Source organism: Eubalaena glacialis, chromosome 18 (assembly GCF_028564815.1).
Source record: "Eubalaena glacialis isolate mEubGla1 chromosome 18, mEubGla1.1.hap2.+ XY, whole genome shotgun sequence".
In the NCBI taxonomy this organism is placed as follows: domain Eukaryota; kingdom Metazoa; phylum Chordata; class Mammalia; order Artiodactyla; family Balaenidae; genus Eubalaena; species Eubalaena glacialis.
Genome location: NC_083733.1, coordinates 65539534 through 65610876, shown reverse-complemented (window position 1 = coordinate 65610876; position 71343 = coordinate 65539534). Strand labels below are relative to the sequence as shown.

At 40.9% G+C, this 71343-nt stretch overlaps 4 protein-coding genes and 1 pseudogene across 5 annotated transcripts; 4 read left to right on the top strand and 1 right to left on the bottom strand.

Moving 5' to 3' along the window:
- Positions 1–4373: 4373 nt before the first annotated feature.
- On the bottom strand, positions 4374–5098 carry LOC133077763 (synaptobrevin homolog YKT6-like; annotated as a pseudogene).
- Positions 5099–12535: 7437 nt separating this feature from the next.
- On the top strand, positions 12536–16322 carry LOC133077762 (putative zinc finger protein 826). The gene is made up of 3 exons (XM_061172518.1): positions 12536–12913; positions 12952–13096; positions 16194–16322. Exons 1-3 carry the CDS (start codon positions 12609–12611, stop codon positions 16320–16322), a joined length of 579 nt encoding a protein of 192 aa, XP_061028501.1. The 5' UTR covers positions 12536–12608.
- A 31433-nt stretch (positions 16323–47755) lies between these two features.
- Positions 47756–51145, top strand: LOC133077760 (zinc finger protein 480-like). The gene is made up of 3 exons (XM_061172517.1): positions 47756–47843; positions 49336–49489; positions 51036–51145. The coding sequence occupies exons 1-3, from the start codon at positions 47772–47774 to the stop codon at positions 51143–51145; spliced, it is 336 nt and encodes a 111-aa protein (XP_061028500.1). The 5' UTR covers positions 47756–47771.
- Positions 47798–64261, top strand: LOC133078664 (zinc finger protein 160-like). Of its 2 annotated transcripts, XM_061173804.1 has the most exons (3): positions 49384–49462; positions 57773–58043; positions 62341–64261. In XM_061173804.1, exon 3 carries the CDS (start codon positions 62418–62420, stop codon positions 64248–64250), a length of 1833 nt encoding a protein of 610 aa, XP_061029787.1. In that variant the 5' UTR covers positions 49384–49462; positions 57773–58043; positions 62341–62417; the 3' UTR covers positions 64251–64261. The 2 variants fall into 2 exon arrangements, with proteins under 2 accessions (XP_061029788.1, XP_061029787.1); XM_061173805.1 differs by lacking the exons at positions 49384–49462; positions 57773–58043 and adding an exon at positions 47798–47843.
- A 3849-nt stretch (positions 64262–68110) lies between these two features.
- LOC133078696 (elongation factor 1-alpha 1-like) lies at positions 68111–69749 on the top strand. The gene has a single exon (XM_061173852.1). It carries the CDS (start codon positions 68175–68177, stop codon positions 69561–69563), a length of 1389 nt encoding a protein of 462 aa, XP_061029835.1. The 5' UTR covers positions 68111–68174; the 3' UTR covers positions 69564–69749.
- The last annotated feature ends 1594 nt before the right edge of the window (positions 69750–71343 follow it).

Below are 71343 nucleotides of genomic sequence, written 5' to 3'. Positions count from 1 at the left end.
CGAGCCAAAGGACCTGAGACAACTTTTTGAATAATTGCTTAATTACAATCTTCACATAAACATTGGAGCACTGTAACTGAGTGCAAAAAAACACAGTATTTATTGGTTTATGATGTTTGTCATAAAAAAAATACACAATATGTTTTACTGAAGGCAGAGGTTATGAAGAAAAGATGAGACCATGTGTTTGTGGAAACTTGTAGTGTTGGATGTGTTGCTGTGTGTGTCCACACTAATCAGTATCAACGAGAGTATGAGTGGGCAGGTAATGCAGTCAAATGGAGAACAGTTCCTACTCTGATTACGTTGAGGGGGTAAGAAGGCTACTTGTTGAAGATAGAAAATACCCCATCAATATGGACTGCCCTAGCTCCTTAGGTACCACATCCTCATAGTTAATGACCTGGTTCCCGTCTCAGCTGGCATAGAACCCACTTTGTAAACAGTGCTCGAGGTTGCACCCGTGGACGTGTTGGGAGCCACATCCTTGTACCTTCTGGTATACAGACAAATTTCAGCACTAGTAATCCAATAGGAAAGTAATAAAATGATATTCATAATAAAATGATATTACTGTGAAAGTAATATTGCTGTAAACACAATGACATCTACCAACTGGTGTATGCTTACTTCTGCTGCAGTTATACCTCTGCTCATTCAATGTCGACAACCTATTTCCAATAAGACATTGAAACACAGACAGATATTTCTTTCTTAATAATTATGTTTTCATCGAGTGTTACATGATTAAGGATATCGTCTCGGGAGTTCCCTGGTGGTCCAGTGGCTAAGACTCCACACTGCCAATGCAGGGGGCCTGGGTTCAATCCCTGGTCAGGGAACTAGATCCCACATGCTGCAACTAAAGCTTCCGCAACTAAAAAGATCCCACGTGCCGCAACTAAGACCCGGCGCAGCCAAATAAATAAAAAAATACAATTTAAAAAAAAAAGGATATTGTCTTACCACTCAAACGCCTTGTTTCAAATGGCCTATAAGTAGACCCCACTGAATGATGAGGAGCTGGGTAAGTCAGTTACTATAAGGTAGGCTTTCAAATTATGTTCAGAAGAGATCTCAGGAGATGGTTGCCAGCATGTGGAACCGAATGCAAGCTACCAGAGTGGAAAACATGTTCCCTTTTACACAGAGCTTACATTCTTTTAGGGAAAATAGATATGTGAATATTTTAAAAGATACCTTGTTAAATGAAATAATAGAAGCATGTGTAAACTGCAGACGTGAATAATTCTTTCTGGGTGGGATTAAATGGACCGTTTAGGGGAAAAGAAAGAATCAGGAGAGGCAACTCTTACAGCCATTTCATCTTAGTTTATTTTTATTATTCAAGTTGGATTTAAATAGTTTATATTAATTCAACAGCTAATGAAGGAGAAGCAGCATTCCAAAATAAAGAAAGTAAGTGTGTTGTCGGGGTGAAGAAGAGAATATTAGATCCTGTAATGTTGCTTGGATGCAGAGCGTGACACAGAGAGTGAAAGAAATGCAGGCAAAGCAGGGGTCCTGTCACCAGGGGACTCACGACATAGTCTCTCCTAAGGAGCTTGATTTGATCCTGTTGACACGAAGAGGTCATTGAGAGGCTAAAACAAGGTACTAATAGGTCAGTGTTGCACTTTAAATAGTGAACTCTCATAAGTGTATGGATTATGGATTGAAGGAAGAAGAAACCACAGGCAAGGGAGACACTTCGCAGCTCTTTGAAATTATCTGAGTGACACGTGAGGATGCGCGTGGGGTAGAAAGCATCATATGAAAGGAAAGGATGAATTTGAAACCTGTTGAGAAGGTAGAGTCTGTGTCATTTGATGATTTATTAGATGTAGGTAAGAGGAAAGGATGGAGTAATTGAAGATGATACTTTGTTCCCTGGAAGAATAGATACTGTGCCACTAATTAAGTTGAAGAAACAAGTATAATTACAGGTTTTAGGGTAAATCTTAAGTTTAAGTGTGTCATCTCTTGGCACTAAACCCTCTTAGGGTTTCCCATCGCCTTCAGGACAGAAATCTAAAATCTTCAGTGTAGCTTCCGCGGGGAGCTCTGGAGCTGGGGTGGCCCTTCGGAGTTGCTGCCACTTGTCGGATGGGACAAGCATCCTATCCTGCGTCAGCCAGTCACTGGATGCTGGCTTCCTCGGGAGGAGCCAGGGGCTGGGAGGAGGCACTTGCCTCTGGCTGAGGGCCAAGTGGACAAAGGACGGCGCAGTTGCAGCGCAGGGGGCGTTCCAGCAGCGGCAGCGAGGGCTTCCTGAGGAAGTGGGTGACAGGCTCACTGACTGGTCTCCTTATAGGAGGTTATTTTGTCTGCATCCCTCCTGTTGCTGTGGTCCTTCTCTCCCCCATATTAAGGTTCTCCCTGTGTGTATACTTGTGGCAGGGGAGGGAGGTATGTTGATTCTAAGCATTTAAGAACGTATTTTTGTCACACAGAATAATCCTACCTGAGAAAGAAGCTCAGAGGAAGAGGAAAGAAAGGAGAAGCAATGGCCCTTTCCCAGGTGAAAGTCATATTCTTTGTGGACTGTTCTCTCCTTCCTAAAATGACACGTTTTGGATGCGCTGAGCTTCTTGGTCTCTGAAGGTTCCTGTCTAAAATATTTACTCACACACAGGGCCTCCCCTCAGTCTCCTCTCACCTCCCTGCAGATTCCATCTCACTGTGACCCAGTGACGGGGAGCTTGGGAAGAGCCCCCTTTTAGGTGGTCATCCCGTGAAAGGTTTTATACTGAGGCGTGGATTGGAGATGGGGAGTAGGCTCTGTGGTGTCAGTGAGGTAGGGCAGTGAGGATGGTTTAGTGCACCCTTCTGGATGCCCCTTCATCTCCACGTAACCCAGGATGAAAGAGACTACATATGTAAGTGATGTACTACTGTGCACAAACGCCTGAGGAGGTCTGGGAAGGAAGACTGACATGGGGAAACGTGCTTTGTCAGATTTTATAAGTGCCTTTGAACTTAAGTGAATCAGTGTGTTTCTGACTCCAAAATATCAGTACTTTAGAATAAAATGGGAAGTTCCAAAATAGAAATAAGGTGTAGAGAGGGTGTTTTAGTACATAATTCGTTTTAAAAAGTGGCATCAAATTAATTGTCTAACAGGAAAGGCTCTGTAAATTATTCACACCACATTCATCTCACAAAGACCCAGGTGTTCCTGTAAGGACTCTCACGCAGCAGGTGTTATAGATTAAAATGATTATAATTTAGCCAAGACATAGGAGCAGAACTTTCTACCATCAGAGAGCCTGGAGCCACATTCTGATTCTGCTAACTGTTGTTCAGGGTTATATTTTTTTAAATTAGACATCTCATGTATGTGTACTTGTGGTTCAGCTCCACGTAGTGATGTGGTTTAGAGACTGAGAAGTAAAACATCCGCTCCTCTGTCATGTCTTCCACCATCACTTACTGTCTCCATTAGGTACAACTGTTAGCTCTTAGCCCAAATCTTATAAAAATGCATTTTATATTCTAAAGTGATTTTAGAAAATATTTTTTGGTAAATGTTTTGTTACGGTATTTTATTCTGCAAATTTAAAAAAAAGTTTTTATTGGAGTTGCTTTACAATATTATGTTAGTTTCAGGCGTATGCAAAGTGAATCATTGTACATATACATATGTCCACTCTTCTTTTTTTTTAGATTCTTTTCCCATACAAGCCATTACAGAGTATTGAGTAGAGTTCCCTGTGCTATACAGCAGGTTCTTATTAGGTGTCTATTTTATATATAGTAGCGTGTATATGTTAATCCCAATCTCCCAATTTATCCCTCCCCCCCATTCTGCAAATTTAAATATTTACATGCCATATGTGTTGGAGTTATTTTCATGTTAGTAAACATAGAGATGACTTTCTGTTTTATTTCCTCATTGGACTGTTCTCTTAATGAAAACACAAGGGTTTTCATACTTTTTACTGTTAAAAAAAAATGCCATAGTGGCTGCTTTTGTGCAGGCCAACTTCAGTACAGATGTCTAAGGATTTCTCCAGATTGGGCAGCTTAACCATGATTACTGCATTAATGATGGTGTTTCCGAGGAAGAACAGACATTGCAAGTACTAAGTAAAGTTTTTTTTTTTTTTTTTTTACGGGAGTCACTGAGCTTTATGGTTTCATTCGGCCCCAAAATACACTTTTAGGGGGCCTCAAATTACTAGACATGTGAATCTGAACGTTCCCTCCCCACCCCCAGGTCCCTTCCACCCTTCAGTTCCTCCCATGAGCTCCAAAGCCAAAGTTGAGTCTGTCCCACTCGGGTCGTTCCACAGCAGCTCTGCTCCCTGGGGGCTGCAGCTGTGATGTGAATGAAGGTGACGTTCCAGCGCAGGGGCCTCTGCCGGCTGCTGTCACATGATCGCACAGCATGAGTTTTGCTTCCCGGGCCGTTTTATAGAAGGCTTTAGACTGTATTCCCAGCGCTTCGGACTTGGACACCAGGTCATCTAGCTTCCCGCCTCGCTCTAACAGAGACTTCACGGTGTTGTGCAGGATGATTTTGGTCTCATCTAGTTCAGCCTGCACTTCAGTCATGGGGTCAGCTTCTCGGGGGTTCTGGTATCTACTGAGGTGACCATCCAGGCCTGCGTACTGGCTGGTACCAGGAGATCCAACTGGCCAGTCTGTCCTGTCGACCTGCTTGGAGAATTCATCTAGTACCTTCTCCAGCAAGGTAAACACCACCCGGGATGAGTATTCACTGTCAGCAATGACCACTCCCGCCAGACTGTCGTTTCTCACGTAGACATGGCACAGATATTCTTGTTCTTTGAGAGAAGCTCTGCTGCCTTTTGAGGAGCGCTCCACAATCAGTTGACTTGTGAAGGTCATGAATTCTTGAACACTGGACCTCTGGAAGTAGCTGAAGGAGGACACGTCGTACACGGCTTTGAGCAGCACCGCCTTGGCATAGCCTTTGTACAGGACGCTGAGGCTGTACAGCTTCGTGGCGCCGCGCCCTCGGGCTGGCTACCTGCCTGGCCACGGGACCAGCTTGCAGGGAGCAGCGCGGCACCGCCCCTCGAGACCACCGCCGGCTCCTAAGTAAAGATTTTAAATCAACTGTCTTAAACATACTCCGAGAGCTACGGGAAACCATGGACAAAGAACTAAAGCAAAGTGGGAGAAAAATGTTTCAACAAATAGAAAATATCAATAAAGAGACAGAAATTATAGAAAAGAGAAGAAAAAGAAATTCTGGAGCCCAAAACTACCGTAGCTGAAATGGAAAATTTATTACAGGGTTTTGACAGCAGATTGACAATCAGAATAAAGAGTCAGTGAACTTAAACATACATTACTTGGAATTATCCACTCTGAGCAGAAGAAAGGTAGAAAAAAGAAGAACAATGAGCAGAGACTAAGAAACCTTTGGGGCACTCTCAAGAATACTAGTATAGGGGACTTCCCTGGCGGTCCAGTGGTTAAGACTCCGCACTTCCAGTACAGGGGACACAGGTTCGATCCCTGGTCAGGGAACTAGATCCCCGAATGCCGTGTGGCACAGCCAAAAAATAAAAAAATAAAAGAAGATGCACATGGTAATTCTTAGTTAAACAATGTGGGCACAAAATGAGAACTCGATAAACATTTGTTAAAAAAAAAAATAATACCAGTATACATATAATAGGGGTCACAGAAGGAAAGGAGAATGGGCAGAAAGAATATTTGAGGAAATAAGAGCTGAAAACCTAATAAATTTATTTAAAAACTACAAATGTAGGAAACTCAACAAATTTCAAGTGGATGAACACATAGAGAGCCTGGGCAACACACATAACCAACTGTTAAAAGACAAGAAGAGAATGGGGAAAGTAGCAAACAGAAACAACTTCTTGTGTACAGGGATCCTCAGTAAGATTAACAGCCTATTACTCATCAGAAACTGGAGGCCAGGAAGGAGTCTGACAATATATTTAAAGTTTGAAAGGTTAAAAAAAAAAAAACTACCAGGAATTCATTATCAGGGAAAGTATGCCTTAAAACTGATAGTGAAATTTATAGATGCCTACATAAACAAAAACTGAAGGAGTTCGTGCTGACTCACTTATCCTACATGAAATATTAAATGGAGTTCTTTAGACTCAAATGAAAGGATAATAGCAGTACCTCAAAGCCATGGGAACAAATAAAGAACAGTGGTAATGTAACTACATAGGCATACCTAAAAGCCAGTATTATTGTATTTTCGATTTTTAACTCATTTTTTCCTATGCAACTTAAGAGACAAATGTGTAAAACAATCATTGTAAATATGTTATTGAGTGCAAAATGTATAAAGAAGTAATTTTTGACAATAACAATATAAAGGGGGACAGTATAGGAGCAATTTTTATATGCTGTTAAAGCTAAGTGAGTATCAACTGGAACTCAGATATTAGTTTAATATAAACTAATAAACTGTAATTACCAGGGTAACCACTAAGAAAATAATTTTAAAATATACAGAAAAGTGAATATGAAGGGAATCCGAATGTTATGCACACAGAGACACAAAGAAGGAAGCAAGGGAGGAATTACAAAACAAAGAAAATATTGGACATATAGAAAGCAAATAGCTAAATGGCAGAAGCAATTCTTCCCTTGTTTAGAGTTACTTTAAATGTAAATAGATTAAATTCTACATTAAAAGGCAACAATTGCAGGAATTTTTAAAAAATGATTCCACTGTATCTTTTTACAAAATGCTCACTTTAAGATACTCAAATAGGTTGAAAGTGAAAGGATAGAGAAAGATATTCCATGGAAATAGTAACCGATCCTAGCTATGCTAATATCAGACTAAATAGACTTTAAGTCATAAAATTGTTAACAGCGATTTTTAAGGACATTATATATCAATAAAAGGATCGATCCATCAATATGATGAAACAACCATAAATAATATGCACATAACAACTAAACCCCAAATATTTTGAAGCAAAAATTGAAGAGAGATAGACAGTTCAACTATAATAGTTGGAGACTTCAGTACTCCCCTTATAATAAGTAGAGCAACCAGACGGAAGACCAATAAGGAAATAAAGGACTGAGCAACTCTGTAAACCAACGAGACATAACAGACATGTACAGAACACTCCATGTAACAAAAACAGAGTGCACTCAAAATTAATAATAGAAGGGATATCCTTGATCTGAAAAGGCATGTTTATTAAAATCCCACAGCTAACATCATACTCACTGGTGGAAGACTGAAAACTTTCTTATAATGTTAGGCAGAAGACAACGAGCCCCATTTTGCAACTATACTTCGATATTGTACTGGAAACTGTAACCATACAAATTAGAAAGAAAAGAAATAAAAGGTATCAAAATTGGAAAAGAAGTCAAACTATATTTACAGGATACATGATGTCATCATATTTAGAAAGACCTAGAGAATCCTCAAAAAACTACTAGCGATAAAAGCAAATTTACTGAAGTTACAGAATACAGTATCAATACTCAGTATCAGTTGTATTTCTGTACCTAGCAATCAACAAATTCAAAGTAAAACAATTCCATTTACAACAGCATCAAAAAGAATAAGAATTTAACCAAGGAAATGGAAGATTTATGTAATGAATGCTACAAGTATTGCTGAAAGAAATGAAAAAAAACTTAAATAAATGTAAAGATATCCTCTGTTCATGGATTGGAAGACTTAGAGTTGTTAAGATGGCAATACTCTCCGAAGTGTTATGAAGATTCAATGCAATCCCCATCAAGTCCCTGCAGTCTCTTGCACAAATGGAAAAGTTGATCCTAAAATTCATATTGGGGACTTCCCTGGTGGCTCAGTGGTTAAGAATCCACCTGCTAATGCAGGGGTCACGGGTTCGAGCCCTGGTCCAGGAAGATCCTACATGCTGAGGAGCAACTAAGCCCATGCGCCACAACTACTGATCCTGTGCTCTAGAGTCTGTGAGCCACAACTACTGAGCCCGTGTGCCACAACTACTGAAGCCTACACACCTAGAGCCCATGCTATGCAACAAGAGAAGCCACCGCAATGAGAAGCCTGCGCACCGCAATGAAGAGTAGCCCCCGCTTTCCGCAACTAGAGAAAGCCCGTGTGCAACGACAAAGACCTAACACTGCCAAAAGTAAATAAATCAAATAAATAAATTAAAATAAAATAAAATTCATATTAAATTTGAACAGACCCCAGATGACCAAAATAAATGTGAAAAAAAACAACAAAGTTGGAGGACTTACTGTTCCCAACATCAAACCTTACTACAAACCTAGAGTAATCAAGACTGGGGTTCTAGCATGAGGATAGAAATACAGATCAAAGCAATAGAATGAGAGTCCACAAATAAACCCATACATCTGTGGTCAATTCCTTTTTTTGCCAGGGTGCCAAGAATATACAATGGAAAAAGAATAGTCTCTTAAGTGGTGCTGGGACAACTGGATATCCTGTGAAAGAGAATGAAATTGAACCTCTACCTTTCTCCATATAAATAAATCAATTCAAAATGAATCAAAAACTAAATGTAAGAGCTAAAACTATAAAACCTTTAGATGAATGCATAGGGGTAAATCTTCATGACCTTGGGCTTGGCAGTGGATTTTTTTGATATGACACCAAAAGCAAAAAACAAAGACAAAATACATAAATTTGTCTTCAACAGAATTAATAATGGTTGTGCACTGAATGACACTGTCATGTAAGTGAAAACATAATCTACCAGATGGGAGGAAATATTTGCAAATCACATATCTGGTAAGGGTCTACTCTCTATAGAGTATATTAACTCCTACACATCAGCAACAAAAATACAAAGAACCCAATTATAAGATGGTCAAAAGACTTCTAGTAGACATTTCTCTGATCCTAAAATTCAAGAATAGAAGATATAGAAACAGCCAAGAAGCACATGAAAAGATGTTCAACGAAATTAGTCATTAGGAAAATGCAAAATTAAAACCACCATGAGACATCATTTGGGACTTCCCTGGTGGTCCAGTGGTTAAGAATCCGCCTTCCAGTGTACGGACACGGGTTCCATCCCTGGTCGGGGAACTAAGATCCCACATGTCTCTGGGCAACTAAGACTGCACGCCGCAACTACTGAGCCCGCACACCACAGCTAGAGAGAAGCCTACGCGCTGCAACAAAAGATCCTGCGTGCCGCAACTAAGACCTGACGCAGCCAAAAATAATAAATAAATTTTTAAAAAAGATATCATTTCACACCCACTAGGATGAGTATAATAAAATGCAAAATAGCAAGTATTGGTAAAAATGTGGAGAAATGAGAATCCTGACACATTGCTGGTAAAATGATGTACTGCTGTGAAAACAGTGTGGCAGATCTTAAAATTTAAACAACGTGATTCTAATTCCTCTCTAGGTATATACCAAAAAAAATTGAAAACAGGTATTCACATACATATTTGTACATGAAAGTTCCAGCAGCACTATTAACACTAGGCAAGAAGTGGTAACAAGCTAAATGGCCATCAAGGGATGTGTGAATAAGTAAAATGTGGTGTGGTCATAGAATTAAATATTATTCAGCCCTAAAAAAGGAATGCAGTATTGATATTGTAGGAAAGTAGTACTGATACTACATCATGGATGAACCAAAAACACCATTCTAAGTGAAAGAAGCCACACAGAAAAGCTCATTTCATACCATTGCATTTATATGAAAATATCACAAATAGGTAAATGTGTAATGACAGTAGGCATTAGTGGTGTACAGGGATGGGGGCAAAGGAGAATGGGAAGCGATTGCTTAATGGGTAAATTTCCTTTAGCAACGATAAAAATGTTTTTGAACTAGACAGGTGGTGTTTGTGCAACATTGTGAATGTACTAAATGCCTCTGAGTGATACCTTAAAATAGCGAACCTTATGTTACATGAATTTCACCTCAGTTGAAAAAAATCGAGAAATGTAACTTGCTCAAAATTATCTTATGGATCAGTGAGAACATTTGCTCTAGCCAGAGCTGCTTCTGTAATTTTGTGTCAGAACTCTCTCCTTGTCCACTTTGTGAAATGTGCTTTCCTTTTAGGGACTGTTGACATTCAAGGATGTGGCCATCACGTTCTCTCCGGAGGAGTGGGAATGCCTGGACCCTGCTCAGAGGGCCTTGTACAGGGACGTGATGCTGGAGACCTACAGGAACCTGCTCTACCTGGGTGAGGATAACTCCTCTCCGGAAGTTGGTAACTACTGTATATCTTTGCATTTTCCCTTCTGAGTCTTTTATGAGCCCCTAGCATGCTTGTGAGAGTTTCAAATCTCTGTTCTTGAGAGAGTGATTGAAGCTGTTTGGATTCAGAATGAAAAGCCTTCATAATGCGGCTTATGACTCTATAACTTCTCGTTTCTTCAGAAGTTCTGCATTCATGCTTGATTAGTGGTGTTTGCAGAACATCAGCAGTCAGAAAGCCTTATGGCAAATTTTTAAAAAATATGTCATTCTGTGGTTTCACTCTTGTGCTTTTGATTCTGTAGTTCTTGGAAGAGAGCTAGATATCTGCATACTTAAAATAATCTAAGCATTCAGGAGGCAGTCAGTTGACTAATTTTTATAATACATTTCTAGACCCAACTATAATTTTCTTTCTTCTTAGCTGAACAAAGAGCTGGGCATGTGTTCTGGAACAGCATAGCATGTCATAACTCCATTTTACTTTATGAATTGAAATCTCTCTTAAGCTGAATATTACCTCCATTTTAGAACAAGGGAAAGAGCCCTGGACTTTGGAGGGTAAAGTGAAAATAGGGAAAAATCCAGGCAAGTGGGAATATATTGAGATGTGAGCTCAGGTGGGCACAAAGTAAACTGCTCCATTAAATATTGTTTAGGAAATTCTCCTCAAATGGGAAAGATCTGTGGAAGAATACAAGTTTGTTTCTTATGGGTGCTCAAAGGAAATCCCTCCCACACACTCAAACTTGTCACTCTGTTATTCAAATATATAAAAGTTTAAGCTCTCTACCGCGAGGCTCCAGCTCATTCAGAGCTGAGGAAAAGCTTTGTCTTGACCTACAATACTCTATTTTCTGACACCATTGACCATTTTGGTGCCTTGGTTTGAGAGGGACTGAGATGGCTCTCTCTGGAGTCCTCTTTCCCCTTGATCTCTTTTGGTTTTCATTTAATACGTATCAGGGCTAAGTCCTCTGTAGTCCTGACCGCAGGACCTATTTAGTTTCCTTTCATATTTTATATCCTTGGAAGAACTCAGGAGATAGACGAAGTTCAGTGATTCTCAACATATATTTCACTTTTCCTTTTATATGTTCCTTCTAGAATGTAAATTCTTTCTTTGGTTTTTATGGAAAAATCCTTTAGAATGCCAGAAACCATTATTTTGTATAATTGTGGTTACTTATTAACTTACCTGCTAGATTTATCATGGGTTACTAAAACATTTTATTAATTATTATTGTGATACACAGACTTTTTACAATATCTTTTTTCTTATATATTTCCACATGTTATTAAACACATTTTTTGTATAATTATGTAATTCAATATAAAATATTTATTTTCCAACTGATTTAATAGGAAGCCTTTCTGCTGGATTTGCAATCAAGGAGTTATCACCAAGAGAGGACATTAATAAAGGAGAATTATACCATCTAGTGATACTGGACAGAAATGAAAACCATGGCATCAAGGATTTTGACCTCAAGGAAGTCTGTGCAGATGTGCAGGAGTGTGAGAGTGAGTGGGGATGTGATGCAAGAAATGACAAAGAAGTACTTTTGACCCATAACAAAAATCTCAGTCATGGAGAAGATCACAGTAATAAATCCTTAATTAATTTTCCTCAGAGTGTTTCTTTAAGAAGTAATGCACGTGAATATTTCACGCACGACAAGCCATTCATAAGAAGTTTGTTAACAACGAAAAATAATGTCAGCGTTGCTGGAAACAGAGATCTCAAGTGTTTGGAAAGTAGACCTGGAGTGAGGCTGCAGGCCCAGGCGGCCCAGCTGCAGAGATTTCCAGCTGAGGAGACAGTGTATGCATGCGGTCAAGTTGAGGAGCCAGTCAGCAGTGGTTCCTCAGTTTCACCACTTCACAGAATTGCTCCTCGTGTGGAAAACACTTTGTCACCTGCACAACACAGGAGAACACACACTCGAGAAAAATCTTACAGCTGTAATGACTGTGGGAAGGCTTTTAGCAAAAGCTCAAACCTCAGGAATCACAGGAGAATTCATTCTGGACAGAAACCTTACAGATGTAATGTGTGTGGCAAAGCCTTTAACCAGTGTTCTAATCTTACTACACATCAGAGAGTGCATACAGGAGAGAAACCATATAAATGTCATGTATGTGGCAAGGTCTTTAGTCGAAATTCACACCTTGCAAATCATCAGAGAATGCACACTGGGGAGAAACCATATAAATGTCATGAGTGTGGTAAGGCCTTTATCCAACATTCACTCCTTTGGAGTCATGAGAAATTGCATACTGGTGAGAAACCTTACAATTGTAATGAGTGTGGCAAAGCCTTTGCTGAGCGGTCAAGCCTTAACAAACATAAGAAGATCCATACTGGAGAGAAACCTTACAAATGTATTGTGTGTGGCAGAGCCTTTACCATGCGATCAAATCTTACTCAACATGAGACAATCCATACTGGAGAGAAACCTTACAAATGTAATGAGTGTGGCAGAGCTTTTACCCAATTTTCACGCCTTACTAGGCATCAGAAAATGCATGCTGGGGAGAAACCACACAAATGTAATGTGTGCAGCAAGGCTTTTATTGAACTTTCACAACTTTGGGGTCATGAGAGAATTCATACTGGTGAGAAACCACACAAATGTAACGTGTGTGGCAAGGGATTTACCCAACGTTCAAGCCTTATGGCACATCAGAGAATTCATACAGGAGAAAAATCTTATAAATGTAAAGACTGTGATAAGGCTTTCATCCAACGTTCACAACTTTGGGGTCACGAGAGAACTCACACTGGAGAGAAACCTTACAAATGTAACGAGTGTGGCAAAGCTTTTACAATGCGTTCATATCTTACTCAACATAAAACAATCCACACTGGAGAGAAACCTTACAAATGTAATCAGTGTGGCAAAGCTTATACCCAATTTGCAAGCCTTACTAGGCATCAGAAAATACATACTGAAAACAAACATAAACCTAACATATGTGGCAATGCTTTTATTCAAAGCTCAGGTTTTGGGGATCATCAGACAATTCACAGCAAAAAGAAACCTTAAAAGGTAATGATTGACACATAACTTGTGCAAGTATCGAAGCCTTACTCAGGCTGAGAGACTCCCATATGGAAAAGGAAGACATACAGATGGCCAACAGGTGCGTGAAAAGAGGCACATCCCTAATCATCAGGGAAATTCAAATCAAAACCACAGTGAGCTACCACCTCACACCTCTCAGAATGGCTGTCATCAAAAAGACAACAAATCACAAGTGCTGGTGAAGATGAGGAGAAAAGGGAACCCTTGTGCACTGTTGGTAGGATTGTAAATTGGTGCAGCTACTATGGAAAACTATATGGTGGATCCTCAAAAAATTAAAAATAGAACTGCCATATGATCCACCAATTGCTCATCTGGGTATTTACCTAGGGAAAACAAAAATACTAATTCAAAAAAATATATGCACTTCGTTGTTTGTTGTATCATTATTTATAATAGCCAAGATAAGAAAGCCACCTAAATGTCCACTGATAGATGAATGGATAAAGAAAATGTGATACATACATACACATACATACAAACACACACATAATGGAATATTAGCCATAAAAAAATGAAGTCTTACCATTTGTAACAACATGGATAGCTCTGCAGGGTATTTTGCTAGGTGAAATGTCAGAGAATGGCGTAGCACATGACTTCACTTATATGTGGAATTTAAAAAACAAAATATAAGGAAAATAGACTCATACATAGAACAAATAAATGGTTGCCAGAAGGTAGGAGGGAGGGTTCGGGGTGTGTGTGAAACAGGAGAAGGGCTTTAAGAAGTACAAATCTGCAGTTACATAATAAAGCATGGGGGTGTAATATACAGCATAAGGAATATAGTCAGTAATAATAACTGTATGGGGACAGATGGCTACTAGACTTACCGAAGTGATTATTTCTTAATGTATGCAATTGTTAAACCATTATGTAGTACACCTGAAACAAAATATTGTATGTGAACTGTGTTTCAGTGAAGGGAAAAAAGACTCTATCATGGAGAGATACCGTGTAAAACCAGTGTGTATGGCAAAGCCTGTAGCCAGGACTCATACCTCACTTGATATCAGATTATACATCTTCAAGAAAAACTACACAAATGTATGGAGTGACAGAATATAAATGTAAAACTGTTTTCTAAATTACTGTGCTTTGGGGGGTCACAGCCCCTTCTCTGGATTTGTTGATAGGACTCAGGGCCTCTGTTGATGATTATAGGAAGGGCCTACTCTACCAGCTGATCATGAAAGAGAGCAGGACAGGATATTGCGAGAATGAGGTTTTCATGTGAGTAGAATGATGGGTTACTAGAGATGGCATACGTGGGAGAAAAAATGGGGGGGGGACAATGGTCTCCCTGTCTTTTGAAAGGGAATGGCTGCTGTATATATAAAATAATAAAAATTAGTCTTATTTTTGGAAACTGAAGACACAGTATGATAAAAGACAGTAATCAAAAGAACCAGAGTAGAGTGTGCTTGTGAAGGCTGCAGATTTGGCCTCTGGAATTGCATTTTGACACCATTTTATTTAGAATGTATAAGTAACGTGTCGGGACTTCCCTGGCGGTCCAGTGGTTAAGACACTGCAGGGGGCATGGGTTCGATCCCTGGTCGGGGAACTAAGATCCCACATTTCTCGGGGAGTGGCCAAAAAATAGGAAAACAACAACAAGTAAGTAAAATGTAATCTTTTTTATAACCCTTAATGAATCATGTGCCTTCTGTTACCCACGCATATCCCACCGCATTGGGGTGCTTTATAATAATGATCACTAATTACACATCATCATGCTTTCTAAGTTGAATGACATCTGTAACAATTTCTATGTTAGAGTCAAACAGCAGTTTTTGAAATACATGTATATTCATAATTTGCGTGTGAGCTATGGACTCCATAGTGTAACCCAGATTATTTCTGTAACTATAATGAAAATACCATAGCAGTACAATTTCAGACTCAAACCCCCTGAAACCTGCCTCCCCATTTGTAAATACGCACCACATGATCAGATTTCTACATACCTTTTTTTGTGTGTGCCAAAACAAGACCCCTGGGTTGCACCTTTACATGAGATGAAGATACAGTAAGCATATAAAAAATATTAGGAAATAAAATTTCAGAAATAGGGATAAAAATAATCTCTTTTTTGTGCTTGGAGTTGATGAAATAAAATTTGTATTTTAAGGCAAGACAAGAAAAAAACATAAAATTCTCTCTCTGTGTGTGTTCGGGCCTCCTCCCTCCCTAAAGCGCAGCGTGCATCTGCATTACACATCAACCACGGCTCCTCAAACGTGGGAGTGCCTGCTCGACCATGAAGATCAATTTATTTTTTTCTTCTGACACTAGTGATTTAACTTCTTAAAAGAATACCGTTCTTGGGCTTCCCTGGTGGCGCAGTGGTTGAGAATCTGCCTGCCAATGCAGGGGACACGGGTTCGAGCCCTGGTCTGGGAAGATCCCACACGCTGCGGAGCAGCTAGGCCCGTGAGCCACAACTACTGAGCCTGCGCGTCTGGAGCCTGTGCTCCGCAACAAGAGAGGCCGCGATAGTGAGAGGCCCGCGCACCGCGATGAAGAGTGGCCCCCACTTGCGGCAACTAGAGAAAGCCCTCGCACAGAAATGAAGACCCAACACAGCCATAAATAAAGTTAAAAAAATAAAAAAAGAATACCGTTCTTTCCCAACTCTGTAGGAGGTCATGGTGACTTGCTGCTCCCTCTGTATGTACTAACCTGGGTATGTATCCTTGGTGAACTTCATGAAAAATTATCAGTATGTCATTTTGATGAACGATCCTTTGTCTTGAAATTGAATACAACTGTGCCTTTGACTTCTAACAGGCAGAACAGTTCTCAGAGCTTTATGCGAGTCTGTCTCCCAAGTTAGAATCCTCAGTTTGGCTCGAATAAAATTCCCTTTTTTTCTCCTTGATTCTTAATTGAATTTTTGTTGACATTTTCTTGTTGTACTCAGTATGATACCAGAGACACCTATCAGAGGACACCTGGAGTCTACCCCAAACCGATGCTTGGTACCAGCATGGGTCCTTTGAGACGCATCCACTTCTCGGTACTCCTCAGCAGCTTTGGTGATTTCTCCTGATACTCAGACATCATTGCTTTAAATGACATCCAGAATTTTATTCGAGCTGTTTTTTTCTTGGGACTTGGGAGTCCTAAGAGGGAGTATGGTACATTCCCTAGGCAGGGACCTGGGGGGGAACTTTGGAGTGAATTGGGTTGGCTGGTCTTTTTTAAAATTTGGCTTAAATTAAAAAGATTATATATAATCTGAACAAACAATTTGATAGTAGAATGAGAGACTGAGACTGCTCATCTCCAAACAAAAGGAACGCTTGCTCCTTCCAGCCACAAGGCCTTCTCAGGTTATTGAGAACCTAGTGGACATATCTGAGGATCAATCCTTTAGATGTGCTGCGGTCCTACAAGGGACCCCACTACAACCATTCAGTAAATTCTGCTCGCCGAGGGGCACAGCAGTTTTTGCTGGAGGGAGAAACCGAGACATGTAAGAGGCTCGAACCGACCCAAGAATAACTCCTTGGGGAGCTAGACTCAGGAGCAGCACACATGCGATCCATCACAGTGCCCTCAGAAGGTTGTTCAGATTATATCTGAATTAGGCTCCCAAATTAATAAAGAGAAACTGCACTTCAAAGACTGACCAGCTCCCTAATAAACAGCCACTCCCTGGAACTCTGGCCAGCTTTGTGTGCAGTTGGAACAAAGCCAATACTTGCAAGCATTTAACTTTTAAATGGCCAGGATGGCACTCTATTGACATTCCAAAACTGTAGAGAAAGCTGGTTTAATCTTTTCAATTCTGACCTTGAGAGAACAAAAGTATTCCCAGGAGAAATCTTAAAATTTACAGTTCTTACCATATCCTTGAAATGTAGTTCTTACCATATCCTTGAAATGGTGCCTGACCTACAGCCTTGGGTCAATTAGTAGAATTTAAAGCTGGAAAAAAACAAAGGGGGGGAGGGGAAGGACTTTTAAACTCAAGCAGGAAAACTCAGATCTCTGTGTAGGGGACTTTCCTGGCAGTCCAATGGTTAAGACCCTGTACTTCCACTGCAGTGGGCCTGGGTTCAATCCCTGGTCGGGGAACTAAGATCCCACATGCTGTGCAGCGTGGCCAAAACAAAAACAACAAAAAAAAGATCTCTGTCTGTGTCTATCTGGATGAATGTATGTCTATCTATACATAATAAATGTGATATGTCCCTAACTCCAGGTGGTGTTATTAAAATTAACTTCTAAAGGAGCTCTATTGAATTGACTTACAAGTTAGTGCTTACAAATCAAATATTTGTAAATGTAACTTAAACTAGCTCAAAATTTCTTTTTCATTTATTTTATTTATTTATTTTTGGCTGCGTTGGGTCTTCGTTGCTGCATGCGGGCTTTCTTTAGTTGCGGCGAGCGGGGGCCACTCTTTGTTGCAGTGCGCGGGCTTCTCATTGTGGCTTCTTTTGTTGTGGAGCACGGGCTCTAGGCTTGTGGGCTTCAGTAATTGTGGCATGTGGGCTTAGTAGGTGTGGCTCTCGGGCTCTAGAACGCAGACTCAGTAGTTGTGGTGAACGGGCTTAGTCGCTCCGCGGCATGTGGGATCTTCCCGGACCAGGGCTCGAACCCGTGTCCCCTGCATTGGCAGGCAGATTCTTAACCACTGCACCACAAGGGAAGTCCCCTAATTTAGCTCAAATTTTTAAAGGTCACATGATCTAGGATTAATCTTTACTGAATAAAAACAAGTTTAAATTGATGGCTTCATTAACATAGACATGCCTTTAGAGTCATCAACATTAAGTATACTTTCATTGTACCTAGGTTTACTGAAATGAAAGTAGTATCTCTCTTTGAGATGTCCGTGTTATCTGTGTCACAAAGTTTGTCCACAAGAAAATTAACAGTGTGAATAAAATATAGCTTGACAATTTATCACAAATGTTCAGAACATTAGATTGTAAAGTGCGGGAGTAAAGAATTCAGTGCCACAAATATAATCACAGATTTACTTGACCACAACCTACTGATCTGTGAACTGATGCATTGCAGTAACTTTCTTCTTTGCAGTGATAAAATGCATGCACTCATTCTATCAACGAGGAACGATTCTAATCACTGGTGATACAGCAGGAAATCAATGCCTATCTTCAAGTAGCTTATATTCTATAAGGGTAAGTCAGCAATAATAAAATATGATGGTGATGAATACAACGAAGGTGTACATGTACAATGATAGAGTGACAGGGCGTCCTAATTTAAACAATGTGGTCAGAGACTGCCCATATGATAAGGTGATATTTGAGCAGAATCATTAATTAATTGAAGAGTGTCATGCAAATACAAATGGGGAAGGGCAATTAGGTGGAGAAAGTAGAAGGAGAAAATCCCCAGGATGGGAACATTTACAATGATTGAGGAATAGCCACAATTGATGTGTGGCTTGGTGGGGTGTGATATTAAGTTTCCATAGGAGACATTTAAAATTCGGGACTCATAGTTAGAATTTTTTTTATTTTTCAGGACTTAGAAGCAACCCTATATAAACTGGCTGTGTATTCTTTTGTATGAACCAAAAAAGGGGGGTTGTTGGAAATCCCAATCTATAGCCAGTTGGTCAGAAGCACAGGTGGGTGACAACCTGGACTTGCAACTGACATCTGAAGTGTATTGGGGGGGGGGGGAGGCCAGACTTGTGGGATCTGTGGAATTTGATCCTGTCTCCAGGAAGTGTCGGAATTGAGTTGAATTGTAGGACACCCAGCTGGTGTCACATATGATTGCTTGTGGAGAAAACGCCCACATATTTGTTGACTCGAAGTGTCAGAAGTGGAGTGTTCTCTGTGAATGTGGCAGTAGCATAAGGGTAAAAGAGACATAGAGGAAAGAAACACACAGGTAGGAGGAACTGGATTTTTCCCTCCACAGGAAGAAGAAACAGTTTTTCCTTTATTAGAAACTCCACCTTACAAGAGAATTTCACACAGTCTTTCAAAGTGCACGTAGTACTTTATCAAGACAAACCATTCTGGGCCATCAAACAAGTCTTGATAAATTTTAAAAGAATTCAAGTTATACAAAATATCTCTATAACCACAATGTCATTAAAACAGAAATCAATAACAGAAAAATCCATGGAACATCAAATATTTGGAAAATAATGATCTACTTGTGACTAATCCTGGGACAAAGAAGAAATTGGGAAAAAAATACATTGGAATGTATTCTGAATTGAAGGAAAATGAAAACAGAACATATCACCATTTATAATTTGCCACCAGAGCAGGAGAAGTTCAAAACAGGACCCATAGAGAAGGGATAGCAATTTAACAAAACACTAAGAGCCTAAAGGCTCTTTCATTTTCTTGTCTGCTTGGGGTTTTTGGTCATCAGTGTGAACTTCCTGTTTGTAGTAGGATTTAAGTCGTTAACTGAGCTCATCCAGGTCTGAGCCTTGCTTCCTCAGATGAAGGCAGCACCGTTAAGAGAGCAAGTTTCTTGACGTTATTTACAAATATTCGATCATGATAAACCAGTTGGAAATGTTACAAATGGGAACACACAGTCCATTGAGGGTAGTTAGACAATGAAAAGTAATATTTTGTAGGTGAATTAAAAATAAATGGATATTCTAATGGAAAGAGTGAATATATGTAATAGAAAGAATGAGGGTAATAATTTAGGAAGGGAATTCTTGAAATCAAGATTTTAAAGGTGGCACGATTAGTACTGGAGATAATGAGCTCCTACCTGTAACCTTGAATTTGAGAGTTTCAGGTGGGTGAGGAAAAAAGAAAAGGTCATTGAAAGTGTACCAGTCAGTTTTCTGGAGGTTTTGCTATGGTAACAAATACCCCTGGATTCTCCTTGGCTTACAACAAAAAAACATTTATTTCTTCCTCATATCGTATCATTATTCACCTCTTGCTTGTTTCTCTGATTTGATTCTGGGGTTCAGGGTAAAATTCCAGTGTATCTGGGATGTACCATTCTTGCAGCAGAGAGAAGAGAGGGTTCAAAAAAGCAAACAAAGGCTTTGAAATGTTCCATTTAAAGTTAAAACATGGGGCTTCCCTGGTGGCACAGTGGTTGAGAGTCTGCCTGCCAATGCGGGGGACATGGGTTCGAGCCCTGGTCCGGGAAGATCCCGCATGCCGCGGAGCGGCTAAGCGCGTGTGCCACAACTGCTGAGCCTGCGCTCTAGAGCCCACGAGCCACAACTGCTGAGGCCCGTGTGCCTGGAGCCCGTGCTCTGCAACAGGAGAGGCCACCACAATGAGAAGCCCGCGCACCGCAACGAAGAGTAGCCCCTGCTCACTGCAACTAGAGAAAGCCCGCGCACAGCAACGAAGACCCAATGCAGCCAAAAAAATAAAATTTAAAAATTTAAAAAAAAAAAAATAAAAAAATAAAGTTAAAACATGCCACTCTACTCACACCAAATGGGCCAAGGAACTCACAAAGCCAAGCTTGCATAAAATGGGCAAGGAAATGCAGTCCTCTCAAAGGGAAGGAAGAGTTGCCTAAGTCAAGAGGCCAAGCTTGATATCAGAGGAACAGATGTGTATAATCTCACAGCAAGGTGATAATTAATTGGAAATAATATTTCAATATATGATAATGCTGCTTCTATCAGAAATAATTTGTCCATCCTTTGTTCACACACAAAATACATTTACCCCTGTCCAAAAGAAAGGATAAAAAAGTTCTACTCAAACATGAGAATCTCATAATCATCTCATGAGATTCCTCTGAACTCAGAGCCCCACGTGGAGTTCTCTTCACTCATAACGCATTGTGGTGGAACAGAGAAATAAAACCTCAATAAACCCTCCCACTTAGAAAAGAAAGAGAAAGGAGGTACCCAGTAATCTTGGGTCCACAATAAATGTGCAGTCTTGCTGGCCAGATGCAGTCAGTTCCGGGGGCCAGGAATGAAGAATGATCTTGTCTTGGCTCCAACTTTTCTACTGAGAATCGATATAGGGTGGTTTGTGTTTCGTTGTTCTTTTTTCCTTTTTTTTTTTTTTCAGTAAGTTAGGCTTTTATTCATATATACAACTTAGCTATGTGTATACAGCTAACCATGCCAAAAAAAACCCACCCCCACCAAAAAAAAACCCCACAGCCCACCCTTTAAAAGTATTTCACTAAGGAAGATAGATTTAGCTTTGGCGGTTTATGTACATATTCATTTTATATCCCCACTTGTTAGCCTCGTGCCTGGCACACAGTAGATGCTCTGTGAATTTAGGAATGAATTTGTTTTTCCTTAAAGGTCCCTGCCTCTCTGAGGCCTTTGTGTCTTTTTTTTTTTTTAAATAAATTTATTTATTTATTTATTTATTTTTGACTGTGTTGGGTCTTCGTTTCTGTGCGAGGGCTTTCTCTAGTTGCGGCGAGCAGGGGCCACTCTTCATCGCGGTGCGTGGGCCTCTCACTATCGCGGCCTCTCTTGTTGCGGAGCACAGGCTCAGTAGTTGTGGCTCACGGGCCCAGTTGCTCTGCGGCATGTGGGATCTTCCCAGACCAGGGCTTGAACCCGTGTCCCCTGCATTGGCAGGCAGATTCTCAACCACTGCGCCACCAGGGAAGCCCGCCTTTGTGTCTTGTGCTTATTCTCTCTCTCCAGTCTTTTCAACTACATATTTATTTATTTATTTTTTTATTGGAGTAAGATTGCTTTACAATGTTGTGTTAGTTTCTGCTGTACAATGAAGTGAATCAGCTGTATGTATACCTATATCCCCTCCCTCTTGGCCACCCCATCCCACCCATCTAGGTCGTCACAGAGCACTGAGCTGAGCTCCCTGTGCTATACAGCAGGTTCTCACTAGCTATCTGTTTTACACATGGTAGTGTATTTATGTCAAACCTAATCTCCCAATTCGTCCCACCCTCCCCTTCCCACCCTGTGTCCACATGTCCGTTCTCTACGTCTACCTCTCTATTCCTGCCCTACAAATAGGTTCATCTGTACCATTTTTCTACATTCCACGTATATGCATTAATATATGATATTTGTTTTTCTCTTTCTGGCTTACTTCATTCTGTATGACAGACTCTAGGTCCATCCACATCTCTACAAATGACCCAATTTCGTTCCTTTTTTTGGCTGAGTAATATTCTATTGTATATATGTACCACATCTTCTTTACCCATTCATCTATCGTTGGACATTTAGGTTGTTTCCATGTCCTGGCTATTGTAAATAGTGCTGCAATGAACATTCGGGTGCATGTGTCTTTTTGAATTACGGTTTTCTCTGGGTATATGCCCAGTAGTGGGATTGCTGGGTCATATGGTAATTCTATTTTTAGTTTTTTAAGGAACCTCCATATTGTTCTCCACAGTGGCTGTATCAATTTACATTCCCACAAACAGTGCAAGAGGGTTCCCTTTTCTCCACACCCTCTCCAACATTTGTTGTTTGTAGATTTTCTGATGATGCCCATTCTAACTGGTATGAGGTGATACCTCATTGTAGTTTTGCATTTCTCTAATAATTAGTGATGTTGAGCATCTTTTCATGTGCTTCGTGGCCATCTGTATGTCTTCTTTGGAGAAATGTCTATTTAGGTCTTCTGCCCATTTTTGGATTGGGGTGTTTGTTTCTTTAATATTGAGCTGAATGAGCTGTTTATATATTTTGGAGATTAATCCTTTGTCCGTTGATTCGTTTGCAAATATTTTCTCCCATTCTGAAGGTTGTCTTTTTGTCTTGTTTATGGTTTCCTTTGCTGTGCAAAAGCTTTGAAGTTTCATTAGGTCCCATCTGTTTATTTTTGTTTTTATTTCCATTACTCTAGGAGGTGGATCAAAATATATCTTGCTGTGATTTATGTCAAAGAGTGTTCTTCCTATGTTTTCCTCTAAGAGTTTTATAGTGTCCAGTCTTACATTTAGGTCTCTAATCCATTTTGAGTTTATTTTTGTGTATGGTGTTAGGGAGTATTCTAATTTCATTCTTTTACATGTAGCTGTCCAGTTTTCCCAGCACCACTTATTGAAGAGACTGTCTTTTCTCCATCGTATATCTTTGCCTCCTTTGTCATAGATTAGTTGACCATAGGTGCGTGGGTTTATCTCTGGGCTTTCTATCTTGTTCCATTGATCTATGTTTCTGTTTTTGTGCCAGTACCATATTGTCTTGATTACTGTAGCTTTGTAGTATAGTCTGGAGTCAGGGAGTCTGATTCCTCCAGCTCTGTTTTTTCCCCTCAAGACTGCTTTGGCTATTCGGGGTCATTTGTGTCTCCATACAAATTTTAAGATGATTTGTTCTAGCTCTGTAAAAAATGCCATTGGTAATTTGATAGGGATTGCATTGAATCTGTAGATTGCTTTGGGTAGTATAGTCATTTTCACAATGTTGATTCTTCCAATCCAAGAACATGGTATATCTCTCCATCTGTTGGTATCATCTTTAATTTCTTTCATCAGTGTCTTATAGTTTTCTGTATACAGGTCTTTTGTCTCCCTAGGTAGGTTTATTCCTAGGTATTTTATTCTTTTTGTTGCAATGGTAAATGGGAGTGTTTCCATAATTTCTCTTTCAGATTTTTCATCATTAGTGTATAGGAATGCAAGAGATTTCTGTGCATTAACTTTGTATCCTGCAACTTTACCATATTCATTAATTAGCTCTAGCAGTTTTCTGGTGGCAGTTTTAGGATTCTCTATGTATAGTGTCATGTCATCTGCAAACAGTGACAGCTTTACTTCTTCTTTTCCAATTTGTATTCCTTTTATTTCTTTTTCTTCTCTGATTGCCGTGGCTAGGACTTCCAGAACTATGTTGAATAATAGTGGTGAGAGTGGACATCCTTGTCTCGTTCCTGATCTTAGAGGAAATGCTTTCAGTTTTTCACCGTTGAGAATGATGTTTGCTGTGGGTTTGTCATATATGGCCTTTATTATGTTGAGGTAGGTTTCCTCTATGCCCACTTTCTGGAGAGTTTTTATCATAAATGGGTGTTGAATTTTGTCAAAAGCTTTTTGTGCATCTATTGAGATGATCATATGGTTTTTATTCTTCAATTTGTTAATATGGTGTATCACATTGATTGATATACGTATATTGAAGAATCCTTGCATCCCTGGGATAAATCCCACTTGATCATGGTGTATGATCCTTTTAATGTGTTGTTGGATTCTGTTTGCTAGTATTTTGTTGAGGATTTTTGCATCCATATTCATCAGTGATATTGGTCTGTAATTTGCTTTTTTTGTAGTATCTTTGTCTGGTTTTGGTATCAGGGTGATGGTGGCCTCATAGAATGAGTTTGGGAGTGTTCCTTCCTCTGCAATTTTTTGGAAGAGTTTGAGAAGGATAGGTGTTAGCTCTTCTCTAAATGTTTGATAGAATTCACCTGTGAAGCCATCTGGTCCTGGACTTTTGTTTGTTGGAAGATTTTTAATCACAGTTTCAATTTCATTACTTGTGATTGGTCTGTTCATATTTTCTATTTCTTCCTGGTTCAGTCTTGGAAGGTTATACCTTTCTAAGAATTTGTCCATTTCTTCCAGGTTGTCCATTTTATTGGCATAGAGTTGCTTGTAGTAGTCTCTTAGGATGCTTTGTATTTCTGCGGTGTCTGTTGTAACTTCTCCTTTTTCATTTCTGATTTTATTGATTTGCGTCCTCTCCCTCTTTTTCTTGATGAGTCTGGCTAATGGCTTATCAATTTTGTTTATCTTCTCAAAGAACCAGCTTTTGGTTTTATTGATCTTTGCTATTGTTTTCTTTGTTTCTATTTCATTTATTTCCACTCTGATCTTTATGATTTCTTTCCTTCTGCTAACTTTGGGTTTTGTTTGTTCTTCTTTCTCTAGTTTCTTTAGGTGTAAGGTTAGATTGTTCACTTGAGATTTTTCTTGTTTCTTGAGGTAGGCTTGTATAGCTATAAACTTCCCTCTTAGAGCTGCTTTTGCTGCATCCCATAGGTTTTGGGTCGTCGTGTTTTCATTGTCATTTTTCTCTAGGTATTTTTTGATTTCCTGTTTGATTTCTTCAGTGATCTCTTGGTTATTTAGTAACGTATGTTTAGCCTCCATGTGTTTGTGTTTTTTACGTTTTTTTCCCTGTAATTCATTTCTAATCTCATAGCGTTGTGGTCAGAAAAGATGCTTGATATGATCTCAATTTTCTTAAATTTACTGAGGCTTGATTTGTGACCCAAGATGTGATCTATCCTGGAGAATGTTCCGTGCGCACTTGAGAAGAACGTGTAATCTGCTGTTTTTGGATGGAATGTCCTATAAATATCAATTAAATCTATCTGGTCTATTGTGTCATGTAAAGCTTCAGTTTCCTTATTTATTTTCATTTTGGATGATCTGTCCATTGGTGTAAGTGAGGTGTTAAAAGTCCCCCACTATTATTGTGTTACTGTCAATTTCCTCTTTTATACCTGTTAGCAGTTGCCTTATGTATTGAGGTGCTCCTATGTTGGGTGCATATATATTTATAAGTGTTATATCTTCTTCTTGGATTGATCCCTTGATCATTATGTAGTGTCCTTCCTTGTCTCTTGTAACATTCTTTATTTTAAAGTCTATTTTATCTGATATGAGTATAGCTACTCCAGCTTTCTTTTGATTTCCATTTGCATGGAATATCTTTTTCCATTCCCTCACTTTCAGTCTGTATGTGTCCCTAGGTCTAAAGTGGGTCTCTTGTAGACAGCATATATATGGGTCTTGTTTTTGTATCCATTCAGCAAGCCTGTGTCTTTTGGTTGGAGCATTTAATCCATTCACGTTTAAGGTAATTATCGATATGTATGTTCCTATGACCATTTTCTTAATTGTTTTGGGTTTGTTTTTGTAGGTCTTTTTCTTCTCTTGTGTTTCCCACTTAGAGAAGTTCCTTTAGCATTTGTTGTAGAGCTGGTTTGATGGTGCTGAATTCTCTTAGCTTTTGCTTGTCTGTAAAGCTTTTGATTTCTCCATCAAATCTAAATGAGATCCTTGCTGGGTAGAGTAATCTTGGTTGTAGGTTCTTCCCTTTCATCACTTTAAGTATATATCATGCCACTCCCTTCTGGCTTGTAGAGTTTCTGCTGAGAAATCAGCTGTTAACCTTATGGGAGTTCCCTTGTATGTTATTTGTCATTTTTCCCTTGCTGCTTTCAGTAATTTTTCTTTGTCTTTAATTTTTGCCACTTTGATTACTATGTGTCTCGGCGTGTTTCTCCTTGGGTTTATCCTGTATGGAACTCTCTGCGCTTCCTGGACTTGGGTGGCTATTTCCTTTCCCATGTTAGGGAAGTTTTCAACTATAATCTCTTCAAATATTTTCTCTGGTCCTTTCTCTCTCTCTTCTCCTTCTGGGACCCCTATAATGCGAATGTTGTTGTGTTTAATGTTGTCCCAGAGGTCTCTTAGGCTGTCTTCATTTCTTTTCATTCTTTTTTCTTTAGTCTGTTCTGCAGCAGTGAATTCCACCATTCTGTCTTCCAGGTCACTTATCCGTTCTTCTGCCTCAGTTATTCTGCTATTGATTCCTTCTAGTGTAGTTTTCATTTCAGTTATTGTATTGTTCATCTCTGTTTGTTTGTTCTTTAATTCTTCTAGGTCTTTGTTAAACATTTCTTGCATCTTCTCGATCTTTGCCTCCATTCTTATTCCGAGGTCCTGGATCATCTTCACTATCATTATTCTGAATTCTTTTTCTGGAAGGTTGCCTATCTCCACTTCATTTAGTTGTTTTTCTGGGGTTTCTTCTTGTTCCTTCATCTGGTATATAGCCCTCTGCCTTTTCCTCTTGTCTATCTTTCTGTAAATGTGGTTTTAGTTCCACAGGCTGCAGGATTGTAGTTTTTCTTGCTTCTGCTGTCTGCCCTCTGGTGGTTGAGGCTATCTAAGAGGCTTGATGGGGGGCTCTGGTGGTGGGTAGAGCTGACTGTTGCTGTGGCAGTCAGAGCTCCGTAAAACTTTAATCCACTTGACTGTTGATGGGTGGGGCTGGGTTCCCTCCCTGTTGGTTGTTTTGCCTGAGGCAACCCAACACTGGAGCCTACCTGGGCTCTTTGGTGGGGCTAATGGCAGACTCTGGGAGGGCTCACGCCAAGGAGTACTTCCCAGAACCTCCACTGCCAGTGTTCTTGTCCCCACGGTGAAACAGAGCCAGCCCCCGCCTCTGCAGGAGACCTTCCAACACTAGCAGGTAGGTCTGGTTCAGTCTCCCCCAGGGTCACTGCTCCTTCCCCCGGGTCCCGATGCGCACACTATTTCATGTGTGCCCTCCAAGAGTGGGGTCTCTGTTTCCCCCAGTCCTGTCGAAGCCCTGCAATCAATTCCCACTAGGCTTCAAAGTCTGATTCTCTATGAATTCCTCCTCCTGTTGCCGGACCCCCAGGTTGGGAAGCCTGACGTGGGGCTCAGAACCTTCACTCCAGTGGGTGGACTTCTGTGGTATAAGTGTTCGCCAGTCTGTGAGTCACCCACCCAGCAGTTATGGGATTTGATTTTACTCTGATTGTGCCCCTCCTACCATCTCACTGTGGCTTCTCCTCTGTCCTTGGACGTGGGGTATCCTCCTTGGTGAAGTCCAGTGTCTTCCTGTCGATGATTGTCCAGCAGCCAGTTGTGATTCAGGTGCTCTCGCAAGAGGGAGTGAGAGCACGTCCTTCTACTCCGCCATCTTGGTTAATCTCTTTTTTTTTAAATAAATTTATTTATTTATTTATTTATTTTTGGCTGTGTTGGGTCTTCTTTTCTGTGCGAGGGCTTTCTCCAGTTGCGGCGAGCGGGGGCCACTCTTCATCGCGGTGCGCGGGCCTCTCACTGTCGCGGCCTCTCCCGTTGCGGACCACAGGCTCCAGACGCGCAGGCTCAGTAGTTGTGGCTCACGGGCCTAGCTGCTTCGCAGCATGTGGGATCTTCCTGGACTGGGGCACGAACCCGTGTCCCCTGCATTGGCAGGCGGATTCTTAACCACTGGGCCACCAGGGAAGCCCTTGGTTAATCTTCTTAATGTGAGTTTTAATTGCTCCACATCATCATAGCACTACTTTCTCAAATCTTTTTTTTTTTTAACATCTTTATTGCAGGATAATTGCTTTACAATGGTGTGTTAGTTTCTGCTTTATAACAAAGTGAATCAGTTATACATATACATATGTTCCCATATCTCTTCCCTCTTGCATCTCCCTCCCTCCCACCCTCCCTATCCCACCTCTCTAGGTGGTCACAAAACACAGAGCTGATCTCCCTGTGCTATGCGGTTGCTTCCTACTAGCTATCTATTTTATGTTTGGTAGTGTATATATGTCCATGCCACTCTCTCACTTTGTCACATCTTACCCTTCCCCCTCCCCATATCCTCACGTCTATTCTCTAGTAGGTCTGTGTCTTTATTCCCGTCTTGCCACTAGGTTCTTCATGACCTTTTTTTCCCCCTTAGATTCCATATATATGTGTTAGCATACTGTATTTGTTTTTCTCTTTCTGACTTACTTCACTCTGTATGACACACTCTGACTCCATCCACCTCACTACAAATACCTCCATTTCGTTTCTTTTTATGGCTGAGTAATATTCCGTTGTATATATGTGCCACATCTTCTTTATCCATTCATCTGATGATGGACACTTAGGTTGCTTCCATGTCCTGGCTATTGTAAATAGAGCTGCAATGAACATTTTGGTACATGACTCTTTTTGAATTATGGTTTTCTCAGGGAATATGCCCCATAGTGGGATTGCTGGGTCGTATGGTAGTTCTATTTTGTTTTTTAAGGAACCTCCATACTGTTCTCCATAGTGGCTGTATCAATTTACATTCCCACCAACAGTGCAAGAGTGTTCCCTTTTCTCCACACCCTCTCCAGCATTTATTGTTTCTAGATTTTTTGATGATGGCCATTCTGATGGGTGTGAGATGATATCTCATTGTAGTTTTGATTTGCATTTCTCTAATGATTAATGATGTTGAGCATTCTTTCATGTGTTCGTTGGCAATCTGTATATCTTCTTTGGAGAAATGTCTATTTAGGTCTTCTGCCCATTTTTGGATTGGGTTGTTTGTTTTTTTGTTATTGAGCTGCATGAGCTGCTTGTAAATTAACTACCACTGACATCTTTCACAGAACTAGAACAAAAAATTTCACAATTTGTATGGAAACACAAAAGACCCCGAATAGCCAAAGCAATCTTGAGAATGAAAAATGGAGCTGGAGGAATCAGGCTCCCTGACTTCAGACTATACTACAAAGCTACAGTAATCAAGACAGTATGGTACTGGCACAAAAACAGAAACATAGATCACTGGAACAGGATAGAAAGCCCAGAGATAAACCCACACACATATGGTCACCTTATCTTTGATAAAGGAGGCAAGCATATACAGTGGAGAAAAGACAGCCTCTTCAATAAGTGGTGCTGAGAAAACTGGACAGGTACATGTAATAGTATGAAATTAGAACACTCCCTAACACCATACACAAAAATAAACTCAAAATGGATTAAAGACCTAAATGTAAGGCCAGACACTATCAAACTCTTAGAGGAAAACATAGGCAGAACACTCTATGACATAAATCACAGCAAGATCCTTTTTGACCCAGGCCCTAGAGAAATGGAAATAAAAACAAAAATAAACAAATGGGACCTAATGAAACTTAAAAGCTTTTGCACAGCAAAGGAAACCATAAACAAGACCAAAAGACAACCCTCAGAATGGGAGAAAATATTTGCAAATGAAGCAACTGACAAAGGACTAATCTCCAAAATAAAGGTACTGCGTTTTTTTAGAAATTGAACGTTTGTGGCAACCCTGCATCGAGTAAGTCTCTTGGCACCATTTTCCAACAGCATTTCTAGCTGGCAATTATTGAAGTTAGGATTCTGTTCTCCCGAAGACACTAAAAGACAGAGGCTCTATCCTTCCTGATGATTCTGTATTAAAGGAATCACTTTCTGGTGCCGAGGAAGACATTTCTGAATTGTAGAAGATACATCTTCACAGCCATAAGCCCCTTAAGTAAATGCACTAAGAAGGAGGTCGGGGCCAATCATTAGGTGTTGGCTAGAATATACATAAAATTCTTTTAGCAGCATTGAGACTTTTCAGGCAGGCATTTTATTTGGATGCAGGGTGGGAAGGGGTAAAGATGGGGTCATCCCAGGGACATGGCATTATACTGCTAGAAGCTATTCTACAGTTTATTCCTGTCTTAGTGCAGATTTTTGGACAGAGTCATTATATGCAGATGCCACACATTGTGTTTTACCTCGTTGTTTACTGTATATACTTGTATGCCCATAAGTATTCTTGAGGTACTTGTTCAGGGATACAGTTAAGTGACTTGGAAACAATTTGACCCTTGTAGATTTGATGTTTAAAATCTATTAGGTGGGGCCTGAGCAGGACTCAATTTAGGAATAATTGTTCCTCACTACTGAGACAAAGCCTGCTAGTTTAATTTACTCAAGGCGTCCTGAATTTTGACTTTTTCAAGTCTAACTATTTGGAATAGGTACTATACCTGGCCCTCTGTGAACCCCAGGAACTATTTCCTCTAATCATATATATGTATTTTTCCTGTAGTATCAGCTAGTTTCCTCACATGTTTGTATAGTCAGTACTCTGCTAGATATTTCAGGGAGCCTTCTGCAGACTTCTAGGGTCTGTCTATATGCAGATCTCTCCTGTCTGGTAGTCTGTTCTTTGAACTCTCTCTGCCTTGATCTCCAAGGACTCTCAGCTCTCTCTTTAATGTAGGGATTCTGCTGTCCTCCCTGTGCCATGGCCTGGAAACCTCCTCCTGAAAATAATCTGAGCTATCATGTGACTCACCTCTTTTGTTTCTCATTTCTCAGGGATCGTTTCCTTTACTGCCTGATGTCCACTTTTTTTTTTTTTTACTATTATTGTTGCATGTATTATATCTCTGTATTTGTTGTTTCAGGTGAGTGAGTAAACTAGTTCTTGTTAGTCCCTCAGAAAGAAAAGTTGATTTAATTAAAAAAGTCCATTCCTGATTTACTTGACATTTTTGTTGAGGTGTGAAAACAGGAATGGATTGTAGTTTATCTTTGCTCTTCAGTAAAAATATGCCAATAGGGCTTCCCTGGTGGCGCAGTGGTTAAGAATCTGCCTGCCAATGCAGGGGACACGGGTTCGAGCCCTGGTCTGGGAAGATCCCACGTGCTGCAGAGCAACTAAGCCCGTGAGCCACAACTACTGAGCCTGCGCGTCTGGAGCCTGTGCTCCGCAACAAGAGAGGCCGCGACAGTGAGAGGCCCGCGCACCGTGATGAAGAGTGGCCCCTGCTCGCCGCAACTGGAGAAAGCCCTAGCACAGAAACGAAAACCCAACACAGCCATAAATAAATAAATAAATAAATTTAGTAAAAAAAAAAAATGCCAATATTCCAACACCAATTATTTGAGAGGTTTTTCTCACTTTTCTATTTGATATTAAATTTCTTCATACGTTTTGGTTGACTTCTGAAATTTCTTTTCCAATGATCTGTCAGTCAGATATATGCAAATAACACACTTTTATTTACAGAGGCTTTGTAGTATAATTTACTATCTGGTAAAACCAGCTTTCTTCATGTTCTTTTTCAGGATTTTCCTGAATACATTTTTTTTTTTTTTTTTTTGCTTATTCAATAAGTCTGTACTCCAAGAAAAATATCTGGTATTATATATATTGGGTTCATCTAATCTTTCTATCCATGATATGACTTCAGCTTTCCCTTTCTCCAAATATTTGTGTCCGTGTGTGTGCATTATCATATGAAATGCTTGATAATTTTCCATGTATAAGCTGTTCTCGTTTCTTGTTAGGTTCATTTCTATCTTATTTTATACTTTTATCAATTGCAGTCTCCCTTTCTTAGTAACTTTTAACTGAGTAGGATCTGTAGATGTGAAGACTCATGCATTGTATGTTAATGTTTTATTCTAATATATTTTTTATTGTTTTATTTTTAAATAAAATTTAAGTTAATTCCTTGGGGGTACATATTATTATTATTTGTATATTCTACAACAAATATGAATTTATCCTTTTATTTTATATGATTAATTGCCTTCACTAATGACTCCAATAAAGTGGTAAACATTTTTTAAAATTTATTTATTTTATTCATTTATTTTTGGCTGCATTGGGTCATCATTGCTGTGCGCAGGTGGAGAGCGGGGGCTACTCTTCGTTGCGGTGCGTGGGCTTCTCGTTGCCGTGGCTTCTCTCATTGTGGAGCACGGGCTCTAGGCACGTTGGCTTCACTAGTTGCAGCATGTGGGCTTCAGTAGTTGTGGCTCGCAGGCTCTAGAGCTCAGGCTCAGTAGTTGTGGCTCACGGACTTAGTTACTCCGTGGCATGTGGGATCCTCCTGGACCACGGCTCAAACCCGTATCCCCTGCATTGGCAGGCGGATTCTTAACCACTGCACCACCAGGGAAGTCCCTTAAGTGGTAAACATTTGAAACAATGTGAACCTTCTAGTTTTCTTTCCTAGTGACTTTAGTGGAAATTAATCTACTATTTCTCTGTAGGTGGAATAACTGCTCTAGAGCTCAGTGATATTGATCCAGTTAAGGACATAGTAACTAATATCTTACTGTTTTTTTTTCATTATTATCACCTATTGAATTCTGCCAAAGAGCTTTGTTTGCCACTATCAATATAATTATATGTCTTTCTCTAACTTTTAAAAAATGATTATATTAATGTATTGCCTAAAAATTAAACCATTGCATTCCCAGCATAAGCTGCATTTGATTATGATATAATCTTTTATTAGTACCAATACTTGTAAATATTATTATTATTTTTTTTAAATAAATTTATTTATTTATTTATTTTTGGCTGTGTTGGGTCTTCGTTTCTGTGCGAGGGCTTTCTCTAGTTGTGGCAAGCGGGGGCCACTCTTCATCGCGGTGCGCGGGCCTCTCACTGTCGCGGCCTCTCTTGTTGCGGAGCACAGGCTCCAGACGCACAGGCTCAGTAGTTGTGGCTCACGGGCCTAGTTGCTCCGCGGCATGTGGGATCTTCCCAGACCAGGGCTCGAACCCGTGTCCCCTACATTGGCAGGTAGATTCTCAACCACTACGCCACCAGGGAAGCCCGACTTGTAAATATTATATTCAGTAATTTTGGATCCCTAGATATATGTGAGATTTGTCAAATATTCATGGCAATCATTGTAAGATTTTAAGAATTTATTTGGTAGATAGCCTCATCCACCAGAGGGCAGACAGCAGAAGCAAGAAGAGCTACAATCCTGCAGCCTGTGGAACAAAAAGCACATTCACAGAAAGATAGAGAAGATAAAAAGGCAGAGGGCTATGTACCAGATGAGGGAACAAGATGAAACCCCAGAAAAGCAACTAAATGAAGTGGAGATAGGCAACCTTCCAGAAAAAGTATTCAGAATAATGATAGTGAAGGTGATCCAGGACCTTGGGAAAACAATGGAGGCAAAGATCGAGAAGATGCAAGAAATGTTTAACAAAGGCCTAGAAGAATTAAAGAACAAACAAACAGAGATGAACAATACAATAACTGAAATGAAAACTACACTGGAAGGAATCAATAGCAGAATAACTGAGGCAGAAGAACGGATAAGTGACCTGGAAGACAGAATGGTGGAATTCACTGCTGCAGAACAGACTAAAGAAAAAAGAATGAAAAGAAATGAAGACAGCCTAAGAGACCTCTGGGACAACATTAAACGCAACAACATTCGCATTATAGGGGTCCCAGAAGGAGAAGAGAGAGAGAAAGGACCAGAGAAAATATTTGAAGAGATTATAGTCGAAAACTTCCCTAACATGGGAAAGGAAATAGCCACCCAAGTCCAGGAAGCGCAGAGAGTCCCATACAGGATAAACCCAAGGAGAAACACGCCGAGACACATAGTAATCAAAGTGGCAAAAATTAAAGACAAAGAAAAATTATTGAAAGCAGCAAGGGAAAAATGACAAATAACATACAAGGGAACTCCCATAAGGTTAACAGCTGATTTCTCAGCAGAAACTCTACAAGCCAGAAGGGAGTGGCATGATATACTTAAAGTGATGAAAGGGAAGAATCTACAACCAAGATTACTCTACCCGGCAAGGATCTCATGCAGATTCGATGGAGAAATAAAAGCTTTACAGACAAGCAAAAGCTAAGAGAATTCAGCACCATCAAACCAGCTCTACAACAAATGCTAAAGGAACTTCTCTAAGTGGGAAACACAAGAGAAGAAAAGGACCTACAAAAACAAACCCAAAACAATTAAGAAAATGGTCATAGGAACATACATATCGATAATTACCTTAAACGTGAATGGATTAAATTCTCCAACCAAAAGACACAGGCTTGCTGAATGGATACAAAAACAAGACACGTCTATATGCTGTCTACAAGACACCCACTTCAGACCTAGGGGCACATACAGACTGAAAGTGAGGGGATGGAAAAAGATATTCCATGCAATTGGAAATCAAAAGAAAGCTGGAGTACCAATACTCATATCAGATAAAATAGACTTTAAAGAATGTTACAAGAGATAAGGAAGGACACTACATAATGATCAAGGGATCAATCCAAGAAGAAGATATAACAATTATAAATATATATGCACCCAATATAGGAGCACCTCAATGCATAAGGCAAATGCTAACAGCTATAGAAGAGGAAATCGACAGTATCATAATAATAGTGGGGGACTTTAACATCTCACACCAATGGACAGATCATCCAAAATGAAAATAAATAAGGAAACTGAAGCTTTAAATGACACAGTGGACCAGATAGATTTAATTGATATCTATAGGACATTCCATCCAAAAACAGCAGGTTACACTTTCGTCTCAAGTGCCCACGGAACATTCTCCAGGATAGATCACATCTTGGGTCACAAATCAAGCCTCAGTAAATTTAAGAAAATTGAAATCATATCAAACATCTTTTCTGACCACAACACTATGAGATTAGAAATGAATTACAGGGGAAAAAACGTAAAGAAAACAAACACATGGAGGCTAAACAATACGTTACTAAATGACCAAGAGATCACTGAAGAAATCAAACAGGAAATCAAAAAATACCTAGAGACAAATGACAATGAAAACACGACAATCCAAAACCTATGGGATGCAGCAAAAGCAGTTCTAAGAGGGAAGTTTATAGCTATACAAGCCTACCTCAAGAAACAAGAAAAATCTCAAATAAACAATCTAACCTTACACCTAAAGAAACTAGAGAAAGAAGAACAAACAAAACCCAAAATTAGCAGAAGGAAAGAAATCATAAAGATCAGAGCAGAAATAAATGAAATAGAAACAAAGAAAACAATAGCAAAGATCAATAAAACTAAAAGCTGGTTCTTTGAGAAGATAAACAAAATTGATAAACCATTAGCCAGACTCATCAAGAAAAAGAAGGAGAGGACTCAAATCAAAAAATTAGAAATGAAAAAGGAGAAGTTACAATAGACACCGCAGAAATACAAAGCATCCTAAGAGACTACTACAAGCAACTCTATGCCAATAAAATGGACAACCTGGAAGAAATGGACAAATTCTTAGAAAGGTATAACCTTCCAAGACTGAACCAGGAAGAAATAGAAAATATGAACAGACCAATCACAGTAATGAAATTGAAACTGTGATTTAAAATCTTCCAACAAACAAAAGTCCAGGACCAGATGGCTTCACAGGTGAATTCTATCAAACATTTAGAGAAGAGCTAACACCCATCCTTCTCAAAATCTTCCAAAAAATTGCAGAGCAAGGAACACTCCCAAACTCATTCTATGAGGCCACCATCACCCTGATACTACAACCAGACAAAGATAGTACAGAAAAAGCAAATTACAGACCAATATCACTGATGAATATGGATGCAAAAATCCTCAACAAAATACTAGCAAACAGAATCCAACAACACATTAAAAGGATCATATACCATGATCAAGTGGAATTAAAAATTTATTTATTTTATTTATTTTTGGCTATGCTGGGTCTTCGTTGCTGGGCGCAGGGTTTCTCTAGTTGTGGTGAGCGGGGGCTACTTTTCATTGCTGGGCACGGGCTTTCTCTAGTTGCAGCGAGCAGGGGCTACTCTTTGTTGCGGTGCTCTGGCTTCTCATTGCGGTGGCTTCTCTTGTTGCAGAGCACAGGCTCTAGGTGCACGGGCTTCAGTAGTTATGGCACGAGGGCTCAGTAGTTGTGGCTTCTGGGCTCCAGAGCGCAGGCTCAGTAGTTGTGGCGCACAGGCTTAGTTGCTCCGTGGCATGTGGGATCTTCCCGGACCAGGGCTCGAACCCGTGTCACCTGCACTGGCAGGCAGATTCTTAACCACTGCGCCACCAGGGAAGTCCCAACTTATTGTCATTTTGGTAGGAATCTCCATTTCCCAAATATAAAGTATTAATGATAGCTCCGCTGTAGTTTTGCTGCTTATTAACTTTTCTTATGCATTTTGGCATAAATTTTAGCTGCACTGATCTGTCAGTCTACTCATGAATAATCATATCCCCTAGAGATAGCCTCCCTCATTTTGATTCATTTCTAGAGTTTTTGTGGCACTTCTTATTTGCTCTTCATTCTGTAAGATTTTTGCAGTAACGTTGCTAGCTCCAAAACTAACTGAAGTTGTCTATACAGGGAGACAGTAATTTTATTAATTAGCTTAAGGAGAATTGATCTTTTTGTAATATTGAGTTTTTCCAACCAAGAACAAGATGCCAATTTTCATTTGTTTATACCTACTTTCATATATTTCAGGAATGTTTTATAGATTTACTCACATAGAGTATTTCTAACAGACTCACAGACGTAGAGGACAGACTTGTGGTTGCCAAGGGGGAGGGGATTAGGGGAGGGATGGAGTGGGAGTTTGGGATTAGCAGATGTGAACTATTATATATAGAATGGATAAACAACAAGGTCCTACTGTATAACTCAGGGAAATATATTCAGTACCCTGTGACAAACCATAATAGAAATGAATTATTGCATGTTTACTTTCTTTAGGGTTCATATTAAAAAGACTATACCTCCCTACTAAATGCCTTACATATATTGCAAAATTGATTATTCTTTAGGTGAAAATAAATCCCAAAGTCTTCTCAAGACTATATATTTACAGAGTTTGTTATCCACACCTGACAGAACGTGCAGAAATGGAAAACACAGAAAAGAGCTAACATATATCACAATTTTTAAATTAAAAGTAAACTTTCTAATAGTCTCAAAATGAACATACAGATACTATGAAATTATATTTAGATATTATTGACTTAAGCATATTAGGATGTAAACAAGTTTTTCTGAAAGATATTTGAAGGTAATCCATCACAACATTTATAACTGTTATAAAGACAAATGCAGTTCCCATCAAAAACGAAAAAGAGGGCTTCCCTGGTGGCGCAGTGGTTGAGAATCTGCCTGCCAATGCAGGGGACGCGGGTTCGAGCCCTGGTCTGGGAAGATCCCACATGCCGCGGAGCATCTAGGCCCGTGAGCCACAACTACTGAGCCTGCGCGTCTGGAGCCTGTGCTCCGCAACAAGAGAGGCCGCGACAGTGAGAGGCCCGCGCACCGCGATGAAGAGTGGCCCCCACTTGCCACAATTAGAGAAAGCCCTCGCACAGAAACGAAGACCCAACACAGCCAAAAATAAATAAATAAATTAATTAATTAAAAAAAAATTCATCTGCCTTTAAAAAAAAAAAGAAAAAGAAATTTCTTTTGTGCCTTCCCTTCTTATTGTATCTACATGAGATGATGGATGCTGATTAAACTTAATTGCAATAATCATGTCACAATATATGTAAGTCAAACCATTATGCTATACACCTTAAACTTATACAGTGAAGTATATCAATTATATCTCAATAAAACTCGGGGAAAGAGTTGGTTTTATTTATTTGTTTGTTTGTTTGTTTTGGCCGCGCCACACGGCATGCGGGATCTCAGTTCCCTGACCAGGGATCAAACCCACGCCCCTGCAGTGGAAGCGCAGAGTCTTAACCACTGGACCTCCAGGGAATTCCCCAAGAGTTGGTTTTTAAAAAGGCAAATAATTAAAACACTTTAGCAAAAAGAAAACAATGCAATTTATAATTTAATTGTAACAAAATATCCCTATTTTAAAAGCGATGGTTACCAACCTAAATTATCACATGCCTCAGGCCTCCAGTCTCAGACCCCGTCTTGTCGACGAAAATAATCAGTAAACAATCAATAATAAGAGTAGAAATGACGTTTATTTGAGCCAAACTGAGGACTAGCCCAGAAGCCTGCTTCCCAGATTACTCTGAAAAACTGCTTCAGGGAAGCAGGGTTTTCAGCCACACTTTTATATCTTGTCAGAACAAAGAACATTAAACAAGTCAGGGTTACATTTCTACAGGTTTCAAAAAAAAAAAAATAACACATCAGCATGTACTCCAGCAAGTCAGCAAACATAGCCTTGGCACCTGGGAAAGGAGTCTTATCATCAAAGGAGAACCAGCATCTGCATCCCAAGAAGAGAGGCATTTAATCTTTATTTTTAGCATGAACACTCTTTAGTTCTGGTCAATGTGCCCTTTCCTTTAATAATTAAAGCAGATGTACAATGTATGTTTGCTAGGCCGCAAACAGGCTATTTTAGTTAACATCAAATTCGAGTTAACATCAAGTTCAAGTTAACTCATGTATAAGCCAGAATGACTTCCCTATATCTCAATATGTGAAAACTGCTTTTATCAGTCTTGTCCCTGTGAACTTCTGGAACTGAGCTCCGTGTTCAGTTGGCCTCCTGCGAGAACAGGGAATAGAAATGGAAATGCTGTTAAGTAGGGTGTCAGTATGAAGTGGCCGAATCTACAGAGGCAGAGTTTTGGTTTTTGTTTTGGTTTTTGTTGGGGTTTTTTTTCCGAAAAAAAGTATTTTTATTTTTTAATTTAAAAAAATTTTTATTTTATATTGGAGTATAGTTGATTAACAATGTTGTGTTAGTTTCAGGTGTACAGCAAAGTGATTCAGTTATACATATACATGTATCTATTCTTTTTAAAATTATTTTCCCATTAAGTTAATACAGAATATTGGGCAGAGTTTCCTGTGCTATACAGTAGGTCCTTGTTGGTTATCTATTTTATATATAGCAGTGTGTACATGTCAACCCCAAACTCCCCATACCCTTCCCCCCCCCCGTAACCATAAGTTCCTTCTCTAAGTCTGTGAGTCTGCTTCTGTTTTGTAAATAAGTTCATTTGTATCATTTTTTTAAAGATTCCACATATAAGCGATATCGTATGAAATTTGTCTTTCTGTTTCTGACTTACTCCACTTAGTATGATAATCTTTAGGTCCATCCATGTTACTGCAAATGGCATTATTCAGAGGCAGAGTTTTGTATGTCACATTCTAGTCAGCATCGCTACACAGACAACTCCAGCTCTGGTTTACTTAAACTGCTTAAATTAAATCCAATTGCAGTTCGTGTTCCTGGATCCAACCAGCGATCCCTCACCACTGAATTGCTTCAGCCTCACTAGCAACTGGGGCGCAACTCACTGGCACAAATAGCTTTTTTTTTTTTTTTTAAAGATTTAGTGATTGATTGCTATGTTGGGTTTCTGTGCTAGGGCTTTCTCTAGTTGCGGCAAGCGGGGGCCACTCTTCATCGCGGTGCGCGGGCCTCTCACTATTGTGGCCTCTCTTGTTGCGGAGCACAGGCTCAGTAGTTGTGGCTCTCGGGCCCAGTTGTGGCTCTCGGGCCCAGTTGCTCCGTGGCATGCGGGATCTTCCCAGACCAGGGCTCGAACCCGCGTCCCCTGCATTAGCATGCAGACTCTCAACCACTGCGCCACCAAGGAAGCCCCACAAATAGCTTTTGACTTAAACCGTTTTCAACTTGTTAAGAGGAAAACATCTTATTAACATCATAAGTGTTTCACACAACAGTAAGCTTTACGGTTAGAGACAGTAACTTAATCCAGGCAGGGAACAACGCTGCGTCATAAAACGCAAAAGACACTCAAGTATTCCTAAAACCTAAAGCCACGCCTTCGCAGCGAGGCGGAAGGACACGCCCTTCCCAGCCTTCTCGTGGGACCGCGCAGACCTTGGCCCCATGCCTCGCCCCTCGCGGTAGCGCTCCGCCCAGGCCCGGCCCACCCCCCCCCCCCCCCCCCCCCCGCTCAACTCCGCGCGTGCGTAGTTGCCAACGGATCCGGAAGCGGAGAGCGCAGAGCGAAGGTCACAGGCGGAGCGTAAGTTTCTTCTTTCTAGTGTAAATTTGCGCTCCACAACCCCCACCCCAACCCATCCTCTGGGTGTGGGAGTCACTACGGACCTTAAAATCACCGCACCTGCCCCTCCGCCCCAAGTAAGTCCAGACGTCGCCGTCACAGGGCAGGGGTCGTTTCCGTCTGGGTTTGAAATCGCTCTGAGGCTAGTTCGTTCCTTTGGCTTTTCTTTTCGCTTCTTTTTCGCTACATTTTCCTGGTTAAAATCCTTTACTGCCTTCCGCCCCCCCTGTGAAGTCCTCTTCTGCGAGGTGGATTCGCTCCGCCCCAGCCTCGCCCCCTCGGCCCCTGGAGGGCAGCCATGGCCGCCCCGCTCCCGGAGAGCCCGCGTCCTCTCCCCGGTGCCGGGATTCTGGAGAGCCCGCCCCTGTCCGGAGACCCCCCTCCCTCCCTCCCCGCCCCTCTGTCCTCGCGTCTCCTCAGGCCGGTCCTTCGGCTCCCCCGGCCCCCGCTTCTTAGTCAGCCCTTCCCCTCACCCCGCATAGGGGGAGGTGACCTGGGCCAGCCGTGTGACGCTCAGTGTTCTTCGGTCTCAAATTCCACCCCGCTGGCAAATGCTCACTTCCGCTGGGCGGGCATCTTAATTCAGTCGACATCACGGTAAATATGTGGGCGAGGGGGATCAGGAGAAGCAGAGACAGAGCGGTTGACAGAGAAATAGGAAAACTAAGGTGAAATTAAGAATGAGTGAGAACAGATGGCAACGTAGAGGATGGGTGAGGGCCTGTTTCAATGAGTATTTGGTAAGGATGTCAGTGATCTTTTAACAGTTGAAAGTGAGTTCCGTCAGTCAATTTAGTATTGCGTTTTCTTCCCTTTTATGTGATCTGTGAGCTACTAAGTAGATGTTCCTCTCAAGTACCTCTTGTCTGTTCTCTGCAAGTGATGAAGAATGGGCTGGATTGACCTGGAACCTTCTTCCAACAGAGCCCCTCTATTCATGATGAAGACGTTTGCCCAGAGCTTATTTCTAAGCTGACCTCTTTCAGCGTTTTCCCAGGAGGACCAACTTCTTGATCTGCATACTGAATGCCCAGTGTCCTTCAGTTTGCAGCTTGTGTCTGTTCCTCTCGCGATCCTGTGCCCATAGGTCTCTGTGCCTTTCAGCCCTGTTTGCTCATGCATGCATGGAGGAGAGGAGGAAAGATGGAGAAAGTGGAGAGGAGCCTGTAGGTGCCTGCCGGAGGGATACGGAAGTAAGTGTGGGCCTCTAGATGAGCCCAATGAATGGTGTGTGCAGCTGTCCCAAGCAGAGTTGTGGGATCATCGGGTGTGTGGAACTGTTGGCAAGGGATGCTGCAGTTCTGGCTGGAGCATCTGCAAGTGCGTTTATGGGTGGTTGTGGGCTGCATGGAATGGTTTGGGGGTGCCCTAGTGTCTTAGCTCACGTTTCCTGGGAGACAGATTTGCACGCGTGGGTTTAATCGAGTAACTCGTCATCACACCTGTGGAGGAATGAAGGCAGTGGATTTGGCAGAGAGAAATGTATTCCTGCGATGTTGTAAGAATCAAGGCCTGAGCCGAGCCCACAGGGAGCTCTGTATGCAGGAGGATGGTGTGTTGGTCCTAACGGGTGCCCAGAGGGTGTCCCACAGAATCCACCCCACTCAGTGACGTCTGTGGGATCTTTTGGGAAGGCAAGAATCATCATGCATCCCATATAGTAATTACAGGGAAAACCTTCAGAGATCATTTTGTGGGTTACCTTTTGTGTTTTGAGATATTTTGAGTTGCAGGTGAAGAAAGTTCCAGTAGCAGTTTGGAAGATACGAAAGAGAACTTGGAGTGTTTTCTTCAAAGATGTTGGGGTCTTGTCGGGACATGTGCATCTCTGGAGGCACCTCTCTTAGTAGTAGTTTTTGGAGATGACAGTTTGTGCTGAGGTCACTGAATGAAAAGATGGTGTCTTCAGTCTGGTGGGTCCTCGAGGGTCTTCATGTGTACTGTTCCATCTAAATGCATGAGTTATTAGGGTTTGGAATGTTTTGTGGGGTTTCATAGTAGGATAAGGGATCATTATGGGGTGTCTTCGGAGTGTCTTGGGCTGCATGAGACTTCGTTAAGTCTGTATGACTCCAGAAGGGAAACATTGGGTCTTAAGCTGCAGATGGCAGAAAGGTTTCATAGGGAGGACCTGTGGGGGATGTGTCTATGGGCACAACTTGAGAGGGGCCATAACGCCCTATGACTCGGGGAAGGATTGTTCCAGGAATTGGGGGCAGTCAACACCAAGGTGAATTGAAGTACAGAGGCTCATTGTTGGGAAAAGGCAGCTTCTGCTTTCTTCCTGCCAGGCCAGTGGTGGGTTCTCTACTGTCCTCTGCACATCTGTCCCAAAACACCACACACACACACAGACACACACACACACACACAACAGTCACAAGGCAGCTGGGGAGCAGAGGAGCAAGATGTTTTAAACTAAATGCGGAACCAATGCGAAGGGCTGCTGTGGTCTGAGCAGGGCATTTGGAGACAGGAAGGGGAGCCTCATCTGGGGAGTTACAGCCCTGGTACTTGCGGGAAAACTCAGGAGTGGGATGAAGGAAAAGCTCTGTTCATACTCACCAGTGGATCTGGGGCTCAGCAGTTAGTAGAGTGTAGAATGGGGTGAGCTGATGGGGTCAGATGACAGAAAGGAACTTGCATTCCTACCCAGCACACACTCACCCTTCATACACGTTTCTCTGTTGTGTTCTCTAGAATGGCAGTGATGGTGGTTTCCCAGGTAGGTGACTTGAGGAAGAAAAGTGTTTTCTCTCTTTGTGCCTTGCCTCCCTCAGGTCTTCCAGCTTCCCCTCTACTGTTCTGTTCAGACACCCACTTCCTGCTGTGCTTCTGCTGTTTGTACAATCCCAACCAAGCCCATCAAGTCAGGATTTCAGGCTGTGGCCCTCCCACCCCCCGGCCCCCCCGCAGCATATGGGATCTTACTTCCCTGACCAGGGATCGAACCTGGGCCCCCTGCGTTGGAAGCACAGAGTCTTAACCACTGGGCCGCCAGGGAAGTCCCAGGTTGTGATTTTTTTTTTAAGCCAGTGTCACTGCAGAGTGAGAAATCCTAGACACCGGGACCTTTTCTCCATCGAGGGGTCTAGGCAGCCGGGAGGCCTCTCCTTTTTCTGCTGATTTTAGGCTCTTTTGTTTCCGAAGTGGGTCTTGCTCAGCCTTGGCAGCGACCCCTTGGTTGAGGTCACTGCGGTCCCGGTTGAACTTACACTTGCCCTTCGCGCTTGTTGAGGGTAAGGGGCTTTGTCTGGATGGAGGACCCTTGGCTAGACCCGCCTCTGCTGTTCCTGGTCAGCTCCTTCCTCACTCTTTCCCGGGCAAAGGACCCCTGCACACATCCGTCCCCCAAAGTGAAGACCATGTCGCAGGGTGTACGAGTTTCACTCTCTGTTCTTCTTATTAATTTGCTGACTACACACGGAGTATGTACTGTAGTCCAGGCTTGTTTTGTCTGCATCAGGGGTAAAATGATAAGCCGGTGGAATACACTCCCCTACCGTATCCAGGTTGTTTTTCCATAATGGAGACTAGCACACCCTGCCACTTACTTACAGCCGTGCAAGTCAGATGCCCCAAAGCAAAGGACGTGTGTGCACTCATTCTCCTGTGACCCTCTACTTCCTTGCCCTCCCTGGCATCCCCATCACATCCAGCTGTGCCTCCTCTGTGCTGTCCCCGTGTGGCTCATCACCGCTGGAGAAAAGCACACCCCCAGACTGCCTGGTCTCACTTCAGGTTCCTGGCTCTGTTCCCTCACATTCCCTGTGTCTGCTCCATACCTTTCCTTTACAGGCCCTCATCAGTCCAGTTCATCCTCTCCCATCTTTCCTCTCAGAGACCCTGTTTCTTCTTCATGGAGCCCCTGGAGCGAAGGGAAGAGACCTCCTCTAACTGGCTCACCCATCTGCCTCAGGGCCTGTGTTCTCTCCTCAGTATCGACTGTGAAGTCTGTCCCTGCTCCTGGCTGCGGCTGACCCTGCGATTGTGCCCTTGTTGCCAACTTCACTCTGTGTCAGGACGGCATGGCCTCCTTCCTCCACTGCATCATGTATTTGACTTTTAGGGGTTTATTTTCATCAGCATCCACAAATGGTGGTGTTGCCTATCTTACACACAAAGACCAACACACACACACACGCCAAAACCTTTTTATGCACTCTACCATCTTTATTTTTTTAAAGATGTTTTATTGGAAGTAGCACTCTTTCTTTTTTTTTTTAAATTAATTAATTTATTTATTTTGGCTGCGTTGGGTCTTTGTTGCTGCGCGCGGGCTTTCTCTAGTTGTGGCGAGCGGGGGCTGCTCTTCGTTGTGGTGCTCGGGCTTCTCATTGCGGTGGCTTCTCGTTGCAGAGCACGGGCTCTAGGCATGTGGGTTTCAGTAGTTGCGGCACGCAGGCTCAGTAATTGTGAGGCACAGGCTTAGTTGCTCCGCGGCATGTGGGATCCTCCTGGACCAGGGCTGGAACCCGTGTTCCCTGCATTGGCAGGCGGATCCTCAACCACTGTGCCACCAGGGAAGCTCACTCTACCATCTTTAAAACAAAGCATTCTTAATTAACTACATTGTCCCCACTACTAAGTACCTTTTTTCTATGCTCCATTTCAGATCACAGTATACTACAGACTTGTTTATGTTCTTTGTCTTCAATTCTTGCCTCTAGTTCCCCTGTGAACTCCACCCAATCAAGCTTTCACATCCACCATCCACTGATACTTTCTTTTCCAGAGTCACCAATGACCTCCTCATCTCTCAATCCAATAATTTATTTCCTCTTCTCATCTTGCTTGTCGTGTCAGCAGCATGTTGCGCACTGGGTCACTCCTTCCTTGAAAGACTGATTTTCTTGAAAGACTGATTTAACCTTTAAAAGTCTGTTTGCTTCAATTATCTTCTCACTTCCCTGTTCCCTTCTCGCTGTCCTCTGATGAATTTTTCTGAACACCCTGGTTTCTGAACGTGGGAGCATCCAAAAGTTTTAGTCGTTGAACCTCTTTTCTTGTCTACATCCGCTGCCTTTCCTCATCATTTCTTCTCATGAGTTTTCAACACCACCTGCTCGTCTCCCAGTTTGCCCTCTCAAGCCCACATCTCTCCCTTAGAGTCTGGAATCCTGTGTCCAGCTGTCTCCTCGACATCTCTGCTGGGACATGTAACAGGCATCTCCGCCTTAATTTGTCGGAAACTGACTCCTTGAGATCCCTGGCCGTGTTCCCCCTGCCATCTAACACATCTTGCTTAAGGGCGACACCGTCCTTCCTGGGGCTCTGATGAACATTTTGGTATGTATATAAAATATATAAAACACTACATTATGTGTAATTGTTCTAAAATGTAAGATACAAACATGTTAGATGTTTACTTAAAATGAATGATGGAATATGTGGTTGCTAAAATTCTTTTTTTCTTACGGAAGAAAAATGTTTGGAGACCAAGGCCCTTCCTCATCAGCTTCCCCTAGTGCCTCTCCGACCTCCCCTCCTGCCGTCTCCTCCTCCTCACCCTGCTCCAGCCACCCAAGGCTCCTTCCTTTTCCTGGGGTCAAGGTTACTGCTGTCCCAGGGCCCTCACAGGGGCTGTCCCTCAGATCCAGGTGGCAAACACGCTTCCTCCCCCAGGTCTTTGGTGTGATGTCAGCGTCTCAGTGGAGCCTTCCCTGACCACCCCCCTCCCATTTAACATTCCAGCCACACCCTCACCCCCACCTCTGGTCCATGACGCCTGCTCTGCACGTTTCCTTCTGCTTCCCCTTCCACTGGCTGAGTCCTGGTGAGAACCAGGCCTCAGGGGAGAGCAGACCCACAAGGAGGTGTCGCACCTTTCAGAATGGCTATTAGCCAATAGATAAGAGATAACAAGTACTGGCAAGGGTGGGGATAAAAGGGAACCCTCCTACACTGTTGGTGGGAATGTAAATGGTACAGCGGTTGTGGAACTCAGTGTGGAGGTTTCTTCAAAAATTGAAAACAGGTCAGGCAGACCGCCTGGCAAGCCCATTGTGGCTGTTGATGCAAAGGAGACAGAATCAGTATTTGGAAGGAGATACCTGCACTCCTGTGAGCATCCCTGCATTAGTCATAGCAGCTAAGGTGTAGGAACAACACGAAGGTCTGGTGACGGATAAATGCATAATAGAAATGTGTTGTATATATACCATGAGCTATTACTATTCAGCCGTAACAATGAAGGATCCTGCCAGTTACGACACTGTGGATGAACATGGAGAACGCTCTGCTAAGTGAACTAAGCCAGACCTAGAAAGACATACTGTCTGATCTCGCTTACGTGTGGAAACTGAAAAAGTTAAACTCATAGAACCAGAGAGTAGAATGGTGGTTACCAAGGTCTGGGAGTTGGTGAAAATGGGGAGATTTTGGTCAAAGGGGTAAACTTTCAGCTGTAAAATGAGTAAGTTCTGGGAGCTAGTGTGCAGCATGCTGGCTGTAGTTAACTGTAGTGTATTTCTATATGCTTGAAGTTTGCAGAGAGAGTACATGTTAAGTGTTCTCACCACACGGACACAGAATGGTAATTGTGGGTTGATGGAAGTGTAATTACTTGATTGTGATAATTATTTCACAGTGTATGTGTCTGTCAAATGATCACGTCGTACACCTTATATTTACACTTTTTTAATTCGTCAGTTATACCTCAGTTAAGCTGGAAAAGAGAAAGAAAGTGGGGGCTGTGCTGGGCTTGCCTCCTCTGAGCGCTGCTCAACCCAGGCTTCCCATTAGATCGATGAGGCATTTTGCATAGACATGTTTTGTATCCTCTGACCAGGGATTCCTCTTCATGTAGTCAGTGCAGGGCCCAACCTCAATCATATTTAAGGTGCCCCAGGTGATTCCAATCCGGATCCGTCACTGAGCATCGTGACTCTGGGTCCCCCTGTTCCTGAGGGCTGAGATCTGGGCTGAGTCTGAGGGGCTCTGCTCTGCGTGGGGGTGGATCAGGGCTGGTCTGTGACCTGCAGGGGATCGTCGGGTCCAGCTGAGGTGCCCGCTGCTTCTGTGTACCTGAGGGCCACACCAGGAGGGGAGCGAGATCTGAAGAAAGGGTGGGAAACTCCTGTGTTGGTCTCTGTGTGGGAGCTTACTGTCCTGAGCCCCTCCTGGGACCGTGGGCAGCAGGGGACTGTCTGTTCCACATGCTGAGGTCTTCCCTGTGTGTGTGGTGGTGACTCAGGAAGGGGGTGTGTTGATTCTAAGCATTAAACAGCCTGTTTTCCACTTTCAAGATCGACCTCTAAAGACTCATGTTGTCTGAGGAAGAAGCCCGGAAGAGGAGGAAGAGGAAAGAAAAGGAGTCAGGAATGGCTCTTTCTCAGGTAAAGTCATATTCTCAGTTGTTTCTTCTGTCTGTCCTTCCTGAAATGCCCTTCTTCGGACTTGCCAGTCTTCTCTGATGCTTCAGTATGTTCTTGCTCAATAAAAGTTTTTTGTTTTTTTTTTAGTATTCTTTTTGTCATGATTTTTAATTATCCAAGAATTTTTCAACTCTACTATTTTGATAATTTCTTTCCTTAATCTGTTAAATTAATGTACACCACTAATAACCCTTCCAATTTTGAATCAATATTTTATTAGTGGAATAAACAAATAAACTCGGTTTGGCTTTTTTTAATAGCTACATTTGTAAATTTAAATGGATAAAATTATATTTGTATTTTTGAGTAATGTATTTTATAGACATTAAAGCATTATATATTTCTTCATGTTTGTACCTGTTTTTTACTAACCTACTATAGAATACTGTTGACAAACTAAATTAACTACACTTAGTACATTTTCATTGTCCCAGAGATGTTGAAATACATTGATCAAAATGATAATTTAAAAAATCATCCAAAATATGTTGAGACAGCTGCTCTCATTTTAGTGAATGGTGTGTCTACATGTGTGTGCATTAGTGCATGGATGTGCAAGTCCATGGCTTTTATAAAATATCATTTTATAAATAAGTTTTATATTTTTTTAGCAGTTGAAATTACATGTTAATTCTCTTTTACACTATCCCATTAATAATTCAAATAGCAAAAACGGTAACATTATGTGTAGACACGTATGTATTTGTATATGACTTTTTATGCATTTGCACGTTGTTCACCTTGTACTCGTTTCAGGGCTTTTCAGGGAACCCTCTCTCAGGGTGCTTTTCATGCTGTACGTAACTGTTTGATGGTTCAGGTTTGATGAGGGGCCGACCACCCGAGTTCAGGTGGTCGCTGTGTCATCTCTTAGCTATTTGCTCTGAGGCGAGTTTCTTAGAGTGGCTCTGACACAGTTTTCTCTTCTGTAAAGTGGGGACAGGTCTTCCTCTGTTGAGCTATTATGTCGATAACAAGTGAACGTTCGTAAAGCGTCAAGCGTAATGCTCAGCACACAGGAAGTGTTCGCACGCGTTTCGTCATTGTTCTTGTTATCCGCATCACAATTTTAAGGTCCTGATCTCCCGGTAAAGCCACTGTGGAGTCGCCTCTGAGGACGCCACTCATGTCCTAGCTCATCTGCATACCGAATACCCGCAATGTGTAGAACGTAATATCTGACACTCCTGTGTAGACAACCCGTGTTGCGTTTTTGCTTGTATATTTCATGTATCATCCACAAAAACCAGTAATCCACACTGACTCGGAGGATATCGTAATCTTTTATGGAAGCAAAGAAACTAAAATTTCGGGCATATAACTTGCTCAAAATGCCTTTACTCAAATCTGTCAGAACTCACTCTTCAACCCAGTTGACCCTCTCTCTTCTCCTTTTATGTGACGGTAAGAACTCTCCTCATGGCCCCTTGGTGAGACGTATCTTTTGTTTCAGGGACAGTTGACCTTGGAGGATGTGGCCATCACATTCTCTCAGGAGGAGTGGGAATGCCTGGATCCTGGTCAGAGGGCCTTGTACAGGGACGTGATGCTGGAGACCTACAGGAACTTGCTCTCCCTGGGTGAGGATAACTTCCCTCTAGAAGTTGGGATCTGCCCTTGCGTATATTTGCATTTTCCCTTGTGTGCCTCTTGGGAGGCCCTGCTGTGCTTGACTGACCTGAAAGCCCTGTTGACTCAGACGTGAAAAGCTTTATGATTCGACATCAGGAGTTTAAAATTGCTTTTCTTCAGGAATCTGCCCATTTCATGATATACTAGGAGTTGTTCCAGAGCTTCAGTATTTACAAAGCCCAATGGCAAACTCTTAATATATCAAATTTCTTGTTTTCTACCCCTGTGCTTTTGATTCAGTAGTTCTAGGAAGAGAGCTAGATGTCTGCATATTATACTGTTCCCTCTGTATTCAGAAGGAGGCAGTGGATGAATTTGTGAAATGTTTCTCCAGACCCATCTGTAATGTCCTCACTCCTCAGCTGAACAAGGAACTGGGATTCTGGAAACGCCACAGTACACCATGTTCCTTTCTTTTTATGAGTACGAATGTCTGTTTTTGTTGTGAATATTATCTCCATTTTGGAGCAAGGGAAAGAGCTCTGGGCTCTGGAGAGTGAAGTGAAAAATAGCAAAAAATCAAATGAATGGGAACGTGTCAAAGGTGCCAACACAGGTCGGAGCTCAGAAGAGCAGAGAGGAAACCTCACCATTAATAGTGTTTGGGAAACTTTCCTTAAGTGGGAGAGTTCTATGGGAAAACAGAAGTTTATTTCTTGTGAACTCTCAGAGGAAATTTTTCTCCTCCCTAACTTATCACTCCGTCCTTCAGCATGTATAATGTGTCTTTTCACCCTTCAGGGGTGCTGCAGCTCCAAAACAGACAAAGGCAGAGTTTTTATCATGATCTGCACTCCGTCATCTGGCTCCTGTGAACTCTTTGGTTCCTTGACCTTGAGGAGCATGGGACGGGATGTTTGAAAGGGGTCTCTTTTCCCCTTGGTCTCTCATTCTGTTCTTGATTCCATCAGATGCTTAGTTCTTAGTCCATGTTGATCAGAGCTGACCCCTCCACAGTCCTAACCCTGGACCTTTCCCAGTTCCATCTCCATTTGCTGTACTTGGGAGACCTAATCAGGAGATGAGAAAACACTGGCTGCTCTTTGATTCCATCTGTCACCCCAGAACCTGCACGGGGCTGTCTCAAGCCCCATCTGCCTGTTCAAATCCCTCCATCCTTCCTCCTGTTCTATTTTTGTCACACAGCTTGAGGGTGTGTAACGGGAGGTGGGTTGGATCATCTGTGATTGTTACTTAGGAAAACTGTAAAGGCGGTGGACGGAGAGATCTTCTTTTTAATCCCCAGTCCTGCATGAGGAGCATATGCCAGTCTGTCAGGCTCTTAGCTTGGCATCTGTGGATAGAGCACATGGTCCCATCTCAAGATCCTACAACATCTGACCCCACATCTTGTATTTTCCTGCCTCTTGCACTACTCTGTCTGGTTGGGTAATGGAGACTCTTCCAGATTTCATATTCTCTTAAGTTTGCGTGAATTTGCCCCTGAAACTTGCTTCTGAAATACACATCCTAGGGTCTGAAATTTTATCCTATTTGTTTGCCGTGATCATCCACCTTTAAGTAACGGGCAATTTTTGGTGGGCTCTCCTATGGAGTGGGTTTCCTTGGTAACAAAATTCTTGATGCAGAATCCTGTCACTCATATCTTGCGACGTTATCCTGCTGCATAAGAAGCACCACTTGAAGCTACTCAGTAGAGTGGTCAGCATGTCCCAGGATACTGAGATGGAGAGTATCAGGAGAGCCTGACTGATAAGTGTTTTCAGTAATCTTTCCAGTTGGGAGGAGTGTCATGAAAGCAGCTCTCAAGGACACTGTGACAGTGGTGTTCACATATGCTAATGACCATCCCCTTTGTGCCACAATAAATAACACACGAATTTCTGCTGGGAACAACATTTGTTAGGAAGATCATATCCTCATATCTCTGAGGCTGTTGACTAAACTGTTGTCCGTACCACATTTTTTATCCTCTGTGCGTGCCATTGTTCATTCTACCTCAACACATTATTTTCAAGCAACTTAGTGAGGGAACTTATGAAGCTGAATGATGCCTTCAGTGAAGTACTGTAATTTGTTGTGTTTGAGCGGCTGCTACTCTTTGTGTTCTTTGTTCCATATTTGCAATGTGTGGGAGGGGGGATTAGGGAGTGGGTATTGTTTTCTATATTTTACAGTATTTCCTCCTTTAGAGTTGGGGGTATGGCTCAGCAGCTGTTTCCCTAAATCCTACACTTAGTCCAGAATATTTTGAAAACATATTCTTATTAATTCCTTCTACTTCTTTTCACCTAACTGAGTACCAAATATTAAATTTATTACAGTTTTTAAGTTGGGATTTTTAATATCTTGAGAATATATGTATTTTTTATTGTCACTCTCTTAATCCCAGGAATACCATTTGATTGCCTTGCCATAATTTGTTATATAAAATTCATTGCTTTTCCTATTGTATGTTTTCAATTTTCTGTACATAATTTGTTGAATTTTATATAAATTTCACTGAGTTTTTATTTTGGGGCATGACTGTGATATTCTAATAATCATGCTCCCTGTCTAGGTTCATCGTGTCCATGTTGATATAGTGAATTAATACTTACATATGCCGTTGTGTTTTATAGAAAATTTAGCCCTTTTCTTGCACTTTATGAACTTCTTCTCCACTGTTGTTTCTGACACCTGTATTTCCTGCAAAACTTCTAACGTTCTGGAAACTCCATTCCTTTTTTTTTTTAGTTTATATTGGAGTATAGTTGATTCATTCATACACATATGTAATAGTTTGCATCTGCTAATCCCAAACTCCTAATCCCTCTTCTGGAAATTGCATTCTTGAGTGAACACAAGAAGACCGTCTTGTTCCCCATCTTCCTTTGCATTAGCTTCATATAAAGTGCACCTGGTCCCCGATGTCCCTCCTACTGGTGCTGTGCTGTTGTCCTCCGGCTTATCTGCTGTGTGTGTTGGTCACCACCTCTGTGCACATGGGTCTCCTCCATCGGTCTCCACGCCACGGCCAGAAAATGTTTCTGCACGGAACTGCTGTTACTACAGCGCCCATTAATACAAGTCCTTCCCCATGAGAGCCATTCACCTGTTTTCTCCATAAGGTTACTTCTGTTCTCCTGATGATATTTATGAAGTCTAATTGATTAATTTTAGACATATTGCATATTATTGATTGATTCGAAATAATTATGTATCTACTAATACATAGTATTAACAGTAGAAGCACCCCCAACCTCATGTTCTTTTTTTTATTGTGTCAAATAACTTTCATAATGTTTTACATCATTTGAGCTTAGAAGAGTTAATATATACCACGTTTTTCTTGTTGTTTGACTATAGATTCAGTTGATGACCATGAGTATTTAAACTCACTTGATTTCTCCCCATTATCCCCCCTCAGCAGCCCCTAGCAAACACCATTCTGCTTTCTGTTTCCACGAAGTTGACTGTGTTTGATACCTCACATAAGTGGACTCATATAGTATTTTCTGTGGCTGGCTTATTTCTTAACATCCTCAAGGTTCATCCATGTTGTAGCACATGACGGGATCTGAGTCTTTTGTTGTTTTGCCTGAATAATCACCTTTTTGTGCATTCATCTGTCAGTGGACACTTGGGTTGCTTCCACCTCTTAGCTATTGTGAATAATGCTTCTGTGAACACGGGTATGCAAATATCTCTTCCAGATCCTGCTTTCAATTTCTTTGTTACATATACAGGGAAATGAAATTGCTAGATCATAGGTCTCTTAGTCAGTTTTGGCTCCTCTAACAAAGTTCCATAGACTGGGTGGCTTGTTAACAACAGAAATTTATTTCTCACAGTTCTGGAGGCTGGAAGTCTGAGATTTGGGTGCCAACATGGTTCAGTTCTGAGGAGGACCCTCTTCCCCATGTCTGGCACAGAGCTCCCCAAACCCTTGGAGTTTCCTGAGTGATAACAGCAATGGGAGCATCTTTTGTTATAATATTAGGTGTCTTGTCCTCAGTTTCTGAAATTACTTCAGAGCCATGAAGGTAGAATGGGTGTCTTGTTATTCATAACAAATCGCCTTAAGTCACAACTGAATTTATGGTAATAAGGTGACCTTTGGAAATTCCCTCAAGATGGGGGGCTGTCACCAGGGGAACCAGCCATGTGATTAGAAGGTTGGAACTTTCAGTCTCACCCCTGATTGGAGGGGTTGGGGAGAGGGGCTAGAAGTTGAGTTTGCCTGCCAGTAGCCACTGATTTAATCAGTCATGCCTGTGTAATGAAGCCTCCATAAAAACCCAGAAAGAGGGTTCTGAGAGCTTTCAGGTTGATGAACAGGTGGAGATTTGGGGAGGATGGTGGTCTGGGGGAAGGCGTGGAAACCCCAAACCCTTTCCCCATACTTTGTCCTATGCATCTCTTCCAGCTGGCTGTTCTTTTTTTTTTTTTTTAATTTATTTTTATTTGGCTGCATTGGGTCTTTATTGCTGCGCGCGGGCTTTCTCTAGTTGCGGTGAGCGGGGGCTACTCTTCGTCCCGGTGCGCGGGCTTCTCATTGCGGTGGCTTCTCTTGTTGAGGAGCACGGGCTCTAGGCGCGTGGGCTCTAGAGCACAGGCTCAGTAGTTGTGGCTCACGGGCTTAGTGGCTCCGCGGCATGCGGGATCTTCCCGGACCAAGGCTTGAACCCGTGTCCCCTGCATTGACAGGCGGATTCTTAACCACTGTGCCACCAGGGAAGTCCCTGGCTGTTCTTGAGTTATATCCTTTATAATAAACTGATGATCTAATAAGTAACATGTTTCTCTGAGTTCTATGAAACATTCTTAACAAGTAAATTGTTGGAACCTCTGATCTGTAGGCTGCTGGTCAGAAGCCCTGGTGACATCCTGGACTTGAGATTGGCATCTAAAGTGTGAGGTGGAGGGGGCAGTTTTATAACACCAAGCCCTTAACCTGTCGGATATGACTATCTCCAGGTAGATAGTGTCACAACTGAGTTCAATTGTAGGACACCCAGCTGATGCCTGAACATTGCTTGTTGGCGTGGGGATCCACCCCTACCCCCATGATGGAATTGCTGATCAGACCCTTTTAGAATTCTTTCTATATTCCCAATATTAACCTATTATCAGATACATGATTTGCAGATATTCTTCCCATACCGTATGTTGTCTTTTCACTCTACTGAGTGTGCTTTAATGCACAATACATTGTAAATTTTGATGCAGTCCAGTTTATCTGTTTTTACTTCTGTTGCCTGTGCCTTTGATGTCATATCTGATAGATCATTGATGAATTCAGTGTCATGAAGGTTTCCTCCTGTTTTCTGCTAGGAGTCTTATACTTTTGGAGCTCATGTTTAGACGTATGTGGTGTAAGGCAGTGGTCCAGCTACATTCTTCTGCATGTGGATATTCAGTTTTCTTAACATCTTTTGTGGAATACACTATCATTCCCCCACTGACTGATCTTGACACCCTTGTGGAACATCATTTGACCATATACACATTGTTTTTTTCTGACATTTATTACTCTATTCTGTTCCACTGGTCTCTCTGTCCTTATGCCAGTACCGCATTGTTTTAATGAGTGTACCTTTGTGTTAAGTATTTATTTTTATAAATTTATTTATTTTTTTATCTATTTTTGGTTGTGTTGGGTCTTTGTTGCTGTGTGCGGGCTTTCTCTAGTTGCAGTGAGCAAGGGCTACTCTTCGTTGCAGTGTGTGGGCTTCTCATTGCGGTGGCTTCTCCCGTTGCAGAGCACGGGCTCTAGGGCGTGTGGGCTTCAGTAGTTGCGGCGCACGGGCTTGGTTGCTCCGCAGCACGTGGGATCTTCCCGGACCAGGGCTCGAACCCGTGTCCCCTGCGTTGGCAGGCAGATTCTTAACCACTGCTCCACCAGGGAAGCCCTGTGTTAAGTATTGAAATAAGGAAGTGGGAGACCTCCAACTTTATTCTCTTCAAGCTTGTTTTTGCTCTTCTTTGTCTCTTGAGATTTTATATGCATGTTAGGATGAAATTGTCTATTTTATATGCATCTTAGGATGAAATTATCTAAAATCCCAAGAAACACTTGGGATTTTGCTAGGTATTTGCATTGAATATGTTGATTGTTTTGGGTAGTATTGACATCTTGACAATATTGTATTCCAGTCCATGAACTTGGAATATTTTTGCATTTATTTGTATCTTTTCTAATATTTTTCAGCAATGTTTTCAGTTTACAGTGTACAAATCTTCTTCTTTGCGAAGGTTATGCATAAGTGTTTTATTCTTTGCTGTTATTGTCTGTGGAATTGTTTTCTCAATTTTCTTTCAGATTGTTCATCGTTAATGTATAAAAACACATTTGATTTTTACATGTTGATAATATATCTTGCAACTTTTCTGAATTCATTCATTAGTTCTAGCAGGATTTTTGCAGAATCCTCAGGTCTTTCTCCACATTTGATCATATCGGCTGGAAACAGATAATTTTCTTTCCTTTTTCTATCTGGATACCTTTTATTTCTTTTTCTTCCTATTCTGGCTAGGACTTCTAGTAATTTTTTTTCAGTAATGTGTTTTATACAGATAGTGAGAGCATGTATCGTTGTCTTGTTCCTGATCTTCAAGGAAAAGCTTTCAGTCTTTCAACATTGAGTATGATGTTTTGGCCATTTAATACATGTCCTTTCCTGTGTTGAGGTAGCTGTTTTGTATTCCACTTTATTGAGTGTTTTTTATCATGTTAACTTTTTTCAAATAGTTTTCCTGCATCAATTGAGATGATTGTGTAGCTTTTTTTTTTTTTCCTTTTACTCTTTTAATATGCAGGTTTACATGGAAAAGTTTTTATATGTTGAACCACCCTTGCATTCCAAAACTATATCCCCCTTGGTCGTGGTGTATAATTCTTTTAATGTGGTGTTGCATTTGGTTTACTATCGTTTTATTTGTGATTTTTGCATCAGTATTCATCAGAGGTATTGGTCTGTGGTTTTCTAGCAGTGTCTTTGTCTGTTTTAGTATTAGAGTAATTCTGGCCTCATAGAATGAGTTTGGAAGTATTTCCTCCACTTCATGTTTTTTTGGAAGTGTTTGAGGAAGATTGGCATTCATTGTTTTTAAATGTTGGATAGAATTCTGCAGTGAAGCTATCTGGCTTTCCTTTGTTGAATGCTTTTTGATTAGTGATTCAATCTTCTTACTAGGTATAGGTCTGTTCAGTTTTTGTATTTCTGCGTTGTTCAGTCTTCAGAGGTTGTGTTGCTGAAAATTTAGCCATTTCTCCTTGGTTTGCCACCCTTTATTTACACATAGAATTGCTTATACTATTCTCTTATAATCCTTTTGATTTCTGTAGCATCAGTTGTAATCAGTTGTAATGTTCCCTCTTTCATTTCTGATTTTAGCTATGAGTCTTCTGACTTTTTCTTAATCTTGCTGAGTGTAAATTTTGTCTCTCAAAGAACCAACTTTTAGTTTTGTGATTGTAGTTTTTTAATTTTCTAGTTCCTTTATCTCTAATCTTACTCTTATTTCTTTCCTTCTGGAGCTTTGGGTCTGTTTTGGTCTTTTGAGATCTTTTTTTTTCCCATCTTTTCTTCCTTTCTCTCTCTCTGCTTTTTTTTTTGAAATTCTTATTCACATGATAAACCAGGATCTCTTTTGTGTACTCCTTTGTATTTTCTTTTTCCCCAGGTCTGTTGACATATAATCAAACATAACATGGTGTAAATTTAAAGTGTACAGAGTGATGATTTGATATACATATAATATATTGCTAAATAATTACCACAGTTTAGTTAACACATACATCAATTCACATAATTACAATTTTGTGTGTGTGTGTGGTGAGAACGTTTAACATCTACTGTCTTATCAAATTCAAGTATATAATTACAGTATTGTTCACAACAGTCACCATGCTATGTATCAGATCCCCTGAACGTATTCACCTTATAACTGAAACTGCCAATCCCCAGCCCCTGCAACCACTATTCTACTCTTTTTCTAATCGTTTGGCTTTTGTTTTTGTTCTAAACTTCCACTACGTGTGATATAATTGAGGTCAGACTGTATTTGTGTTTCTCTCCTGACTTATTTCACTTGGAGTAATGCCCTGAAGGTCTGTCCATGCTGGTACAGATAGCAGGATTTACTACTTAATTTTTTTATTGCTGAATAATATTCCATTGTGTGTGTAACATTTTAAAATTCATTTACATACTGTTGGACACTTAGGTTATTTCCATGTCTCGGCTATTGTAAATCATGCTGCAACAGCATGGGGGGCAGATATCTGAGGTAGTGATTTCATTTCCTTTCAGTATGCATCCAGAAGTGGGATTGCTGTATCCTATGGGAGTGAAATCATGCACCTCAGATTGGGACTTGAACTCACGCAGCCGGGACTCGAACCCGGCCAAAACCCACAGTCTTCCAACTGAGATCACACACCTGGTTTCAGGACTGAATGAAGCTCAGGTTCTTGATGTCTCATCGCAGAAAGAATTCAGTGAGAAACAAAGCGATTGGTAAGAAGTGGATTCATTTAGAGAGAAACACGCTCCACAGACAGAGTGTGGGCCATCTCAGAAGGTGAGAAAAGCGCCAGGGTACGGGGTTGTCAGTTTTTATAGGAGTGGGCAATTTCATAGGCTAATGAGTGGGAGGAGTATTCCATTTATTTTAGGAAGGGGCGGGGATTTCCAGGAATTGGGCTACCGCCCACTTTTTGATCCTTATGGTCGGTGTTGGAACTGTCATGGCGCCTGTAGGTATGTCATTTAGCTTGCTGATGTGAGCATATACTGAGGCTCAAGGTCTAGTGGAAAAAGTCGACTTGTCCGTCATCTTGGGTCCATTTGGTTCTAATCAGTTTATGTCATGTCCTCGGGCTGTGTCGTTCTTTCAAAGGTTGTGCCCTGCCTCCTTCCCTCCTGTTTCAGTAGTTCTTTTTTTGTTTGTTTTTTTTAATATTTTGAGGAACCCTCCATACTCTTGTCTATGGTGGCTGCACCGATTTACATTCCCACCAGCATTGCACTGGGTTCCCTTTTCTCCATATGCTCACCTCCCCTTATTATCTCTTGACCTTTTGATGATAGTCATTCTACCAGGTGTGAGGTGATAGCTCACTGTGATTTTGATTCGCATTTCCTCCTAAGGAAGGAGCTGGAATTTGGGAGGCTTCCTCCCAGTTGTGGTTGTGGTTTTCTGTAGTTTTTATTCTCTATTTCATTTATCTCTAATCTACTTTTTTCTACTTCTGCTAGCTTTGGTCTTTTTTGTTCTATATATATATATATATTCCACCTATAAGTGAGATCATTCAGTATTAGTTTTTACGTGTGACTTATTTTACTGAGCATATACTCTCAACGTCCATCCATGTTGGTACAAATAGCAGAATTTCCTTCTTTTCTGTGGCTAAATAATATTGCATTGTGTATGTCTACTAGATTTTTTTTATCCATTCATCTCTTGGACACTTAGGTTGTTTCTACACGTTGGCCATAGTGAATACTGCTGTAATGAATATGGGAATGCAGGTATCTTTTTAAGACAGTGATTTTATTTTGTTCGATATATACCCAGCAGTGGAATTGCTGCATTATATGATAGCAGGGTGTTTTTTTTTAATATTTTGAGGAAATTATATACTGTTTTCCATAGTGGCTGCAACAGTTTACATTCTTCCCAGCAATGATCCCTTTTTTCCACATTCTGCTCAACACTTGTTATCTCTTGTCTTTTTGATGATAACCCATCTAAGGGGTGTGAGGTGATATCTCACTGTGGTTTTGATCTGCATTTCCTCCTGAGGGCAGATCTGGGTATTGGGAGGCTTTCTCCTGTTCAGTCTCACAGCAGTGTGCTGGGGAGTGAGTGAGTCAAAGGCAAACAAATCGTCATGATCTTTCTGACACTTTTTGGTTCAGTGTTTTGGGGGTAGTCATTTGTTTGAATGCTGCAGCTTTATTACTGGTTTCCAGAGTTTTCCCAAGGGATTTTTTTCCCCCTTTGGTTGTATATTGTTGTTAACTGGGTGTCTCCATGGGGTAATCATTGCCTTGAGTTTATTGGTCTTACCATCTTGCTGACATCACTCTTCATGCCTTTTATATGGCGGAGATTGTGTTAAGAGATCCAGGATATGAGTTCAAGTAATTAGAGACCCCAGGAAAAGGGACACTATTATTTTTAATATCAAACAAAGAGTCTTAGATTTCTTTTTTAAAAGATTTTATATAATTAGTGTTTTATTTAGTAAAATTCTTTTTCTGTTTGTTTTTTTAAAAACTAACATTATCACATCTTAAAATTCTCAGACCTTTGCAAACACCTCCTGCTATCTTGGTTTCGCCAGACAAACTCTGCCCACCCAGCCAGGAGATCATCATTTTGAAATCAAGATCCCCCTATTTTGCTGTACCATTGATAACATTTTATTGTACCTGCATGTGTGTGTACAGAGTAAACACATCCATCTCCTCTTGATGGCCATTTCCTGATTTTTCTCCCATTCTTGCACGTATCCTGGAATATCGTTGTGTGTTGAATACATGCCTGGAAATGGAACGTGTGAGATACTCAGTTTAACAAATTTCACAGCATGTATTGACGTAGGTGTAAACATGCTTTCTCCCTACAACATCACACTCTCTGCATTTTAAAATCTCTTCCATTTTTGCCCCATAGTCTGTATATAATTCCATTAGTTAAAAATGGGACAGCATTGTGCTCCTTGTCAGGTCTTCTTTTCTTCTGAGGTCAGTATTTTAGTCACCCTCGTACAGTTGTATACCCACAGATATGCAAACACAAGCTGTGCACCCACATGTTGGTTACTCCCTGCCCTCCACTCTTGCCCTTCCTCATACCTGACCTTTCTTCACCAGGTGTCTTGATTTGGATGGAATACACTGTTATTTCCTAGAATTATTAAGTTTTTACTCTGGAACTCCCCAATTTCCACAACACTCCTTTACCCACCCACCCTACCCCTGCACTACTCACACTGTAAAAAATGACCCCTATTTATCCACTGAACAACTTTCTCCAGACAGGACCTAAATCAGAATGTACAGGGCTGATGACTCAAAAGCCAATTCCAGGAGGAGTGGCTGAGTCACACTATGATAGTGACACAGCTGAGTTCTTATATCTCCCTTGAAGTATTTCTTTCTAAGCTCCTGGTATTCGTTGTAATATTTTGTAATATATACTGCCTGAGTGGCCAGTCATGCTTAAGAACATGTCTGATTCTGTAGGTACAGGTTCAAATCTTGCTTCTCTCACTTTCTGTGTAAATTTGTGTTATGTACATAAACCCTGTGAATCTGCTGTCCTTATTTTTAAAATAGTGGTGGTTTACCTCAAGCCTTAAAACAAATTAGTGTTTTTTTGTGTTTTGGTTTTTTTTATTAGGTTGTGTGGGGTCTTAGTTGCGGCAGGTGGGCTCCTTAGTTGCAGCTCGCCAGCTCCTTAGTTGTGGCATGTGAACTCTTAGTTGCGGCATGCATGTGGGATCTAGTTCCCTGACCAGGGATAGAACCCGGGCCCCCTGCACTGGGAGCGCGAAGTCTTATCCACTGTGCCACCAGGGAAGTCCCCAAATTAGTGTTTTTAAATGGCTTAGAATATTGTATGTTTTACAGTAAAGACTCAAAAAGTTACTTTTCTATAATAAGATATGTCAACTTTCTGTCATGTTTATTATGAGATATGCCTTTGTCTGCAATACACCTTGTATGTTTTTATTTTTCAGTATATTCTCAACAATGTTGTCTCTGACCTTAATTAGTAAATTTTCAAAGCACATTACTCTGTATCACATATAATTTGGTGCCAGTGAACAGGATAATTAAAGGGCACTGCATAGAGAGGGAATTCCTCTATTAATTGACTGATATAACTGCAGTCATGAAATCATAACTGTGACTTCTGACTTCTTTCTTCAGCTCTTCTTTTAATGTTATGTATTTTCCTGACATGATATTGCATAAGTCGGTGATTTCAACGTAACTCCCATTTCTCATATTGCGTGCTCCTTCTAGAATATAAGTCCTTTCTTTATTCTAAAGGGGGAATGTTAAGAGTTCCACAGAGTAAAATTTTCTATAATATGGTGACTTACTATTTATGCTGGCTTTATCATGATTTACTAGAATATTTATCAATTTATATTGTGATTTATAGATGATGTTTTTTCAGCATGTATTATGCAATATATCTGACACGCACCACTTACTAATGCTGTAAAATGCCTATTCTCAATGGGTACATGTGGATTTATAATGTGTATTAAGATAAATATTTTGTTTTCTTATAAATTGTTTTATTGATTTATTTTCTCAATGCTACAGTGGTTTTGTGATTCTAAACTGTGAGTTATTTAGATTATTCATTAGATAAGCTTGTTTTGGATTATTTACCATTACAGTACATTGTCCTTTAGTACTTATTTATGTGCAATAATTACACATAAAATATATATTACGGTTTTTTCTCCTCAGTTATGAGACAGCAGTATGTTTACTGCCAACAGGTATGTGATCTTTGTGGTCATGGTGGAAAATACCCTTTCTTTGAGAGTTAAGTTTGCACAATGTGAGTGTTTTTGTCGTAGGGTGTTACACAACGTGAGTGTTTTTGTCGTAGGGTGTTTGACTAGGCTACCCTAAAATTAATTTGAATTACATGTGATTATTCTTTCATTAATAAAGGATCCTGTTTCTTTAGTGTGTCAAAAAATTTGAAGATCATGGTTGGGAAGTTTTATAACTCTATTCAGGATAAGTATTACCTTTGGCATCATATCACGTTTTCAACATGAAACATTTATTTACGATCTGTAATTAATAGGATACCTATGTTTCTTTATATCTTGTAGCTGTCTCTCATATACATGTGATCAAGAAATTAAAACCAAAAGCGAACAGTGACACAGGAGAAATATTCCAAACAGTGATGTTGGGAAGACATGAAAGCCGTGAAATCAGAGATTTTTACTTCAGGGAGATCCAGGAAAACATGCATGTGTTTGAATGTCAGTGGAGAGATGATGAAAGAAATTACAAAGGAATGCCTATAACCCATAGTGAAAATCTCACTGACAGAAAAAATCAACATGGTGGAAGGGATACTGGAAACAAACTTATTGAAAATAGGCTTACGTTAAGCTTTCGGGATGAACTGCATATATTTAAAAGTGAAGAGAAATTTGATGAATTTAGTCAGGCTGACAAGAGTATCAACAGTAGTACCTCATTTTTACCACTTCAGACAATTTCTCCTATTGTCCAAACCAACATTCCTAATACATATAAGAATGACTTTATGCATCCTTCAATACTGACACAAGACCAGAAAGCATACAAGGAAAAATCTTACAAATGTAATGAGTGTGGCAAAACCTTTCCTTATGGCTCAAACCTCAGTAGACATCAGTTAATCCATACAGGAGAGAAACCATATAATTGTGATGTATGTGGTAAGGTGTTTAGTCGAAATTCACACCTTGCGTGTCATCGGAGAATTCATACTGGAGAGAGACCTTACAAATGTAAAGAGTGTGGCAAAGCCTTTAATCAGCGCTCAAACCTCACTCGACATCAGGTCATCCATACAAGAGAGAAGGCATATGAATGTGATGTGTGTGGCAAGGTCTTCAGTCGAAAATCAATCCTTGGAAGTCATCAGACGGTGCATTTTGGAGAGAAATCTTACACATGTAATGAGTGTGGCAAAGCCTTTAGGAAGCGTTCAAGCCTTACTCAGCATAAGAGGATCCATACTGGAGAGAAGCCTTACCTATGTGTTGAGTGTGGAAAGGCCTTTAGGAAGCATTCAAATCTTACGCAGCATAAGATAATCCATACTGGAGAGAAACCTTACAGATGTAATGAGTGTGGCAAAGCCTTCAGTGTGCACTCAGCCCTAAGGAACCATCGGATAATCCACACAGGAGAGAAACCATACAAATGTGATGTGTGTGGCAAGGTCTTTAGTCGAAATTCAGTCCTTGCAAGTCATCAGAGGCTGCATACTGGGGAGAAACCTTACAAGTGTCATGAGTGTGGGAAGTCATTTATTCAACGTTCACTCCTTTGGATTCATGAGAAAATTCATACTGGCGAGAAACCTTACAAATGTAATGAGTGCGGCAAAGCCTTTCCCGTGCGGTCAATCCTTACCCAACACATGAGAATCCATACTGGAGAGAAACCTTATATATGTGTTGAGTGTGGCAAAGCCTTTACAAAACATTCAAATCTTACTCAACATAAGACAATCCATACTGGAGAGAAACCGTACAAATGTGATGAGTGTGGCAGAGCTTTTACCCAAATTTCAAGTCTTAGTAGGCATCAGAGAAGGCATACTGGAAAGAAACCAAATAAATGTAGTGTGTGTGTCAAGGCTTTGATGCAACCTTCACAGCTTTGGGGTTATGAGAGAACTCACACTGGAGAACACAAATGCAATTTTTGTGGCAAGGCTTTTATCCAGCACTCAAGCCTTGAGGCACATCAGAGGATTCATAGAGGAGAAAGACCTTATAAATGTAATAAATGCGATAAGGCTTTTATCCAGAATTCACAACTTTGGCGTCACAAGAGAACTCATATTGGAGAGAAATCTCATAAATGTAATGAGTGTGGCAAAGCCTTTACAGATAGTTCACATCTTAATCGACATAAGATAATTCATACTGGTGAGAAACCTTACAAATGTCACGAGTGTGGCAGAGCTTTTACCCAATTTACAAACCTTGCTAGGCATCAGAAAATACATAACTGAAAAGAAACATTATAAAGCTGATACATGTGGCAGTGCTTTTATTAAAAGCTGAAGCTTTGGGGATCACTGGAAAATTCATAGTAGAATATAATACAAATATAAGGATTGAGATAAAACTTATGCAGGTGGTCAAGCCTTAAAATCAGACTCCATCAAGGAGAGAAGTCATATAAAACTTAAGTATGTGGCAAAGCTTGTAACCAGGCTTGTGGAACATAACAGAATTCTTACTAGAGAGAAACCTTCCAAATGTAATGACAGTGATCAGCTTTGTCAGAAATGTGTACCTTTGTGGTCATGAATGAATTCACATAAGATAGAAACTGTACAAGTGTGTCAAGGCCTTTAAGCAGTGACCTCAGGATACACCACAAAGAATTCATACCGGACAGAAACATTACAAATGTAACAAAGGTGATAAAGTGTTCAACCACTGCTGTCAATTGACTTACACATAAGAAAATTTATACTGGGGGAACTAAATCTGCCAATGGAGAAAGGACGTCTGTGGGAAAGTTTAATTATCTTCAGTTTGTGAAAATTTTTTATTCAGTTATTTGAGGTTTCTTGAAAAGGCTACATTATTGTTGATGACCCGCAACCTGAAGTTAGAAACCTGTTGATGTTGTAGTTTCATTACATGCTTTTCATTTGTCACCATGATGGTCTCAGGGAAGGGATCAGTAAGATGAAAGGACCTCCTTCTTGGGAATTCCCTGGCAGTCCAGTGGTTAGGACTCCACACTCTCACTGCCAAGGACCCATGTTCAGTCCCTGGTCAGGGAACTAAGATCCCACAAGCTGTGCTGCACTGCCAAAAAAAAAAAAAAAAAAAAAGGACCTACTTCTTTAGGTGGGGTTTATTCATATCCATGTAACCTAGAAAAACTAAGACACAATTTTAAGATACAATATGATATAAATTTAAGAGCCTGGGGAGTGACAGAATAGATGAACACTAATAATACATTATTTGGCTGTTTGGGTTGAATGGCATCTATAACAATCCGTGTTAGACTCAAACAACTTACAATTTTGAAAATGTATATTCATAATTTGCATTTAGCTATTCACTCCATGGTGTATCCTAGATTATTTCTGTGGCTATAATAAAAATACAGTGAAATTTCAGATTCTCACACCCTAATACCTGCCTCCCCATTCATGGATATACACGATATGATTATAGTTTTGCCTGCCTTTTTGTGTGTGGAGGCCAAAATTAGACCCATGGATTGCACCTTTACGTGAAGTGAAAATAGAAATATAGTAAGGATACGAAAAATAGAAGAAATTTCAGAAGTAAAGATAAATATAGCAGCCTATTTTTTGTAATTGGAGCGCTCAGGGAAATATGGAAGGATTGGTGTTCATGAGTTTCCTTTTAAGAATGAACATATACAATGAGAATTTTTTGGATAGCTCATATATTCACCCTGTAACACGTGTTTCGTTAGTTTGAACTTGTGCTAACTCTGCTGGAACAGGACAGAGCCCCACTCAAGTTTTGGATGTCAGGGCTAATGATTCCATACACTAAAGTGTTTGCATATGAATGTTTGTTACATAATGAGCCTTTCTGGAGAGAGCAGGGTAGATTTCCCAAGTTGTTCCAAAAATGGCTACGGAGAGCAGAGAACGCTGATGGGCTTGTGTTATGGTGGATACAGGACCAGGCTGGGGTGATGGTACTTTATTGTGGTGTGAACCTACAACTGCTGCCAAGGTTGGGAGCACTCGGGCTTTATCTAATCAGCCTGCCCTGCCCAGTTGGGCAGAATCGGAAGAGGTTTTAGTGAGGCTTAAAGGTGTCAGTAGTCAGACATCAAAAATGGAAACAGACTCTTTTGTATAAAACAATGTTTACACTTGAAACTCCTGAATTCTTGGTTGGGAAAAGACCACAATTTTCATCATGTGATAACGTACTTGCTACATTCCTTCTGATGCACACGTAGATCCCGTTGCACAATATGATTATTGAAAATGGTTGTGAAATCCTATTTACATAAATTGCCTAAGATATTTTCATACTTGTTTCATGAAAATATGTGGAAGTGTGTATGAGACAGTACATAATGATTCAATAATTTTTCATAGCCATTTTTGAAAGGCTATAAAAATCTATTTGAAGTTACAGTAATAAGCAATATGTTTCATAGTTTCTATACTGTAGTAACATTCCATTTTGTTAGTCATATTTATCGTCTTTTTAAAATACTGTTTAGCCCAATTTGTATATTTAATTTGTATTTCCTTTTTATTGATTCAGTGAAAAATCTGGAGGATGCATAAATCAAGTTATTTTCAGTTTTGTGTGGTATGAAAATGTACATAGAGCAATGACAGGTACAAAGCATGTGTTATGTAAACACAAAGAAAGAGGCCTCTCACGTTTTCAATTTAGGTTGAGAGAATTGAAATGATACGAGATAATGAACTAAAGTCTCAGAATGTGGAAGCAGGAGACTTGTTGCTAATGTGCAGGTGCATCACTGGAATGTTTGGAAACTTGATATGTTAATTTTACCTTACAGTGTATCTCTCCAGTTCCTCCCCATCTTGCCGTTATTCTTGTCATCGTCTTTTCCTTCCATTAGTACAGTGGAAACTAGAACTCATATCCCCAACACCTTGTAGGCCGTGGGTAGTATAATAGAGCAGATCTCTTTTCTGAGTTTGATATGGAGATATTAGATTATGTTTGTTTTGTTGAGATAATTTGCATATGATAAAATTCACACTTTTTAAGTGCACAGTATGGTAGGACTTGTACATTTACAATGTCCAACCACAGTATTTTCATCATTCATCACTCCCCTTTAAAAAAAACAAAAACAAACCTGCACACTTTAGCAGTTATTCCATATTCCATCCCCAGCCACAAGGAAACATTAAGTTATCTTCTGTCTGCATGAATGTGGCTCTTTGGGGCATTTCATATAAATTAAATCATATAACGTGGCCTTGTTTCTCTCTTCTTTCAGTTAGTTTACTGTCTGCAAGGGTCCTCCATATTGTAACATTTATCAGTGCCTCATAGCTTTTTATTGCTGAGTAGTAATATCCACAGTTTGATTACCCAGTCATCACTCGTTGGAGGGATTCTTTACACATTTTGGCTGTTAAGAAAAATGCTTCTATGGATACCTTTTACAAGAAGTCTTTGTGGATATGTGTTTTCCCTTCTCTCAGGTATATTTGTGTAAGAGGAAGTTCTGATTGTGATATTGTGATTTATGACATATAGATTTGGTCATTCAGATGAGTAATGCATTACTTCCACTCACACCCTATTTGGCGAAACTGTTCTCAAGGCCTTGCCTAGCTGCACAGTGGCTGAGAAATAAGGGGAACGCATAGCTCTTGATGTGGAGCTATTAAAAGAGTGAAGAAAGTCATTATGTTGGTGTAATTACCATGCAACTATATGTGGAAATTAAAATGAATAAAAATGAAAAATATAATTGAGAAGTATAATGTAAGAATTATTTCATGTTTTTCAGAACAAACATAACTTTAAAATAACATTTTAAGTTCACCCTCAATTGAGTATGTTTGCCATTTCCAGGGAAATCCTGTTGACATCTCTGCTGCTTCATGGGAAATATTTATTGTAGCTTTCCCAATTCTGAACATCACTGAGTTATGATATAACAGTTATATTTCCATTAAGTTATAGTCCAATATTAAAATACATTTAGAGGTGACATTACACTATTTCCGAAGTACAAGCCTTTTGTATGTCTCTCACTGTCAGGGAGGATGGCATGGATGAATAACATCTCAAAATGGATTTTTTTATTTCCTACCCTGATACTAGAATCAATATCTGTATTAAAACTTGAAGAGCTTTTTTTTTTCGCAACGGGTTTGTCGCCAGGACACAGGTGTCGTGAAAACCACTGCTAAACCTAAGCAAAAATGGGAAAGGAGAAGACCCACATCAACATCGTTGTCATCAGACACGTAGATTCGGGGAAGTCCACCACTACTGGTCATCTGATCTACAAATGTGGTGGGATTGACAAGAGAACCATTGAAAAGTTCGAGAAGGAGGCTGCTGAGATGGGGAAGGGCTCCTTCAAGTATGCCTGGGTCTTGGACAAACTGAAAGCTGAACGCGAGCGTGGTATCACCATTGATATCTCCCTATGGAAATTCGAGACCAGCAAGTACTATGTGACCATCATTGATGCCACAGGACACAGAGACTTCATCAAAAACATGATTACAGGCACATCCCAGGCTGACTGTGCTGTCCTGATTGTTGCTGCTGGTGTTGGTGAATTTGAAGCAGGTATTTCCAAGAATGGGCAGACCCGTGAGCATGCCCTTCTGGCCTACACTCTGGGTGTGAAACAGCTAATTGTTGGAGTTAACAAAATGGATTCCACCGAGCCACCCTACAGCCAGAAGAGATACGAGGAAATTGTAAAGGAAGTCAGCACCTACATTAAGAAAATTGGCTACAACCCCGACCCAGTAGCATTTGTGCCAATTTCTGGCTGGAATGGTGACAACATGCTGGAGCCAAGTGCTAACATGCCGTGGTTCAAGGGATGGAAAGTCACCCATAAAGATGGCAATGCCAGTGGGACCACACTGCTTGAAGCTCTGGATTGCATCCTGCCACCAACTCGCCCAACTGACAAGCCCTTGCGTTTGCCCCTCCAGGACGTCTACAAAATTGGTGGTATTGGCACTGTCCCTGTGGGTCGAGTGGAGACTGGTATTCTCAAACCTGGCATGGTGGTCACCTTTGCTCCAGTCAACGTGACAACTGAAGTGAAGTCTGTTGAAATGCACCATGAAGCTTTGAGTGAAGCCCTTCCTGGGGACAACGTGGGCTTCAATGTCAAGAATGTGTCTGTCAAAGATGTTCGTCGTGGCAATGTGGCTGGTGACAGCAAAAATGACCCACCGATGGAAGCAGCTGGCCTCACAGCTCAGTTGATTATCTTGAACCATCCAGGCCAAATCAGTGCTGGCTATGCACCTGTGCTGGATTGTCACACAGCTCACATTGCCTGCAAGTTTGCTGAGCTGAAGGAGAAGATTGATCGTCGTTCTGGGAAAAAGCTGGAAGATGGCCCCAAATTCTTGAAATCTGGTGATGCTGCCATCGTTGATATGGTTCCTGGCAAACCCATGTGTGTTGAGAGCTTCTCTGACTATCCTCCTCTGGGCCGCTTTGCTGTTCGTGACATGAGACAGATGGTTGCTGTGGGCGTCATCAAAGCAGTCGACAAGAAGGCAGGTGGCGCTGGCAAGGTCACCAAGTCCGCCCAGAAAGCTCAGAGGGCTAAATGAACGTTATCCCCAGTACCTGGCCACCCCAGTCTTAACCAGTGGGGGAAGAACGGTCTCAGAACTGTTTGTCTCAATTGGCCATTTAAGTGTAATAGCAAAAGACTGGTTAATGATAACAATGCATCGTAAAACCTTCAGAAGGAAAGGAGAATGTGTTGTGGACCATTTGTTTTGTGTGTGGCAGTTTTAAGTTATTTTTAAAATCAGTACTTTTTAATGGAAACAACTTGACCAAAAATCTGTCACAGAATTTGAGACCCATTAAAAAAGTTTAATGAGAAAAAAAAAACTTGAAGAATTATTATTTTTTTAATTTATTTTATTTTTTAATTTACTGTCGGCTGCGTTGGGTCTTCGTTGTTGTGCGCAGGCTTTCTCTAGTTGTGGCGAGCGGGGGCTACTCTTCATTGCGGTGCATGGGCTTCTCATTGCGGTGGCTTCTCGTTGCAGAGCACGGGCTCTAGGCGCTCGGGCTTCAGTAGTTGTGGCACATGGGCTCAGTAGTTGTGGTTCGCGGGCTCTAGAGCGCAGACTCAGTAGTTGTGGCGCACGGGCTTAGTTGCTCCGCGGCATGTGGGATCTTCCCGGACAAGGGCTCAAACCTGTGTCCCCTGCATTGACAGGCAGGTTCTTAACCACTGTGCCACCAGGGAAGTCCCTGAAAAATTAGTTTGTTTAGATTGAGATGAAGCTGAAAGGAAATAAATTTGTAATTTAGACAACACTAAGTCCTCTAATAACTTTTGCCTCATTTGGAATGCCTCATAGACTGGCCATGAGTTGCATGGAATATTATACTCTCAGGCTTTAGAACAAAGTCAGTTGATACATCTCTTGCCACAATTATCCTTGGCTACCTTGTCATTTAATATCATTAATAAGGGGTATTTTACTTTGATCTGCAAAATGTTTTCTTGAACATCTTTTTCCTTTACCTTCCTCTGTTTTTGAGGTGTGAATATGAAATTCCAAAATTCCAATCCCTTATTAATTATGGTGGCCATTTAACACAACTAGCTAATAATATTTGGGGGGGAAAAATGGGATTATTGTTTACATGAAAACAGGACGAAATCTAATAATGAAAAGGGTTTTAGCCTCAGCCTTCACCCTTCTTCGTCATCCCTCAGCCAGGTTGCTATTAGGACACCAAAGACTTAAGTGCTCATGGCGGTAGAAGGGGCAGAGGACTCATCACACCCCACACGGCACGCTCTGGACTTCCTGTTAGGCGAGAATGATAAACCTCCTACTTGTTTCATTCACTGTTTTCTAGGCAGTCGGTCACTTACAAAAACAAAAACACAAACCTGTTCTACGTGACAAATAAGATTATTATTTTGTATTGGGAGTAGAATGGAGCATTGGAGAGGGAATCTTGAAATTAATATTTGGTGGATTGGAAAAATTCCATGAAAACATTACTTCCCTGATGAGTTAGATCTGTTTAGCACATGTTGCCTAAAATTCACAATGTGTGAACAAAACGCAGCGTGACCATTTACGACATGCTTAGTACACTATGTTGGAAAGTTAATTCTATCAGTAAGAGATGATTCTGGGACTTCCCTGGCAGTCCAGTGGTTAAGACTCCACGCTTCAAATGCAGGGGCTGCGGGTTTGATCTGTGCTTGGGGAACTAGCATCCCACATGCCATGCAGCACAGACAAAAAAAAATTTTTTTTTAATTTTTTAAATAAAATAATAATGTGACAGAAAGAGTATCATCCCCTTTGGAAAAAAAGAAAAATGATTCTAATCACTGATGACATAGCAGGA

What these genes read in the sequence shown, in the direction of transcription:
- LOC133077762 (XM_061172518.1), top strand. Translation starts at nt 12,609, where the DNA reads ATGAGACAATCCATACTGGAGAGAAACCTTACAAATGTAATGAGTGTG. An exon ending in AATGTAAAGACTGTGATAAG is followed by an intron (nt 12,914 to 12,951) that starts GCTTTCATCCAA and finishes GGGTCACGAGAG; the next exon opens with AACTCACACTGGAGAGAAAC. An exon ending in GCAAAGCTTATACCCAATTT is followed by an intron (nt 13,097 to 16,193) that starts GCAAGCCTTACT and finishes TGTTGTACTCAG; the next exon opens with TATGATACCAGAGACACCTA.
- LOC133077760 (XM_061172517.1), top strand. Translation starts at nt 47,772, where the DNA reads ATGTTGTCTGAGGAAGAAGCCCGGAAGAGGAGGAAGAGGAAAGAAAAG. An exon ending in CAGGAATGGCTCTTTCTCAG is followed by an intron (nt 47,844 to 49,335) that starts GTAAAGTCATAT and finishes CTTTTGTTTCAG; the next exon opens with GGACAGTTGACCTTGGAGGA. An exon ending in TAACTTCCCTCTAGAAGTTG is followed by an intron (nt 49,490 to 51,035) that starts GGATCTGCCCTT and finishes ATCCACCTTTAA; the next exon opens with GTAACGGGCAATTTTTGGTG.
- LOC133078664 (XM_061173805.1), top strand. Translation starts at nt 62,418, where the DNA reads ATGTTGGGAAGACATGAAAGCCGTGAAATCAGAGATTTTTACTTCAGG.
- LOC133078696 (XM_061173852.1), top strand. Translation starts at nt 68,175, where the DNA reads ATGGGAAAGGAGAAGACCCACATCAACATCGTTGTCATCAGACACGTA.